The following is a 72,089-nucleotide window of genomic DNA, read 5'->3' on the forward strand; positions in this document are numbered from 1 at the left end:
GTTGTAACTCAATCGGATTGATACCGTTAGAAAGTCAATGATATGTAGTTTTGGAAACTGTTGCTACTTCTTCAGAGCACGATAACGGCTAGGATTGGTCTCACAGTAAAAAATGACTTTTTTATTTAAATTTTTAAAGGAAGCGCTACCACAGCGCCCAGTGTAATCGCTGAGTTCCGGCAATCATGTAAAATTAGGAAGAATGGTATTTCTTGGAGTCCAATTGTTTCATTTATCACACTCATCAGGTCACAGTCCAAAGTTAGTTCAATTAAGTCCCACAGTCAATCGTTTTACTAATAAAAGCGATGCAACCTAGTAATATCAGAGTAATATCGTTTATTTATGTTGGTACGAATATGTGACCCAACCGTTGTAACTCAAACGGACTGATACCGTTAGATAGTAATTGAAATGTAGTTTTTGAAGCTGTCGCTCTTTCTTCAGCACGCGATAACGGCTAGGTTTGGTCCGATAGTAAACAATGACTTATTTATTTAAATTTTTATATGAAGCACTACCACAACGCCCAGTGTAACCGCTGAGTTCCGGCAATCATGTCAAATTAAGAAGTATGTTATTTCTTGGAGTCCAATTGTCACATTTAACACATTTATTAGGTCACAGTCCAAAGTTAGTTCAATTAAGTCCCACGTCAATCGTTTCAGTGTTAAAGGCGATGCAACCTAGTAATAACAAAAAAAATATCGCTAAATACATGTTGGTATGAATTTGTAACGCAACCGTTGTAACTCAAACGCACTGATACCGTTAGAACGTCATTGAAATGTAGTTTTTGAGACTGTCTCTATTTCTTCAGCGCGCCATAACGGCTAGGATTGGTCCCACAGTAAAAAATGACTTATTTATCTCAATTTTTAAATGAAGCGCTTCCACAGCGCCCAGTGTAATCGCTGAGTTCCAGCAAACTTGTCAAAGTAAGAAGAATGTTATTCCTTGTAGTCCAAAATGCGCATTTATCGCATTTAAAAGGTCACAGTCCAAAGTTAGTTCAATTAAGTCCCACAGTCACTCATTTCACTGTTAAAAGCGATATAACTTAGTAATATCGGAAAAATGTCACTAAATACATGTTGGTACGAATATGTAACACAACCGTTGTATCTCAAACGGACTGATACCGCCAGAAAGTAATTGAAATGAAGTTTTTGAAACTGTCTCTATTTCTTCAGCGCGCGATAACGGCTAGGATTGGTCCCACAGTAAAAAATGACTTATTTATCTCAATTTTTAAATGAAGCGCTTCCACAGCGCCCAGTGTAATCGTTGAGTTCCAGCAAACATGTCAAAGTAAGAAGAATGTTACTTCTTGGAGTCCAATTGTCTCATTTATCTCATTTATCGGTCACAGTCCAAAGTTAGTTCAATTAAGTTCCACAGTCAATCGTTTTACTAATAAAAGCGATGCAACCTAGTAATATCAGAGAAATATCGTTTATTTATGTTGGTACGAATATGTGACACAACCGTTGTAACTCAAACGGACTGATACCGTTAGAAAGTAATTGAAATGTAGTTTTTGAAGCTGTTGCTCTTTCTTCAGCACGCGATAACGGCTAGGGTTGGTCCGATAGTAAAGAATGACTTATTTATTTAAATTTTTAAATGAAGCGCTACCACAACGCCCAGTGTAACCGCTGAGTTCCAGCAATCATGTCAAATTAAGAAGAATGTTATTTCTTGGAGTCCAATTGTCACATTTAACACATTTATCAGGTCACAGTCCAAAGTTAGTTCAATTAAGTCCCACCTCAATCGTTTCAATGTTAAAGGCGATGCAACCTAGTAATAACAGAAAAATATCGCTAAATACATGTTGGTACGAATATGTAACGCAACCGTTGTAACTGAAACGCACTGATACCGTTAGAACGTCATTGAAATGTAGTTTTTGAAACTGTCTCTATTTCTTCAGCGTTCGATAACGGCTAGGATTGGTCCCACAGTAAAAAATGACTTATTTATCTCAATTTTTAAATGAAGCGCTTCCACAGCGCCCAGTGTAATCGCTGAGTTCCAGCAAACATGTCAAAATAAGAAGAATGTTATTCCTTGTAGTCCAAAATGCCCATTTATCGCATTTAAAAGGTCACAGTCCAGAATCAGTTCAATTAAGTACCACAGTCAATCGTTTCACTGTTAAAAGCGATGCAACCTAGTAATAGCGGAAAAATATCGCTAAATACATGTTGGTACGAATATGTGACCCAACCGTTGTAACTCAAACGGACTGATACCGCTAGAAAGTCATTGAAATGAAGTTTTTGAAACTGTCTCTATTTCTTCAGCGCGCGATAACGGCTAGGATTGGTCCCACAGTAAAAAATGACTTATTTATCTCAATTTTTAAATGAAGCGCTTCCACAGCGCCCAGTGTAATTCGTGAGTTCCAGCAAACATGTCAAAAAAAGAAGAATGTTACTTCTTGGAGTCCAATTGTCTCATTTCTCTGATTTATCAGGTCACAGTCCAAAGTTAGTTCAATTAAGTCCCACAGTCACTCATTTCATTGTTAAAAGCGATATAACTTAGTAATATCGGAAAAATGTCACTAAATACATGTTGGTACGAATATGTAACACAACCGTTGTATCTCAAACGGATTGATACCACCAAGAAGTCAATAAGATGTAGTTTTTGAAAATGTCTCTATTTCTTCAGTGAGTGCTAACGGCCAGGATTGGTTCCACAGTAGAAAAAGACTTATTAATCTTAATTTTTAAATGAAGCGCTTCCACAGCGCCCAGTGTAATCGCTGAGTTCCAGCAAACTTGTCAAAGTAAGAAGAATGTTATTCCTTGTAGTCCAAAATGCCCATTTATCGCATTTAAAAGGTCACAGTCCAGAATCAGTTCAATTAAGTCCCACAGTCAATCGTTTCACTGTTAAAAGCGATGCAACCTAGTAATAGCGGAAAAATATCGCTAAAAACATGTTGGTACGAATATGTGACCCAACCGTTGAAACTCAAACGGACTGATACCACCAGAAAATAATTGAAATGAAGTTTTTGAAACTGTCTCTATTTCTTCAGCGCGCGATAACGGCTAGGATTGGTCCCACAGTAAAAAATGACTTATTTATCTCAATTTTTAAATGAAGCGCTTCCACAGCGCCCAGTGTAATCGGTGAGTTCCAGCAAACATGTCAAAGTAAGAAGAATGTTACTTCTTGGAGTCCAATTGTCTCATTTATCTCATTTATCAGGTCACAGTCCAAAGTTAGTTCAATTAAGTCCCACAGTCACTCATTTCATTGTTAAAAGCGATATAACTTAGTAATATCGGAAAAATGTCACTAAATACATGTTGGTACGAATATGTAACACAACCGTTGTATCTCAAACGGATTGATACCACCAAGAAGTCAATGAGATGTAGTTTTTGAAAATGTCTCTATTTCTTCAGTGAGTGCTAACGGCCAGGATTGGTTCCACAGTAAAAAAAGACTTATTTATCTAAATTTTTAAAAACAGCTCTACCAAAGAGCATAGTGTATTCACTGAATTCCAGCAATCATGTCGAATTAAGAAGAATGTTATTCCTTGGAGTCCAATTGGCTCATTTATTACATTTATAAGGTCACAGTCCAGAATCAGTTCAATTAAGTCCCACAGTCAATCGTTTCACTGTTAAAAGCGATGTAACCTAGTAATAGCGGAAAAATATCGCTAAATACATGTTGGTACGAATATGTGACGCAATCGCTGTAACTCAAACGGACTGATACCGTTAGAAAGTCAATGAAATGTAGTTTTTGAAACTGTTGCTACTTCTCCAGAGCACGATAACGTCTAGGATTAGTCCCACAGTAAAAAATGACTTTTTTATTTAAATTTTTAAATGAAGCGCTACCACAACGCCCAGTATAACCGCTGAGTTCCGGCAATCATGTCGAATTAAGAAGAATGTTATTCCTTGGAGTCCAAATGGCCCATTTATCGCATTTAAAAGATCACAGTCCAGAATCAGTTTAATTAAGTCCCACAGTCAATCGTTTCACGGTTAAAAGCGATGCAACCTAGTAATACCGGAAAAATGTCAGTAAATACATGTTGATACGAATATGTGACGCAGCCGTTGTATCTCAAACGGATTGATACCGCCACGAAGTCATTGAGATTTAGTTTTTGACAATGTCTCTATTTCTTCAGCGCGTGCTAACGGACAGGATTTGTCCCACAGTAAAAAAAGACTTATTTATCTAAATTTTTAAAAAAAGCGCTACCACAGAGCATAGTGTACTTGCTGAAATCCAGCAATCATGTCAATTTAAGAAGAATGTTATTCCTTGGAGTCCAGTTGGCTCACTTATCACATTTATCAGGTCACAGACCAAAGTTAGTTCAATTAAGTCCCACAGTCAATCGTTTCATTGTTAAAAGCGATATAGCTTAGTAATATCGGAAATATGTCACTAAATACATGTTGGTACGAATATGTGACGCAGCCGTTGTATCTCAAACGGATTTATACCGCTACGAAGTCAATGAGGTGTAGTTTTTGAGAATATCTCTATTTCTTCAGTGCGTGCTAACGGCCATGACTGGTCCCACAGCAAAAATAGACTTATTTATCTAAATGTTTTAAAAAAGCGCTACCACAGAGCATAGTGCACTCGCTAAATCCAAGCAATCATGTCGAATAAGAAGAATGTTATTTCTTGTAGTCAAACTGGCACATTTATCACATTTATAAGGTCACAGGCCAAAGTTAGTTCAATTAAGTCCCACAGTCAATCTTTTCATTGTTAACAGCGATATAATTAGTAATATCGGAAAAATGTCACTAAATACATGTTGGTACGAATATGTAACGCGGCCGTTGTATCTCAAACGGATTGATACTGCCACGAAGTCGGTGAGATTTAGTTTTTGAGAATGTCTCTATTTCTTCAGTGCGTGCTAACGGCCAGAATTGGTCCCATAGTATATAAAAACTTATTTATCTAAATTTTTAAAAAAAGCGCTACCGCAGAGCATAGTGTACTCGCTGAATTCCAGCAATCATGTCGAATTAAGAAAAATGTTATTCCTTGGAGTCCAATTGGCTCATTTATCGCATTTATAAGGTCACAGTCTAGAATCAGTTCAATTAAGTCCCACAGTCAATCGCTTCACTGTTAAAAGCGATACAACTTAGTAATATTGGAAAAAAATCACTAAATACATGTTGCTGCAAATATGTGACGCAACTGTTGTAACTCAAAGGGACTAATACCGTTAGAACGTCATTGAAATATAGTTTTTGAAACTGTCTCTATTTCTTCAGCGCGCGATAGAGGCTAGGATTGGTCCCACAGTAAAAAATGACTTATTTATCTCAATTTTTAAATGAAGCGCTTCCACAGCGCCCAGTGTAATCGGTGAGTTCCAGCAAACATGTCAAAGTAAGAAGAATGTTACTTCTTGGAGTCCAATTGTCATATTTATCTCATTTATCGGTCACAGTCCAAAGTTAGTTCAATTAAGTTCCACAGTCAATCGTTTTACTAATAAAAGCGATGCAACCTAGTAATATCAGAGAAATATCGTTTATTTATGTTGGTACGATTATGTGACACAACCGTTGTAACTCAAACGGACTGATACCGTTAGAAAGTAATTGAAATGTAGTTTTTGAAGCTGTCGCTCTTTCTTCAGCACGCGATAACGGCTAGGGTTGGTCCGATAGTAAAGAATGACTTATTTATTTAAATTTTTAAATGAAGCGCTACCACAACGCCCAGTGTAACCGCTGAGTTCCAGCAATCACGTCAAATTAAGAAGAATGTTATTTCTTGGAGTCCAATTGTCACATTTAACACATTTATCAGGTCACAGTCCAAAGTTAGTTCAATTAAGTCCCACCTCAATCGTTTCAGTGTTAAAGGCGATGCAACCTAGTAATAACAGAAAAATATCGCTAAATACATGTTGGTACGAATATGTAACGCAACCGTTGTAACTGAAACGCACTGATACCGTTAGAACGTCATTGAAATGTAGTTTTTGAAACTGTCTCTATTTCTTCAGCGTTCGATAACGGCTAGGATTGGTCCCACAGTAAAAAATGACTTATTTATCTCAATTTTCAAATGAAGCGCTTCCACAGCGCCCAGTGTAATCGCTGAGTTCCAGCAAACATGTCAAAATAAGAAGAATGTTATTCCTTGTAGTCCAAAATGCCCATTTATCGCATTTAAAAGGTCACAGTCCAGAATCAGTTCAATTAAGTACCACAGTCAATCGTTTCACTGTTAAAAGCGATGCAACCTAGTAATAGCGGAAAAATATCGCTAAATACATGTTGGTACGAATATGTGACCCAACCGTTGTAACTCAAACGGACTGATACCGCTAGAAAGTCATTGAAATGAAGTTTTTGAAACTGTCTCTATTTCTTCAGCGCGCGATAACGGCTAGGATTGGTCCCACAGTAAAAAATGACTTATTTATCTCAATTTTTAAATGAAGCGCTTCCAAAGCGCCCAGTGTAATTCGTGAGTTCCAGCAAACATGTCAAAAAAAGAAGAATGTTACTTCTTGGAGTCCAATTGTCTCATTTCTCTCATTTATCAGGTCACAGTCCAAAGTTAGTTCAATTAAGTCCCACAGTCACTCATTTCATTGTTAAAAGCGATATAACTTAGTAATATCGGAAAAATGTCACTAAATACATGTTGGTACGAATATGTAACACCACCGTTGTATCTCAAACGGATTGATACCACCAAGAAGTCAATAAGATGTAGTTTTTGAAAATGTCTCTATTTCTTCAGTGAGTGCTAACGGCCAGGATTGGTTCCACAGTAAAAAAAGACTTATTAATCTTAATTTTTAAATGAAGCGCTTCCACAGTGCCCAGTGTAATCGCTGAGTTCCAGCAAACTTGTCAAAGTAAGAAGAATGTTATTCCTTGTAGTCCAAAATGCCCATTTATCGCATTTAAAAGATCACAGTCCAGAATCAGTTTAATTAAGTCCCACAGTCAATCGTTTCACTGTTAAAAGCGATGCAACCTAGTAATACCGGAAAAATGTCAGTAAATACATGTTGATACGAATATGTGACGCAGCCGTTGTATCTCAAACGGATTGATACCACCAAGAAGTCAATGAGATGTAGTTTTTGAAAATGTCTCTATTTCTTCAGTGAGTGCTAACGGCCAGGATTGGTTCCACAGTAAAAAAAGACTTATTTATCTAAATTTTTAAAAACAGCTCTACCAAAGAGCATAGTGTATTCAATGAATTCCAGCAATCATGTCGAATTAAGAAGAATGTTATTCCTTGGAGTCCAATTGGCTCATTTATTACATTTATAAGGTCACAGTCCAGAATCAGTTCAATTAAGTCCCACAGTCAATCGTTTCACTGTTAAAAGCGATGCAACCTAGTAATAGCGGAAAAATATCGCTAAATACATGTTGGTACGAATATGTGACGCAATCGCTGTAACTCAAACGGACTGATACCGTTAGAAAGTCAATGAAATGTAGTTTTTGAAACTGTTGCTACTTCTCCAGAGCACGATAACGTCTAGGATTAGTCCCACAGTAAAAAATGACTTTTTTATTTAAATTTTTAAATGAAGCGCTACCACAACGCCCAGTGTAACCGCTGAGTTCCGGCAATCATGTCGAATTAAGAAGAATGTTATTCCTTGGAGTCCAAATGGCCCATTTATCGCATTTAAAAGATGACAGTCCAGAATCAGTTTAATTAAGTCCCACAGTCAATCGTTTCACTGTTAAAAGCGATGCAACCTAGTAATACCGGAAAAATGTCAGTAAATACATGTTGATACGAATATGTGACGCAGCCGTTGTATCTCAAACGGATTGATACCGCCACGAAGTCATTGAGATTTAGTTTTTGACAATGTCTCTATTTCTTCAGCGCGTGCTAATGGACAGGATTTGTCCCACAGTAAAAAAAGACTTATTTATCTAAATTTTTAAAAAAAGCGCTACCACAGAGCATAGTGTACTTGCTGAAATCCAGCAATCATGTCAATTTAAGAAGAATGTTATTCCTTGGAGTCCAGTTGGCTCACTTATCACATTTATCAGGTCACAGACCAAAGTTAGTTCAATTAAGTCCCACAGTCAATCGTTTCATTGTTAAAAGCGATATAGCTTAGTAATATCGGAAATATGTCACTAAATACATGTTGGTACGAATATGTGACGCAGCCGTTGTATCTCAAACGGATTTATACTGCTACGAAGTCAATGAGGTGTAGTTTTTGAGAATATCTCTATTTCTTCAGTGCGTGCCAACGGCCATGACTGGTCCCACAGCAAAAATAGACTTATTTATCTAAATGTTTTAAAAAAGCGCTACCACAGAGCATAGTGCACTCGCTAAATCCAAGCAATCATGTCGAATAAGAAGAATGTTATTTCTTGTAGTCAAACTGGCACATTTATCACATTTATAAGGTCACAGGCCAAAGTTAGTTCAATTAAGTCCCACAGTCAATCTTTTCATTGTTAACAGCGATATAATTAGTAATATCGGAAAAATGTCGCTAAATACATGTTGGTACGAATATGTAACGCGGCCGTTGTATCTCAAACGGATTGATACTGCCACGAAGTCGGTGAGATTTAGTTTTTGAGAATGTCTCTATTTCTTCAGTGCGTGCTAACGGCCAGAATTGGTCCCATAGTATATAAAAACTTATTTATCTAAATTTTTAAAAAAAAGCGCTACCGCAGAGCATAGTGTACTCGCTGAATTCCAGCAATCATGTCGAATTAAGAAAAATGTTATTCCTTAGAGTCCAATTGGCTCATTTATCGCATTTATAAGGTCACAGTCTAGAATCAGTTCAATTAAGTCCCACAGTCAATCGCTTCACTGTTAAAAGCGATACAACTTAGTAATATTGGAAAAAAATCACTAAATACATGTTGCTGCAAATATGTGACGCAACTGTTGTAACTCAAAGGGACTAATACCGTTAGAACGTCATTGAAATATAGTTTTTGAAACTGTCTCTATTTCTTCAGCGCGCGATAGAGGCTAGGATTGGTCCCACAGTAAAAAATGACTTATTTATCTCAATTTTTAAATGAAGCGCTTCCACAGCGCCCAGTGTAATCGGTGAGTTCCAGCAAACATGTCAAAGTAAGAAGAATGTTACTTCTTGGAGTCCAATTGTCTCATTTATCTCATTTATCGGTCACAGTCCAAAGTTAGTTCAATTAAGTTCCACAGTCAATCGTTTTACTAATAAAAGCGATGCAACCTAGTAATATCAGAGAAATATCGTTTATTTATGTTGGTATGATTATGTGACACAACCGTTGTAACTCAAACGGACTGATACCGTTAGAAAGTAATTGAAATGTAGTTTTTGAAGCTGTCGCTCTTTCTTCAGCACGCGATAACGGCTAGGGTTGGTCCGATAGTAAAGAATGACTTATTTATTTAAATTTTTAAATGAAGCGCTACCACAACGCCCAGTGTAACCGCTGAGTTCCAGCAATCACGTCAAATTAAGAAGAATGTTATTTCTTTGAGTCCAATTGTCACATTTAACACATTTATCAGGTCACAGTCCAAAGTTAGTTCAATTAAGTCCCACCTCAATCGTTTCAGTGTTAAAGGCGATGCAACCTAGTAATAACAGAAAAATATCGCTAAATACATGTTGGTACGAATATGTAACGCAACCGTTGTAACTGAAACGCACTGATACCGTTAGAACGTCATTGAAATGTAGTTTTTGAAACTGTCTCTATTTCTTCAGCGTTCGATAACGGCTAGGATTGGTCCCAAAGTAAAAAATGACTTATTTATCTCAATTTTCAAATGAAGCGCTTCCACAGCGCCCAGTGTAATCGCTGAGTTCCAGCAAACATGTCAAAATAAGAAGAATGTTATTCCTTGTAGTCCAAAATGCCCATTTATCGCATTTAAAAGGTCACAGTCCAGAATCAGTTCAATTAAGTACCACAGTCAATCGTTTCACTGTTAAAAGCGATGCAACCTAGTAATAGCGGAAAAATATCGCTAAATACATGTTGGTACGAATATGTGACCCTGCCGTTGTAACTCAAACGGACTGATACCGCTAGAAAGTCATTGAAATGAAGTTTTTGAAACTGTCTCTATTTCTTCAGCGCGCGATAACGGCTAGGATTGGTCCCACAGTAAAAAATGACTTATTTATCTCAATTTTTAAATGAAGCGCTTCCACAGCGCCCAGTGTAATTCGTGAGTTCCAGCAAACATGTCAAAAAAAGAAGAATGTTACTTCTTGGAGTCCAATTGTCTCATTTCTCTCATTTATCAGGTCACAGTCCAAAGTTAGTTCAATTAAGTCCCACAGTCACTCATTTCATTGTTAAAAGCGATATAACTTAGTAATATCGGAAAAATGTCACTAAATACATGTTGGTACGAATATGTGACCCAACCGTTGAAACTCAAACGGACTGATACCACCAGAAAATAATTGAAATGAAGTTTTTGAAACTGTCTCTATTTCTTCAGCGCGCAATAACGGCTAGGATTGGTCCCACAGTAAAAAATGACTTATTTATCTCAATTTTTAAATGAAGCGCTTCCACAGCGCCCAGTGTAATCGGTGAGTTCCAGCAAACATGTCAAAGTAAGAAGAATGTTACTTCTTGGAGTCCAATTGTCTCATTTATCTCATTTTTCAGGTCACAGTCCAAAGTTAGTTCAATTAAGTCCCACAGTCACTCATTTCATTGTTAAAAGCGATATAACTTAGTAATATCGGAAAAATGTCACTAAATACATGTTGGTACGAATATGTAACACAACCGTTGTATCTCAAACGGATTGATACCACCAAGAAGTCAATGAGATGTAGTTTTTGAAAATGTCTCTATTTCTTCAGTGAGTGCTAACGGCCAGGATTGGTTCCACAGTAAAAAAAGACTTATTTATCTAAATTTTTAAAAACAGCTCTACCAAAGAGCATAGTGTATTCACTGAATTCCAGCAATCATGTCGAATTAAGAAGAATGTTATTCCTTGGAGTCCAAATGGCCCATTTATCGCATTTAAAAGATCACAGTCCAGAATCAGTTTAATTAAGTCCCACAATCAATCTTTTCAGTGTTAAAAGCGATGCAACCTAGTAATACAGGAAAAATGTCAGTAAATACATGTTGATACAAATATGTGACGCAGCCGTTGTATCTCAAACGGATTGATACCACCAGAAAATAATTGAAATGAAGTTTTTGAAACTGTCTCTATTTCTTCAGCGCGCAATAACGGCTAGGGTTGGTTCCACAGTAAAAAATGACTTATTTATCTCATTTTTAAAATGAAGCGCTTCCACAGCGCCCAGTGTAATCGCTGAGTTCCAACAATCATGTCAAAGTAAGAAGAATATTTTTTTTTAGAGTCCAGTTGGCTCACTTATCACATTTATAAGGTCAAAGGCCAAACTTAGTTCAATTAAGTCCCACAGTCAATCATTTCATTTTTAAAAGCGATATAACTTAGTAATATCGGAAAACTGTCACTAAATACATGTTGGTACGAATATGTGACGCAGCCGTTGTAACTCAAAGTGACTGATACCGTTAGAACGTCATTGAATATAGTTTTTGAAATTGTCTCTATTTCTTCAGCGCGCAATAACGGCTAGGATTGGTCCCACTGTAAAAAATGACTTATTTATCTCAATTTTTAAATGAAGCGCTTCCACAGCGCCAAGTGTAATCGCTGAGTTCCAACAATCATGTCAAAGTAAGAAGAATGTTATTTCTTGGAGTCCAGCTGGCTCACTTATCACATTTATAACGTTACAGGCCAAAGGTAGTTGAATTAAGTCCCACAGTCAATCATTTCATTGTTAAAAGCGATATAACTTAGTAATATCGGACAAATGTCACTAAATACATGTTGGTACGAATATGTGACGCAACCGTTGTATCTCAAACGGATTGAGACCGCCAAGAAGTCAATGAGATGTAGTTTTTGAGAATGTCTCTATTTCTTCAGTGCGTGCTAACGGCCAGGATTGGTTCCACAGTAAAAAAAGACTTATTTATCTAAATTTTTAAAAACAACGCTACCACAGAGCATAGTGTATTCGCTGAATTCCAGCAATCATGTCGAATTAAGAAAAATGTTATTCCTTGGATCCAATTGGCTCATTTAATGCATTTATAAGGTCACAGTCCAGAATCAGTTCAATTAAGTCACACAGTCAATCGTTTCACTGTTAAAAGCGATGCAACCTAGTGATATCCGAATACTATCGCTAAATACATGTGGGGACGAATATGTGACGCAACCGTTGTAACTCAACCGGATTGATACCGTTAGAAAGTCAATGAAATGTAGTTTTTGAAATTGTTGCTACTTCTTCAGAGCACGATAACGGTTAGAAATTGTTCCACAGTAGAAAATGACTTTTTTATTTAAATTTTTAAATAGAGCGCTACCACAGCGCCCAGTGTAATCGCTGAGTTGCGGCAATCATGTAAATTTAAGAAGAATGTTATTTCTTGGAGTCCAATTGTCTCATTTATCACACTCATCAGGTCACAGTCCAAAGTTAGTTCAATTAAGTCCCACAGTCAATCGTTTCACTAATAAAAGCGATGCAACCTAGTAATATCAGAGAAATATCGCTAAATTAATGTTGGTACGAATATGTGACCCAACCGTTGTAACTCAAACGGACTGACACCGTGAGAAAGTAATTGAGATGTAGTTTTTGAGAATGTCTCTATTTCTTCAGTGCGTGGTAACGGCCAGGATTGGTTCCACAGTAAAAAAAGACTTATTTATCTAAATTTTTAAAAACAACGCTACCACAGAGCATAGTGTATTCGCTGAATTCCAGAAATCATGTCGAATTAAGAAAACTGTTATTCCTTGGATCCAATTGGCTCATTTCATGCATTTATAAGGTCACAGTCCAGAATCAGTTCAATTAAGTCACACAGTCAATCGTTTCACTGTTAAAAGCGATGCAACCTAGTGATATCCGAATACTATCGCTAAATACATGTGGGAACGAATATGTGACGCAACCGTTGTAACTCAATCGAATTGATACCGTTAGAAAGTCAATGAAATGTAGTTTTTGAAACTGTTGCTACTTCTTCAGAGTACGATAACGGTTAGAAATGGTTCCACAGTAAAAAATGACTTTTTTATTTAAATTTTTAAATAGAGCGCTACCACAGCGCCCAGTGTAATCGCTGACTTGCGGCAATCATGTAAATTTTAGAAGAATGTTATTTCTTGGAGTCCAATTGTCTCATTTATCACACTCATCAGGTCACAGTCCAAAGTTAGTTCAATTAAGTCCCACAGTCAATCGTTTCACTAATAAAAGCGATGCAACCTAGTAATATCAGAGAAATATCGCTAAATTAATGTTGGTACGAATATGTGACCCAACCGTTGTAACTCAAACGGACTGACACCGTGAGAAAGTAATTGAGATGTAGTTTTTGAAACTGTCGCTCTTTCTTCAGCACGCGATAACGGCTACGATTGGTCCGACAGTAAAGAATGGCTTATTTATTTATATTTTTAAATGAAGCGCTACCACAACGCCCAGTGTAACCGCTGATTTCCAGCAATCATGTCGTATTAAGAAGAATGTTATTCCTTGAAGTCCAATTGCCTCATTTATTACTTTTATAAGGTCACAGTCCAGAATCAGTTCAATTATGTCCCACAGTCAATCGTTTCACTGTTAAAAGCGATGCAACCTAGTAGTATTTGAAATTTATCGCTAAATACATGTTGGTACGAATATGTGACGCAACCGTTGTAACTCAAACGGACTGATACCGCTAGAACGTCATTGAAATGTAGTTTTTGAAACTGTCTCTATTTCTTCAGCTCGCGATAACGGCTAGGATTGGTCCCACAGTAAAAAATGACTTATTTATCTCAATTCTTAAATGACGCGCTTCCACAGCGCCCAGTGTAATCGCTGAGTTTCAACAAACATGTCAAAGTAAAAAGAATGTTATTTCTTGGAGTCCAATTGTTTCATTTATCACATTTATCAGGTCGCAGGCCAAAGTTAGTTGAATTAAGTCCCACAGTCAATCGTTTCACTAATAAAAGCGATGCAACCTAGTAATATCAGAGAAATATCGCTAAATTAATGTTGGTACAAATATGTGACCCAACCGTTGTAACTCAAACGGACTGACACCGTGAGAAAGTAATTGAGATGTAGTTTTTGAAACTGTCACTCTTTCTTCAGCACGCTATTACGGCTAGGATTGGTCCGACAGTAAAGAATGACTTATTTATTCAAATTTTTAAATAAAGCGCTACCACAGAGCATAGTGTACTCGCTGATTTCCAGCAATCATGTCGAATTAGGAAGAATGTTATTCCTTGGAGTCCAATTGGCTCATTTATTACATTTATAAGGTCACAGTCCAGAATCAGTTCAATTATGTCCCACAGTCAATCGTTTCACTGTTAAAAGCGATGCAACCTAGTAGTAGCGGAAATATAGCGTTAAATACATGTTGGTACGAATATGTGACGGAGCCGTTTTAACTCAAACGGATTGATACCGCTAGAACGTCATTGAAATGTAGTTTTTGAAACTGTCTCTATTTCTTCAGCGCGCGATGACGGCTAGGATTGGTCCCACAGTAAAAAATGACTTATTTATCTCAATTCTTAAATGAAGCGCTTCCACAGCGCCCAGTGTAATCGCTGAGTTTCAACAAACATGTCAAAGTAAGAAGAATGTAATTTCTTGGAGTCCAATTGTCTCATTTATCACACTCATCAGGTCACAGTCCAAAGTTAGTTCAATTAAGTCCCACAGTCAATCGTTTTCCCAATAGAAACGATGCAACCTAGTAATATCAGAGAAATATCGTTTATTTATGTTGGTACGAATATGTGACCCAACCGTTGTAACTCAAACGGATTGATACCACCAAGAAGTCAATGAAATGTTGTTTTTGAGAATGTCTCTATTTCTTCAGTGAGTGCTAACGGCCAGGATTGGTTCCACAGTAAAAAAAGACTTTTTTATCTAAATATTTAAAAACAGCTCTACCAAAGAGCATAGTGTATTCACTAAATTCCAGCAATCATGTCGAATTAAGAAGAATGTTATTCCTTGGAGTCCAATTGGCTCATTTATTACATTTATAAGGGCACAGTCCAGAATCAGTTCAATTAAGTCCCACAGTCAATCGTTTCACTGTTAAAAGCGATGCAACCTAGTAATAGCGGAAAAATATCGCTAAATACATGTTGGTACGAATATGTGACGCAACCGTTGTAACTCAAACGGACTGATACCGTTAGAAAGTCAATGAAATGTAGTTTTTGAAACTGTTGCTACTTCTTCAGAGCACGATAACGGCTAGGATTGGTCCCACAATAAAAAATGTCTTTTTTATTTAAATTTTTAAATGTAGCGCTACCACAACGCCCAGTGTAACCGCTGAGTTCCGGCAATCATGTCAAATTAAGAAGAATGTTATTTCTTGGAGTCCAAATGGCCCATTTATCGCATTTAAAAGATCACAGTCCAGAATCAGCTTAATTAAGTCCCACAGTCAATCGTTTCACTGTTAAAAGCGATGCAACCTAGTAATAGCGGAAAAATATCGCTAAATACATGTTGGTACGAATATGTGACGCAACTGCTGTAACTCAAACGGACTGATACCGTTAGAAAGTCAATAAAATGTAGTTCTTGAAACTGTTGCTACTTCTTCAGAGCACGATAACGGCTAAGATTGGTCCCACAGTAAAAAATGACTTTTTTATTTAAATTTTTAATGAAGCGCTACCACAGTGCCCAGTGTAATCGCTGAGTTCCGGCAATCATGTAAAATTAGGACGAATGTTATTTCTTGGAGTCCAATTGTTTCATTTATCACACTCATCAGGTCACAGTCCAAAGTTAGTTCAATTAAGTTCCACAGTCAATCGTTTCACTAATAAAAGCGATGCAACCTAGTAATATCAGAGAAATATTCGTTTATTTATGTTGCTACGAATATGTGACCCAACCGTTGTAACTCAAACGGACTGAAACTGTTAGAAAGTAATTGAAATGTAGTTTTTGAAGCTGTCGTTCTTTCTTCAGCACGCGATAACGGCTAGGGTTGGTCCGATAGTAAAGAATGACTTATTTATTTAAATTTTTAAATGAAGCGCTACCACAACGCCCAGTGCAACCGCTGAGTTCCAGCAATCATGTCAAATTAAGAAGAATGTTATTTCTTGGAGTCCAATTGTCTCATTTATCACATTTATCAGGTCACAGTCCAAAGTTAGTTCAATTAAGTCCCACCGCCAATCGTTTCAGTGTTAAAGGCGATGCAACCTAGTAATAACAGAAAAATATCGCTAAATACATTTTGGTACGAATATGTGACGCAACCGTTGTAACTCAAACGGACTGATACCGTTAGAAAGTCAATAAAATGTAGTTCTTGAAACTGTTGCTACTTCTTCAGAGCACGATAACGGCTAGGATTGGTCCCACAATAAAAAATGTCTTTTTTATTTAAATTTTTAAATGTAGCGCTACCACAACGCCCAGTGTAACCGCTGAGTTCCGGCAATCATGTCAAATTAAGAAGAATGTTATTTCTTGGAGTCCAAATGGCCCATTTATCGCATTTAAAAGATCACAGTCCAGAATCAGCTTAATTAAGTCCCACAGTCAATCGTTTCACTGTTAAAAGCGATGCAACCTAGTAATAGCGGAAAAATATCGCTAAATACATGTTGGTACGAATATGTGACGCAACTGCTGTAACTCAAACGGACTGATACCGTTAGAAAGTCAATAAAATGTAGTTCTTGAAACTGTTGCTACTTCTTCAGAGCACGATAACGGCTAAGATTGGTCCCACAGTAAAAAATGACTTTTTTATTTAAATTTTTAATGAAGCGCTACCACAGTGCCCAGTGTAATCGCTGAGTTCCGGCAATCATGTAAAATTAGGACGAATGTTATTTCTTGGAGTCCAATTGTTTCATTTATCACACTCATCAGGTCACAGTCCAAAGTTAGTTCAATTAAGTTCCACAGTCAATCGTTTCACTAATAAAAGCGATGCAACCTAGTAATATCAGAGAAATATTCGTTTATTTATGTTGCTACGAATATGTGACCCAACCGTTGTAACTCAAACGGACTGAAACTGTTAGAAAGTAATTGAAATGTAGTTTTTGAAGCTGTCGTTCTTTCTTCAGCACGCGATAACGGCTAGGGTTGGTCCGATAGTAAAGAATGACTTATTTATTTAAATTTTTAAATGAAGCGCTACCACAACGCCCAGTGCAACCGCTGAGTTCCAGCAATCATGTCAAATTAAGAAGAATGTTATTTCTTGGAGTCCAATTGTCTCATTTATCACATTTATCAGGTCACAGTCCAAAGTTAGTTCAATTAAGTCCCACCGCCAATCGGTTCAGTGTTAAAGGCGATGCAACCTAGTAATAACAGAAAAATATCGCTAAATACATTTTGGTACGAATATGTGACGCAACCGTTGTAACTCAAACGCACTGATACCGTTAAAACGTCATTGAAATGTTGTTTTTGAAACTGTCTCTATTTCTTCAGCGCGCGATAACGGCTAGGATTGGTCCCACAGTAAAAAATGTCTTATTAATCTAAATTTTTATAAGAAGCGCTTCCACAGCGCCCAGTGTAATCGCTGATTTCCAACAATCATGTCAAATTAAGAAGAATGTTATTTCTTGGAGTCCAATTGTCTCATTTACCACATTTATCAGGTCACAGTCCAAAGTTAGTTCAACTAAGTCCCACAGCCAATCATTTCATTGTTAAAGGAGATATAACTTAGTAATATCGGAAAAATGTCACTAAATACATGTTGGTACGAATGTGTAACATAACCGTTTTATCTCAAACGGATTAATACCACCAAGAAGTCAATGAGATGTAGTTTTTGAGAATGTCTCTATTTCTTCAGTGAGTGCTAAAGGCCAGGATTGGTTCCACAGTAAAAAAAGACTTATTTATCTAAATTTTTAAAAACAGCGCAACCACAGAGCATAGTGTATTCGTTGATTTCCAGCAATCATGTCGAATTAAGAAGAATGTTATTCCTTGGAGTCCAATTGTTTCATTTATCACATTTATCAGGTCGCAGGCCAAAGTTAGTTGAATTAAGTCCCACAGTCAATCGTTTCACTAATAAAAGCGATGCAACCTAGTAATATCAGAGAAATATCGCTAAATTAATGTTGGTACAAATATGTGACCCAACCGTTGTAACTCAAACGGACTGACACCGTGAGAAAGTAATTGAGATGTAGTTTTTGAAACTGTCACTCTTTCTTCAGCACGCTATTACGGCTAGGATTGGTCCGACAGTAAAGAATGACTTATTTATTCAAATTTTTAAATAAAGCGCTACCACAGAGCATAGTGTACTCGCTGATTTCCAGCAATCATGTCGAATTAGGAAGAATGTTATTCCTTGGAGTCCAATTGGCTCATTTATTACATTTATAAGGTCACAGTCCAGAATCAGTTCAATTATGTCCCACAGTCAATCGTTTCACTGTTAAAAGCGATGCAACCTAGTAGTAGCGGAAATATAGCGTTAAATACATGTTGGTACGAATATGTGACGGAGCCGTTTTAACTCAAACGGATTGATACCGCTAGAACGTCATTGAAATGTAGTTTTTGAAACTGTCTCTATTTCTTCAGCGCGCGATGACGGCTAGGATTGGTCCCACAGTAAAAAATGACTTATTTATCTCAATTCTTAAATGAAGCGCTTCCACAGCGCCCAGTGTAATCGCTGAGTTTCAACAAACATGTCAAAGTAAGAAGAATGTAATTTCTTGGAGTCCAATTGTCTCATTTATCACACTCATCAGGTCACAGTCCAAAGTTAGTTCAATTAAGTCCCACAGTCAATCGTTTTCCCAATAGAAACGATGCAACCTAGTAATATCAGAGAAATATCGTTTATTTATGTTGGTACGAATATGTGACCCAACCGTTGTAACTCAAACGGATTGATACCACCAAGAAGTCAATGAAATGTTGTTTTTGAGAATGTCTCTATTTCTTCAGTGAGTGCTAACGGCCAGGATTGGTTCCACAGTAAAAAAAGACTTTTTTATCTAAATATTTAAAAACAGCTCTACCAAAGAGCATAGTGTATTCACTAAATTCCAGCAATCATGTCGAATTAAGAAGAATGTTATTCCTTGGAGTCCAATTGGCTCATTTATTACATTTATAAGGGCACAGTCCAGAATCAGTTCAATTAAGTCCCACAGTCAATCGTTTCACTGTTAAAAGCGATGCAACCTAGTAATAGCGGAAAAATATCGCTAAATACATGTTGGTACGAATATGTGACGCAACCGTTGTAACTCAAACGGACTGATACCGTTAGAAAGTCAATGAAATGTAGTTTTTGAAACTGTTGCTACTTCTTCAGAGCACGATAACGGCTAGGATTGGTCCCACAATAAAAAATGTCTTTTTTATTTAAATTTTTAAATGTAGCGCTACCACAACGCCCAGTGTAACCGCTGAGTTCCGGCAATCATGTCAAATTAAGAAGAATGTTATTTCTTGGAGTCCAAATGGCCCATTTATCGCATTTAAAAGATCACAGTCCAGAATCAGCTTAATTAAGTCCCACAGTCAATCGTTTCACTGTTAAAAGCGATGCAACCTAGTAATAGCGGAAAAATATCGCTAAATACATGTTGGTACGAATATGTGACGCAACTGCTGTAACTCAAACGGACTGATACCGTTAGAAAGTCAATAAAATGTAGTTCTTGAAACTGTTGCTACTTCTTCAGAGCACGATAACGGCTAAGATTGGTCCCACAGTAAAAAATGACTTTTTTATTTAAATTTTTAATGAAGCGCTACCACAGTGCCCAGTGTAATCGCTGAGTTCCGGCAATCATGTAAAATTAGGACGAATGTTATTTCTTGGAGTCCAATTGTTTCATTTATCACACTCATCAGGTCACAGTCCAAAGTTAGTTCAATTAAGTTCCACAGTCAATCGTTTCACTAATAAAAGCGATGCAACCTAGTAATATCAGAGAAATATTCGTTTATTTATGTTGCTACGAATATGTGACCCAACCGTTGTAACTCAAACGGACTGAAACTGTTAGAAAGTAATTGAAATGTAGTTTTTGAAGCTGTCGTTCTTTCTTCAGCACGCGATAACGGCTAGGGTTGGTCCGATAGTAAAGAATGACTTATTTATTTAAATTTTTAAATGAAGCGCTACCACAACGCCCAGTGCAACCGCTGAGTTCCAGCAATCATGTCAAATTAAGAAGAATGTTATTTCTTGGAGTCCAATTGTCTCATTTATCACATTTATCAGGTCACAGTCCAAAGTTAGTTCAATTAAGTCCCACCGCCAATCGTTTCAGTGTTAAAGGCGATGCAACCTAGTAATAACAGAAAAATATCGCTAAATACATTTTGGTACGAATATGTGACGCAACCGTTGTAACTCAAACGGACTGATACCGTTAGAAAGTCAATAAAATGTAGTTCTTGAAACTGTTGCTACTTCTTCAGAGCACGATAACGGCTAGGATTGGTCCCACAATAAAAAATGTCTTTTTTATTTAAATTTTTAAATGTAGCGCTACCACAACGCCCAGTGTAACCGCTGAGTTCCGGCAATCATGTCAAATTAAGAAGAATGTTATTTCTTGGAGTCCAAATGGCCCATTTATCGCATTTAAAAGATCACAGTCCAGAATCAGCTTAATTAAGTCCCACAGTCAATCGTTTCACTGTTAAAAGCGATGCAACCTAGTAATAGCGGAAAAATATCGCTAAATACATGTTGGTACGAATATGTGACGCAACTGCTGTAACTCAAACGGACTGATACCGTTAGAAAGTCAATAAAATGTAGTTCTTGAAACTGTTGCTACTTCTTCAGAGCACGATAACGGCTAAGATTGGTCCCACAGTAAAAAATGACTTTTTTATTTAAATTTTTAATGAAGCGCTACCACAGTGCCCAGTGTAATCGCTGAGTTCCGGCAATCATGTAAAATTAGGACGAATGTTATTTCTTGGAGTCCAATTGTTTCATTTATCACACTCATCAGGTCACAGTCCAAAGTTAGTTCAATTAAGTTCCACAGTCAATCGTTTCACTAATAAAAGCGATGCAACCTAGTAATATCAGAGAAATATTCGTTTATTTATGTTGCTACGAATATGTGACCCAACCGTTGTAACTCAAACGGACTGAAACTGTTAGAAAGTAATTGAAATGTAGTTTTTGAAGCTGTCGTTCTTTCTTCAGCACGCGATAACGGCTAGGGTTGGTCCGATAGTAAAGAATGACTTATTTATTTAAATTTTTAAATGAAGCGCTACCACAACGCCCAGTGCAACCGCTGAGTTCCAGCAATCATGTCAAATTAAGAAGAATGTTATTTCTTGGAGTCCAATTGTCTCATTTATCACATTTATCAGGTCACAGTCCAAAGTTAGTTCAATTAAGTCCCACCGCCAATCGGTTCAGTGTTAAAGGCGATGCAACCTAGTAATAACAGAAAAATATCGCTAAATACATTTTGGTACGAATATGTGACGCAACCGTTGTAACTCAAACGCACTGATACCGTTAAAACGTCATTGAAATGTTGTTTTTGAAACTGTCTCTATTTCTTCAGCGCGCGATAACGGCTAGGATTGGTCCCACAGTAAAAAATGTCTTATTAATCTAAATTTTTATAAGAAGCCCTTCCACAGCGCCCAGTGTAATCGCTGATTTCCAACAATCATGTCAAATTAAGAAGAATGTTATTTCTTGGAGTCCAATTGTCTCATTTACCACATTTATCAGGTCACAGTCCAAAGTTAGTTCAACTAAGTCCCACAGCCAATCATTTCATTGTTAAAGGAGATATAACTTAGTAATATCGGAAAAATGTCACTAAATACATGTTGGTACGAATGTGTAACATAACCGTTTTATCTCAAACGGATTAATACCACCAAGAAGTCAATGAGATGTAGTTTTTGAGAATGTCTCTATTTCTTCAGTGAGTGCTAAAGGCCAGGATTGGTTCCACAGTAAAAAAAGACTTATTTATCTAAATTTTTAAAAACAGCGCAACCACAGAGCATAGTGTATTCGTTGATTTCCAGCAATCATGTCGAATTAAGAAGAATGTTATTCCTTGGAGTCCAATTGGCCCATTTATCACATTTATAAGGTCACAGTCCAGAATCAGTTCAATTAAGTCCCACAGTCAATCGTTTCACTGTTAAAAGCGATGCAACCTAGTAATAGCGACAAAATATCGCTAAATACATGTTTGTACGAATATGTGACGCAACCGTTGTAACTCAAACGGACTGATACCGCTAGAAAGTCATTGAAATGAAGTTTTTGAAACTGTCTCTATTTCTTCAGCGCGCGATAACGGCTAGGATTGGTCCCACAGTAAAAAAAGACTTATTTATCTAAATTTTTAATAACAGCGCTACCACAGAGCATAGTGTATTCGCTGAATTCCAGCAATCATGTCGAATTAAGAAGAATGTTATTCCTTGGATCCAATTGGCTCATTTATTGCATTTATAAGGTCACAGTCCAAAGTTAGTTCAATTAAGTCCCACCGTCAATCGTTTCACTGTTAAAGGCGATGCAACCTAGTAAAATCAGAAAAATATCGCTAAATACATGTTGGTACGAATATGTGACGCAACCGTTGTAACTCAAACGGACTGATACCGTTAGAAAGTCAATGAAATGTAGTTTTTGAAACTGTTGCTACTTCTTCAGAGCACGATAACGGCTAGGATTGGTCCCACAATAAAAAATGTCTTTTTTATTTAAATTTTTAAATGTAGCGCTACCACAACGCCCAGTGTAATCGCTGATTTCCAACAATCATGTCAAATTAAGAAGAATGTTATTTCTTGGAGTCCAATTGTCTCATTTACCACATTTATCAGGTCACAGTCCAAAGTTAGTTCAACTAAGTCCCACAGCCAATCATTTCATTGTTAAAGGAGATATAACTTAGTAATATCGGAAAAATGTCACTAAATACATGTTGGTACGAATATGTAACATAACCGTTTTATCTCAAACGGATTAATACCACCAAGAAGTCAATGAGATGTAGTTTTTGAGAATGTCTCTATTTCTTTAGTGAGTGCTAAAGGCCAGGATTGGTTCCACAGTAAAAAAAGACTTATTTATCTAAATTTTTAAAAACAGCGCAACCACAGAGCATAGTGTATTCGTTGATTTCCAGCAATCATGTCGAATTAAGAAGAATGTTATTCCTTGGAGTCCAATTGGCCCATTTATCACATTTATAAGGTCACAGTCCAGAATCAGTTCAATTAAGTCCCACAGTCAATCGTTTCACTGTTAAAAGCGATGCAACCTAGTAATAGCGACAAAATATCGCTAAATACATGTTTGTACGAATATGTGACGCAACCGTTGTAACTCAAACGGACTGATACCGCTAGAAAGTCATTGAAATGAAGTTTTTGAAACTGTCTCTATTTCTTCAGCGCGCGATAACGGCTAGGATTGGTCCCACAGTAAAAAAAGACTTATTTATCTAAATTTTTAATAACAGCGCTACCACAGAGCATAGTGTATTCGCTGAATTCCAGCAATCATGTCGAATTAAGAAGAATGTTATTCCTTGGATCCAATTGGCTCATTTATTGCATTTATAAGGTCACAGTCCAAAGTTAGTTCAATTAAGTCCCACCGTCAATCGTTTCACTGTTAAAGGCGATGCAACCTAGTAAAATCAGAAAAATATCGCTAAATACATGTTGGTACGAATATGTGACGCAACCGTTGTAACTCAAACGGACTGATACCGTTAGAAAGTCAATGAAATGTAGTTTTTGAAACTGTTGCTACTTCTTCAGAGCACGATAACGGCTAGGATTGGTCCCACAATAAAAAATGTCTTTTTTATTTAAATTTTTAAATGTAGCGCTACCACAACGCCCAGTGTAACCGCTGAGTTCCGGCAATCATGTCAAATTAAGAAGAATGTTATTTCTTGGAGTCCAATTGTCTCATTTATCACATTTATAAGGTCAGAGGCCAAAGTTAGTTGAATTAAGTCCCACACTCAATCATTTCATTGTTAAAAGCGATATAACTTAGTAATATCGGAAAAATGTCACTAAATACATGTTGGTACGAATATGTGACGCAACCGTTGTATCTCAAACGGACTGAAACTGTTAGAAAGTAATTGAAATGTAGTTTTTGAAGCTGTCGTTCTTTCTTCAGCACGCGATAGCGGCTAGGGTTGGTCCGATAGTAAAGAATGACTTATTTATTTAAATTTTTAAATGAAGCGCTACCACAACGCCCAGTGTAACCGCTGAGTTCCAGCAATCATGTCAAATTAAGAAGAATGTTATTTCTTGGAGTCCAATTGTCTCATTTATCACATTTATCAGGTCACAGTCCAAAGTTAGTTCAATTAAGTCCCACCGCCAATCGTTTCAGTGTTAAAGGCGATGCAACCTAGTAATAACAGAAAAATATCGCTAAATACATTTTGGTACGAATATGTGACGCAACCGTTGTAACTCAAACGCACTGATACCGTTAAAACGTCATTGAAATGTTGTTTTTGAAACTGTCTCTATTTCTTCAGCGCGCGATAACGGCTAGGATTGGTCCCACAGTAAAAAATGACTTATTAATCTAAATATTTATAAGAAGCGCTTCCACAGCGCCCAGTGTAATCGCTGATTTCCAACAATCATGTCAAATTAAGAAGAATGTTATTTCTTGGAGTCCAATTGTCTCATTTACCACATTTATCAGGTCACAGTCCAAAGTTAGTTCAACTAAGTCCCACAGCCAATCATTTCATTGTTAAAGGAGATATAACTTAGTAATATCGGAAAAATGTCACTAAATACATGTTGGTACGAATATGTAACATAACCGTTTTATCTCAAACGGATTAATACCACCAAGAAGTCAATGAGATGTAGTTTTTGAGAATGTCTCTATTTCTTCAGTGAGTGCTAAAGGCCAGGATTGGTTCCACAGTAAAAAAAAACTTATTTATCTAAATTTTTAAAAACAGCGCAACCACAGAGCATAGTGTATTCGTTGATTTCCAGCAATCATGTCGAATTAAGAAGAATGTTATTCCTTGGAGTCCAATTGGCCCATTTATCACATTTATAAGGTCACAGTCCAGAATCAGTTCAATTAAGTCCCACAGTCAATCGTTTCACTGTTAAAAGCGATGCAACCTAGTAATAGCGACAAAATATCGCTAAATACATGTTTGTACGAATATGTGACGCAACCGTTGTAACTCAAACGGACTGATACCGCTAGAAAGTCATTGAAATGAAGTTTTTGAAACTGTCTCTATTTCTTCAGCGCGCGATAACGGCTAGGATTGGTCCCACAGTAAAAAAAGACTTATTTATCTAAATTTTTAATAACAGCGCTACCACAGAGCATAGTGTATTCGCTGAATTCCAGCAATCATGTCGAATTAAGAAGAATGTTATTCCTTGGATCCAATTGGCTCATTTATTGCATTTATAAGGTCACAGTCCAAAGTTAGTTCAATTAAGTCCCACCGTCAATCGTTTCACTGTTAAAGGCGATGCAACCTAGTAAAATCAGAAAAATATCGCTAAATACATGTTGGTACGAATATGTGACGCAACCGTTGTAACTCAAACGGACTGATACCGTTAGAAAGTCAATGAAATGTAGTTTTTGAAACTGTTGCTACTTCTTCAGAGCACGATAACGGCTAGGATTGGTCCCACAATAAAAAATGTCTTTTTTATGTAAATTTTTAAATGTAGCGCTACCACAACGCCCAGTGTAACCGCTGAGTTCCGGCAATCATGTCAAATTAAGAAGAATGTTATTTCTTGGAGTCCAATTGTCTCATTTATCACATTTATAAGGTCAGAGGCCAAAGTTAGTTGAATTAAGTCCCACACTCAATCATTTCATTGTTAAAAGCGATATAACTTAGTAATATCGGAAAAATGTCACTAAATACATGTTGGTACGAATATGTGACGCAACCGTTGTATCTCAAACGGATTGATACCGCCAAGAAGTCAATGAGATGTAGTTTTTGAGAATGTCTCTATTTCTTCAGTGCGTGCTAACGGCCAGGATTGGTTCCACAGTAAAAAAAGACTTATTTATCTAAATTTTTAAAAAAAGCGCTACCACAGAGCATAGTGTACCCGCTGACTCCCAGCAATCATGTCGAATTAAGAAGAATGTTATTCCTTGGAGTCCAGATGGCCCATTTATCGCATTTAAAAGATCAAAGTCCAGAATCAGCTTAATTAAGTCCCACAGTCAATCGTTTCACTGTTAAAAGCGATGCAACCTAGTAATAGCGGAAAAATATCGCTAAATACATGTTGGTACGAATATGTGACCCTGCCGTTGTAACTCAAACGGACTGATACCGCTAGAAAGTCATTGAAATGAAGTTTTTGAAGCTGTCGTTCTTTCTTCAGCACGCGATAGCGGCTAGGGTTGGTCCGATAGTAAAGAATGACTTATTTATTTAAATTTTTAAATGAAGCGCTACCACAACGCCCAGTGTAACCGCTGAGTTCCAGCAATCATGTCAAATTAAGAAGAATGTTATTTCTTGGAGTCCAATTGTCTCATTTATCACATTTATCAGGTCACAGTCCAAAGTTAGTTCAATTAAGTCCCACCGCCAATCGTTTCAGTGTTAAAGGCGATGCAACCTAGTAATAACAGAAAAATATCGCTAAATACATTTTGGTACGAATATGTGACGCAACCGTTGTAACTCAAACGCACTGATACCGTTAAAACGTCATTGAAATGTTGTTTTTGAAACTGTCTCTATTTCTTCAGCGCGCGATAACGGCTAGGATTGGTCCCACAGTAAAAAATGACTTATTAATCTAAATTTTTATAAGAAGCGCTTCCACAGCGCCCAGTGTAATCGCTGATTTCCAACAATCATGTCAAATTAAGAAGAATGTTATTTCTTGGAGTCCAATTGTCTCATTTACCACATTTATCAGGTCACAGTCCAAAGTTAGTTCAACTAAGTCCCACAGCCAATCATTTCATTGTTAAAGGAGATATAACTTAGTAATATCGGAAAAATGTCACTAAATACATGTTGGTACGAATATGTAACATAACCGTTTTATCTCAAACGGATTAATACCACCAAGAAGTCAATGAGATGTAGTTTTTGAGAATGTCTCTATTTCTTCAGTGAGTGCTAAAGGCCAGGATTGGTTCCACAGTAAAAAAAGACTTATTTATCTAAATTTTTAAAAACAGCGCAACCACAGAGCATAGTGTATTCGTTGATTTCCAGCAATCATGTCGAATTAAGAAGAATGTTATTCCTTGGAGTCCAATTGGCCCATTTATCACATTTATAAGGTCACAGTCCAGAATCAGTTCAATTAAGTCCCACAGTCAATCGTTTCACTGTTAAAAGCGATGCAACCTAGTAATAGCGACAAAATATCGCTAAATACATGTTTGTACGAATATGTGACGCAACCGTTGTAACTCAAACGGACTGATACCGCTAGAAAGTCATTGAAATGAAGTTTTTGAAACTGTCTCTATTTCTTCAGCCCGCGATTACGGCTAGGATTGGTCCCACAGTAAAAAAAGACTTATTTATCTAAATTTTTAAAAACAGCGCTACCACAGAGCATAGTGTATTCGCTGAATTCCAGCAATCATGTCAAATTAAGAAGAATGTTATTCCTTGGATCCAATTGGCTCATTTATTGCATTTATAAGGTCACAGTCCAAAGTTAGTTCAATTAAGTCCCACCGTCAATCGTTTCACTGTTGAAGGCGATGCAACCTAGTAAAATCAGAAAAATATCGCTAAATACATGTTGGTACGAATATGTGACGCAACTATTGTAACTCAAACGGACTGATACCGTTAGAACGTCATTGAAATGTAGTTTTTGAAACTGTCTCTATTTCTTCAGCGCGCGATAACGGCTAGGATTGGTCCCACAGAAAAAAAAGACTTATTAATCTAAATTTTTAAATGAAGTGCTGCCACAGCGCCCAGTGTAATCGCTGATTTCCAACAATCATGTCAAATTAAGAAGAATGTTATTTCTTGGAGTCCAATTGTCTCATTTATCACATTTATCAGGTCACAGTCCAAAGTTAGTTCAATTAAGTCCCACAGTCAATCATTTCATTGTTAAAAGCGATATAACTTAGTAATATCGGGAAAATGTCACTAAATACATGTTGGTACGAATATGTAACACAACCGTTGTATCTCAAACGGATTGATACCACCAAGAAGTCAGCGAGATGTAGTTTTTGAAAATGTCTCTATTTCTTCAGTGAGTGCTAAAGGCCAGGATTGGTTCCACAGTAAAAAAAGACTTATTTATCTAAATTTTTAAAAACAGCGCTACCACAGAGCATAGTGTATTCGTTGAATTCCAGCAATCATGTCGAATTAAGATGAATGTTATTCCTTGGAGTCCAATTGGCCCATTTATCACATTTATAAGGTCACAGTCCAGAATCAGTTCAATTAAGTCCCACAGTCAATCGTTTCACTGTTAAAAGCGATGCAACCTAGTAATAGCGGCAAAATATCGCTAAATACATGTTGGTACGAATATGTGACGCAACCGTTGTAACTCAAACGGACTGATACCGCTAGAAAGTCATTGAAATGAAGTTTTTGAAACTGTCTCTATTTCTTCAGCGCGCGATAACGGCTAGGATTGGTCACACAGTAAAAAAAGACTTATTTACCTAAATTTTTAAGTGAAGTGCTGCCACAGCGCCCAGTGTAATCGCTGATTTCCAACAATCATGTCAAATTAAGAAGAATGTTATTTCTTGGAGTCCAATTGTCTCATTTATCACATTTATCAGGTCACAGTCCAAAGTTAGTTCAATTAAGTCCCACAGTCAATCATTTCATTGTTAAAAGCGATATAACTTAGTAATATCGGAAAAATGTCACTAAATACATGTTGGTACGAATATGTAACACAACCGTTGTATCTCAAACGGATTGATACCACCAAGAAGTCAATGAGATAATTGGTTCCACATTAAAAAAAGACTTATTTATCTAAATTTTCAAAAACAGCGCTACCAAAGAGCATAGTGTAATCGCTGATTTCCAACAATCATGTCAAATTAAGAAGAATGTTATTTTTTGGAGTCCAATTGTCTCATTTATCACATTTATCAGGTCACAGTCCAAAGTTAGTTCAATTAAGTCCCACAGCCAATCAATTCATTGTTAAAGGCGATATAACTTAGTAATATCGGAAAAATGTCACTAAATACATGTTGGTACGAATATGTAACATAACCGTTTTATCTCAAACGGATTAATACCACCAAGAAGTCAATTAGATGTAGTTTTTGAGAATGTCTCTATTTCTTCAGTGAGTGCTAAAGGCCAGGATTGGTTCCACAGTAAAAAAAGACTTATTTATCTAAATTTTTAAAAACAGCGCTACCACAGAGCATAGTGTATTCGTTGAATTCCAGCAATCATGTCGAATTAAGATGAATGTTATTCCTTGGAGTCCAATTGGCCCATTTATAACATTTATAAGGTCACAGTCCAGAATCAGTTCAATTAAGTCCCACAGTCAATCGTTTCACTGTTAAAAGCGATGCAACCTAGTAATAGCGGCAAAATATCGCTAAATACATGTTGGTACGAATATGTGACGCAACCGCTGTAACTCAAACGGACTGATACCGCTAGAAAGTCATTGAAATGAAGTTTTTGAAACTGTCTCTATTTCTTCAGCGCGCGATAACGGCTAGGATTGGTCACACAGTAAAAAAAGACTTATTTACCTAAATTTTTAAAAACAGCGCTACCACAGAGCATAGTGTATTCGCTGAATTCAGCAATTATGTCGAATTAAGAAGAATGTTATTCCTTGGATCCAATTGGCTCATTTATCACATTTATAAGGTCACAGTCCAGAATCAGTTCAATTAAGTCCCACAGTCAATCGTTTCACTGTTAAAAGCGATGCAACCTAGTAATAGCGGCAAAATATCGCTAAATACATGTTGGTACGAATATGTGACGCAACCGTTGTAACTCAAACGGACTGATACCGCTAGAAAGTCATTGAAATGAAGTTTTTGAAACTGTCTCTATTTCTTCAGCGCGCGATAACGGCTAGGATTGGTCCCACAGTAAAAAATGACTTATTAATCTAAATTTTTAAAAGAACGCTTCCACAGCGCCCAGTGTATTCGCTGATTTCCAACAATCATGTCAAACTAAGAAGAATGTTATTTCTTGGAGTCCAATTGTCTCATTTATCACATTTATCAGGTCACAGTCCAAAGTTAGTTCAACTAAGTCCCACAGCCAATCATTTCATTGTTAAAGGCGATATAACTTAGTAATATCGGAAAAATGTCACTAAATACATGTTGGTACGAATATGTAACACAACCGTTGTATCTCAAACGGATTGACACCACCAAGAAGTCAGCGAGATGTAGTTTTTGAAAATGTCTCTATTTCTTCAGTGAGTGCTAACAGCCAGGATTGGTTCCACATTAAAAAAAGACTTATTTATCTAAATTTTCAAAAACAGCGCTACCAAAGAGCATAGTGTAATCGCTGATTTCCAACAATCATGTCAAATTAAGAAGAATGTTATTTTTTGGAGTCCAATTGTCTCATTTATCACATTTATCAGGTCACAGTCCAAAGTTAGTTCAATTAAGTCCCACAGCCAATCAATTCATTGTTAAAGGCGATATAACTTAGTAATATCGGAAAAATGTCACTAAATACATGTTGGTACGAATATGTAACATAACCGTTTTATCTCAAACGGATTAATACCACCAAGAAGTCAATTAGATGTAGTTTTTGAGAATGTCTCTATTTCTTCAGTGAGTGCTAAAGGCCAGGATTGGTTCCACAGTAAAAAAAGACTTATTTATCTAAATTTTTAAAAACAGCGCTACCACAGAGCATAGTGTATTCGTTGAATTCCAGCAATCATGTCGAATTAAGATGAATGTTATTCCTTGGAGTCCAATTGGCCCATTTATAACATTTATAAGGTCACAGTCCAGAATCAGTTCAATTAAGTCCCACAGTCAATCGTTTCACTGTTAAAAGCGATGCAACCTAGTAATAGCGGCAAAATATCGCTAAATACATGTTGGTACGAATATGTGACGCAACCGTTGTAACTCAAACGGACTGATACCGCTAGAAAGTCATTGAAATGAAGTTTTTGAAACTGTCTCTATTTCTTCAGCGCGCGATAACGGCTAGGATTGGTCACACAGTAAAAAAAGACTTATTTACCTAAATTTTTAAAAACAGCGCTACCACAGAGCATAGTGTATTCGCTGAATTCCAGCAATCATGTCGAATTAAGAAGAATGTTATTCCTTGGATCCAATTGGCTCATTTATCACATTTATAAGGTCACAGTCCAGAATCAGTTCAATTAAGTCCCACAGTCAATCGTTTCACTGTTAAAAGCGATGCAACCTAGTAATAGCGGCAAAATATCGCTAAATACATGTTGGTACGAATATGTGACGCAACCGTTGTAACTCAAACGGACTGATACCGCTAGAAAGTCATTGAAATGAAGTTTTTGAAACTGTCTCTATTTCTTCAGCGCGCGATAACGGCTAGGATTGGTCCCACAGTAAAAAATGACTTATTAATCTAAATTTTTAAAAGAACGCTTCCACAGCGCCCAGTGTATTCGCTGATTTCCAACAATCATGTCAAACTAAGAAGAATGTTATTTCTTGGAGTCCAATTGTCTCATTTATCACATTTATCAGGTCACAGTCCAAAGTTAGTTCAACTAAGTCCCACAGCCAATCATTTCATTGTTAAAGGCGATATAACTTAGTAATATCGGAAAAATGTCACTAAATACATGTTGGTACGAATATGTAACATAACCGTTTTATCTCAAACGGATTAATACCACCAAGAAGTCAATGAGATGTAGTTTTTGAGAATGTCTCTATTTCTTCAGTGAGTGCTAAAGGCCAGGATTGGTTCCACAGTAAAAAAAGACTTATTTATCTAAATTTTTAAAAACAGCGAAACCACAGAGCATAGTGTATTCGCTGAATTTCAGCAATCATGTCGAAATAAGAAGAATGTTATTCCTTGTAGTCCAATTGGCCCATTTATCACATTTTATAAAGTCACAGTCCAGAATCAGTTCAATTAAGTCCCACAGTCAATCGTTTCACTGTTAAAAGCGATGCAACCTAGTGATATCCGAATACTATCGCTAAATACATGTGGGGTTGAATATGTGGTCCAACCGTTGTAACTCAAACGGACTGACACCGTTAGAAAGTAGTTGAGATGTAGTTTTTGAAACTGTCGCTCTTTCTTCAGCACGCGATAACGGCTAGGATTGGTCCGACAGTAAAGAGTGACTTATTTATTTAAATTTTTAAATGAAGCGCTACCACAACGCCCAGTGTAAACGCTGAGTTCCGGCAATCATGTCAAATTAAGAAGAATGTTATTTCTTGGAGTCTAATTGTCTCATTTATCACATTTATCAGGTCACAGTCCAAATTTAGTTCAATTATGTCCCACCGTCAATCGTTTTACTGTTAAAAGCGATGCAACCTAGTAATATCAGAAAATATCGCTAAATACATGTTGGTACGAATATGTGACGCAACTGTTGTAACTTAAACGGACTGATACCGTTAGAACGTCATTGAAATGTAGTTTTTGAAACTGTCTCTATTTCTTCAGCGCGCGATAACAGCTAGGATTGGTCCCACAGAAAAAAATGACTTATTTATCTCAATTTTTAAATGAAGCGCTTTCACAGCGCCCAGTGTAATCGCTGAGTTTCAACAAACATGTCAAAGTAAGAAGAATGTTATTTCTTGGAGTCCAATTGTCTCATTTATCACATTTATCAGTTCGCAGGCCAAAGTTAGTTGAATTAAGTCCCACAGTCAATCATTTCATTGTTAAAAGCGATGCAACCTAGTGATATCCGAATACTATCGCTAAATACATGTGGGGACGAATATGTGACGCAACCGTTGTAACTCAATCGGATTGATACCGTTAGAAAGTCAATGAAATGTAGTTTTTGAAACTGTTGCTACTTCTTCAGAGCACGATAACGGCTAGGATTGGTCCCACAGTAAAAAATGACTTTTTTATTTAAATTTTTAAATGAAGTGCAATCGCAGTGTAATCGCTGAGTTCCAGCAATCATGTCGAATTAAGAAGAATGTTATTCCTTGGATCCAATTGGCTCATCTATTGCATTTATAAGGTCACAGTGCAAAGTTAGTTCAATTATGTCCCACCGTCAATCGTTTCACTGTTAAAAGCGATGCAACCTAGTAATATCAGAAAAATATCGCTAAATACATGTTGGTACGAATATGTGACGCAACTGTTGTAATGTAAACGAACTGATACCGTTAGAACGTCATTGAAATGTAGTTTTTGAAACTGTCTCTATTTCTTCAGTGCGTGCTAACGGCCAGGATTGGTTCCACAGTAAAAAAAGACTTATTTATCTAAATTCTTAAGTGAAGCGCTTTCACAGCGCCCAGTGTAATCGCTGAGTTTCAACAAACATGTCAAAGTAAGAAGAATGTTATTTCTTGGAGTCCAATTGTCTCATTTATCACATTTATCAGGTCGCAGGCCAAAGTTAGTTGAATTAAGTCCCACAGTCAATCATTTCATTGTTAAAAGCGATGCAACCTAGTGATATCCGAATACTATCGCTAAATACATGTGGGGACGAATATGTGACGCAACCGTTGTAACTCAATCGGATTGATACCGTTAGAAAGTCAATGAAATGTAGTTTTTGAAACTGTTCCTACTTCTTCAGAGCACGATAACGGCTAGGATTGGTCCCACAGTAAAAAATGACTTTTTTATTTAAATTTTTAAATGAAGTGCAATCGCAGTGTAATCGCTGAGTTCCAGCAATCATGTCGAATTAAGAAGAATGTTATTCCTTGGATCCAATTGGCTCATCTATTGCATTTATAAGGTCACAGTGCAAAGTTAGTTCAATTAAGTCCCACCGTCAATCGTTTCACTGTTAAAGGCGATGCAACCTAGTAATATCAGAAAAATATCGCTAAATACATGTGGGGACGAATATGTGACGCAACTGTTGTAACTCAAACGGACTGATACCGTTAGAACGTCATTGAAATGTAGCTTTTGAACCTGTCTCTATTTCTTCAGCGCGCGATAACGGCTAGGATTGGTCCGACAGAAAAAAATGACTTATTAATCTAAATTTTTAAATGAAGCGCTACCACAGCGCCCAGTGTTATCGCTGATTTCCAACAATCATGTCAAATTAAGAAGAATGTTATTTCTTGGAGTCCAATTGTCTCATTTATCACATTTATCAGGTCACGGTCCAAAGTTAGTTCAATTAAGTCCCACAGTCAATCGTTTCATTGTTAAAGGCGGTATAACTTAGTAATATCGGAAAAATGTCACTAAATACATGTTGGTACGAATATGTAACACAACCGTTTTATATCAAACGGATTGATACCACCAAGAAGTCAATGAGATGTAGTTTTTGAGAATGTCTCTATTTCTTCAGTGAGTACTAAAGGCCAGAATTGGTTCCACAGTAAAAAAAGACTTATTTATCTAAATTTTTAAAAACAGCGCTACCACAGAGCATAGTGTATTCGCTGAATTTCAGCAATCATGTCGAAATAAGAAGAATGTTATTCCTTGTAGTTTCAATTGGCCCATTTATCATATTTATAAGGTCACAGTCCAGAATCAGTTCAATTAAGTCCCACAGTCAATCGTTTCACTGTTAAAAGCGATGCAACCTAGTGATATCCGAATACTATCGCTAAATACATGTGGGGTTGAATATGTGGTCCAACCGTTGTAACTCAAACGGACTGACACCGTTAGAAAGTAGTTGAGATGTAGTTTTTGAAACTGTCGCTCTTTCTTCAGCACGCGATAACGGCTAGGATTGGTCCGACAGTAAAGAGTGACTTATTTATTTAATTTTTTTAATGAAGCGCTACCACAACGCCCAGTGTAAACACTGAGTTCCGGCAATCATGTCAAATTAAGAAGAATGTTATATCTTGGAGTCTAATTGTCTCATTTATCACATTTATCAGGTCACAGTCCAAAGTTAGTTCAATTATGTCCCACCGTCAATCGTTTCACTGTTAAAAGCGATATAACTTAGTAATATCGGAAAAAATGTCACTAAATACATGTTGGTACGAGTATGTGACGCAACCGTTGTATCTTAAACGGATTGATACCGCCAAGAAGTCCATGAGATGTAGTTTTTGAGAATGTCTCTATTTCTTCAGTGCGTGCTAACGGCCGGGATTGGTTCCACAGTAAAAAAAAGACTTATTTATCTAAATTTTTAAAAAAAGCGCTACCACAGAGCATAGTGTACTCGCTGATTTCCAGCAATCATGTCGAATTAAAAAGAATGTCATTGAAATGTAGTTTTTGAAACTTTCTCTATTTCTTCAGCTCGCGATAACGGCTAGGATTGGTCCAACAGTAAAAAATGACTTATTTATCTCAATTCTTAAGTGAAGCGCTTTCACAGCGCCCAGTGTAATCGCTGAGTTTCAACAAACATGTCAAAGTAAGAAGAATGTTATTTTTTGGAGTCCAATTGTCTCATTTATCACATTTATCAGGTCACAGGCCAAAGTTAGTTGAATTAAGTCCCACAGTCAATCATTTCATTGTTAAAAGCGATGCAACCTAGTGATATCCGAATACTATCGCTAAATACATGTGGGGACGAATATGTGACGCAACCGTTGTAACTCAATCGGATTGATATCGTTAGAAAGTCAATGAAATGTAGTTTTTGAAACTGTTGCTACTTCTTCAGAGCACGATAACGGCTAGGATTGGTCCCACAGTAAAAAATGACTTTTTTATTTAAATTTTTAAATGAAGTGCTTACACAGCGCCCAGTGTAATCGCTGAGTTCCAGCAATCATGTCGAATTAAGAAGAATGTTATTCCTTGGAGTCCAATTGCCCCATTTATCACATTTATAAGGTCACAGTCCAGAATCAGTTCAATTAAGTCCCACAGTCAATCGTTTCACTGTTAAAAGCGATGCAACCTAGTAATAGCGGCAAAATATCGCTAAATACATGTGGGGTGGAATATGTGGTCCAACCGTTGTAACTCAAACGGACTGACACCGTTAGAAAGTAGTTGAGATGTAGTTTTTGAAACTGTCGCTCTTTCTTCAGCACGCGATAACGGCTAGGATTGGTCCGACAGTAAAGAGTGACTTATTTATTTAAATTTTTAAATGAAGCGCTACCACAACGCCCAGTGTAAACGGTGAGTTCCGGAAATCATGTCAAATTAAGAAGAATGTTATTTCTTGGAGTCTAATTGTCTCATTTATCACATTTATCAGGTCACAGTCCAAAGTTAGTTCAATTATGTCCCACCGTCAATCGTTTCACTGTTAAAAGCGATGCAACCTAGTAATATCAGAAAAATATCGCTAAATACATGTGGGGTGGAATATGTGGTCCAACCGTTGTAACTCAAACGGACTGACACCGTTAGAAAGTAGTTGAGATGTAGTTTTTGAAACTGTCGCTCTTTCTTCAGCGCGCGATAACAGCTAGGATTGGTCCCATAGAAAAAAATGACTTATTTATCTCAATTTTTAAATAAAGCGCTTCCACAGCGCCCAGTGTAATCACTGAGTTCCAGCAAACATGTCAATGTAAGAAGAATGTTATTTCTTGGAGTCAAGTTGGCTCACTTATCACATTTATAAGGTCACAGTCCAGAATCAGTTCAATTAAGTCCCACAGTCAATCGTTTCACTGTTAAAAGCGATGCAACCTAGTAATAGCGGCAAAATATCGCTAAATACATGTGGGGTTGAATATGTGGTCCAACCGTTGTAACTCAAACGGACTGACACAGTTAGAAAGTCGTTGAGATGTAGTTTTTGAAACTGTCGCTCTTTCTTCAGCACGCGATAACGGCTAGGATTGGTCCGACAGTAAAGAGTGACTTATTTATTTAAATTTTTAAATGAAGCGCTACCACAACGCCCAGTGTAAACGCTGAGTTCCGGCAATCATGTCAAATTAAGAAGAATGTTATTTCTTGGAGTCTAATTGTCTTATTTATCACATTTATCAGGTCACAGTCCAAAGTTAGTTCAATTATGTCCCACCGTCAATCGTTTCACTGTTAAAAGCGATGCAAACTAGTAATATTAGAAAAATATCGCTAAATACATGTTGGTACGAATATGTGACGCAACTGTTGTAACTCAAACGGACTAATACCGTTAGAACGTCATTGAAATGTAGTTTTTGAAACTGTCTCTATTTCTTCAGCGCGCGATAACAGCTAGGATTGGTCCCATAGAAAAAAATGACTTATTTATCTCAATTTTTAAATAAAGCGCTTCCACAGCGCCCAGTGTAATCACTGAGTCCCAGCAAACATGTCAATGTAAGAAGAATGTTATTTCTTGGAGTCCAGTTGGCTCACTTATCACATTTATAAGGTCACAGGCCAAAGTTAGTTGAATTAAGTCCCACAGTCAATCATTTCATTGTTAAAGGCGATATAACTTAGTAATATCGGAAAAAATGTCACTAAATACATGTTGGTACGAGTATGTGACGCAACCGTTGTATCTTAAACGGATTGATACCGCCAAGAAGTCAATGAGATGTAGTTTTTGAGAATGTCTCTATTTCTTCAGTGCGTGCTAACGGCCAGGATTGGTTCCACAGTAAAAAATGACTTATTTATCTAAATTTTTTAAAAAAGCGTACCACAGAGCATAGTGTACTCGCTGATTTCCAGCAATCATGTCGAATTAAAAAAAATGTCATTGAAATGTAGTTTTTGAAGCTGTCGTTCTTTCTTCAGCACGCGATAACGGCTAGGGTTGGTCCGATAGTAAAGAATGACTTATTTATTTAAATTTTTAAATGAAGCGCTACCACAACGCCCAGTGTAACCGCTGAGTTCCAGCAATCATGTCAAATTAAGAAGAATGTTATTTCTTGGAGTCCAATTGTCTCATTTATCACATTTATCAGGTCACAGTCCAAAGTTAGTTCAATTAAGTCCCACCGCCAATCGTTTCAGTGTTAAAGGCGATGCAACCTAGTAATAACAGAAAAATATCGCTAAATACATTTTGGTACGAATATGTGACGCAACCGTTGTAACTCAAACGCACTGATACCGTTAAAACGTCATTGAAATGTTGTTTTTGAAACTGTCTCTATTTCTTCAGCGCGCGATAACGGCTAGGACTGGTCCCACAGTAAAAAAAAGACTTATTTATCTAAATTTTTAAAAAAAGCGCTACCACAGAGCATAGTGTACTCGCTGATTTCCAGCAATCATGTCGAATTAAAAAGAATGTCATTGAAATGTAGTTTTTGAAACTTTCTCTATTTCTTCAGCTCGCGATAACGGCTAGGATTGGTCCAACAGTAAAAAATGACTTATTTATCTCAATTCTTAAGTGAAGCGCTTTCACAGCGCCCAGTGTAATCGCTGAGTTTCAACAAACATGTCAAAGTAAGAAGAATGTTATTTCGTGGAGTCCAATTGTCTCATTTATCACATTTATCAGGTCACAGGCCAAAGTTAGTTGAATTAAGTCCCACAGTCAATCATTTCATTGTTAAAAGCGATGCAACCTAGTGATATCCGAATACTATCGCTAAATACATGTGGGGACGAATATGTGACGCAACCGTTGTAACTCAATCGGATTGATATCGTTAGAAAGTCAATGAAATGTAGTTTTTGAAACTGTTGCTACTTCTTCAGAGCACGATAACGGCTAGGATTGGTCCCACAGTAAAAAATGACTTTTTTATTTAAATTTTTAAATGAAGTGCTTACACAGCGCCCAGTGTAATCGCTGAGTTCCAGCAATCATGTCGAATTAAGAAGAATGTTATTCCTTGGAGTCCAAATGGCCCATTTATCACATTTATAAGGTCACAGTCCAGAATCAGTTCAATTAAGTCCCACAGTCAATCGTTTCACTGTTAAAAGCGATGCAACCTAGTAATAGCGGCAAAATATCGCTAAATACATGTGGGGTGGAATATGTGGTCCAACCGTTGTAACTCAAACGGACTGACACCGTTAGAAAGTAGTTGAGATGTAGTTTTTGAAACTGTCGCTCTTTCTTCAGCACGCGATAACGGCTAGGATTGGTCCGACAGTAAAGAGTGACTTATTTATTTAAATTTTTAAATGAAGCGCTACCACAACGCCCAGTGTAAACGGTGAGTTCCGGCAATCATGTCAAATTAAGAAGAATGTTATTTCTTGGAGTCTAATTGTCTCATTTATCACATTTATCAGGTCACAGTCCAAAGTTAGTTCAATTATGTCCCACCGTCAATCGTTTCACTGTTAAAAGCGATGCAACCTAGTAATATCAGAAAAATATCGCTAAATACATGTGGGGTGGAATATGTGGTCCAACCGTTGTAACTCAAACGGACTGACACCGTTAGAAAGTAGTTGAGATGTAGTTTTTGAAACTGTCGCTCTTTCTTCAGCGCGCGATAACAGCTAGGATTGGTCCCATAGAAAAAAATGACTTATTTATCTCAATTTTTAAATAAAGCGCTTCCACAGCGCCCAGTGTAATCACTGAGTTCCAGCAAACATGTCAATGTAAGAAGAATGTTATTTCTTGGAGTCAAGTTGGCTCACTTATCACATTTATAAGGTCACAGTCCAGAATCAGTTCAATTAAGTCCCACAGTCAATCGTTTCACTGTTAAAAGCGATGCAACCTAGTAATAGCGGCAAAATATCGCTAAATACATGTGGGGTTGAATATGTGGTCCAACCGTTGTAACTCAAACGGACTGACACCGTTAGAAAGTCGTTGAGATGTAGTTTTTGAAACTGTCGCTCTTTCTTCAGCACGCGATAACGGCTAGGATTGGTCCGACAGTAAAGAGTGACTTATTTATTTAAATTTTTAAATGAAGCGCTACCACAACGCCCAGTGTAAACGCTGAGTTCCGGCAATCATGTCAAATTAAGAAGAATGTTATTTCTTGGAGTCTAATTGTCTTATTTATCACATTTATCAGGTCACAGTCCAAAGTTAGTTCAATTATGTCCCACCGTCAATCGTTTCACTGTTAAAAGCGATGCAAACTAGTAATATTAGAAAAATATCGCTAAATACATGTTGGTACGAATATGTGACGCAACTGTTGTAACTCAAACGCACTAATACCGTTAGAACGTCATTGAAATGTAGTTTTTGAAACTGTCTCTATTTCTTCAGCGCGCGATAACAGCTAAGATTGGTCCCATAGAAAAAAATGACTTATTTATCTCAATTTTTAAATAAAGCGCTTCCACAGCGCCCAGTGTAATCACTGAGTCCCAGCAAACATGTCAATGTAAGAAGAATGTTATTTCTTGGAGTCCAGTTGGCTCACTTATCACATTTATAAGGTCACAGGCCAAAGTTAGTTGAATTAAGTCCCACAGTCAATCATTTCATTGTTAAAGGCGATATAACTTAGTAATATCGGAAAAAATGTCACTAAATACATGTTGGTACGAGTATGTGACGCAACCGTTGTATCTTAAACGGATTGATACCGCCAAGAAGTCAATGAGATGTAGTTTTTGAGAATGTCTCTATTTCTTCAGTGCGTGCTAACGGCCAGGATTGGTTCCACAGTAAAAAATGACTTATTTATCTAAATTTTTTAAAAAAGCGTACCACAGAGCATAGTGTACTCGCTGATTTCCAGCAATCATGTCGAATTAAAAAAAATGTCATTGAAATGTAGTTTTTGAAGCTGTCGTTCTTTCTTCAGCACGCGATAACGGCTAGGGTTGGTCCGATAGTAAAGAATGACTTATTTATTTAAATTTTTAAATGAAGCGCTACCACAACGCCCAGTGTAACCGCTGAGTTCCAGCAATCATGTCAAATTAAGAAGAATGTTATTTCTTGGAGTCCAATTGTCTCATTTATCACATTTATCAGGTCACAGTCCAAAGTTAGTTCAATTAAGTCCCACCGCCAATCGTTTCAGTGTTAAAGGCGATGCAACCTAGTAATAACAGAAAAATATCGCTAAATACATTTTGGTACGAATATGTGACGCAACCGTTGTAACTCAAACGCACTGATACCGTTAAAACGTCATTGAAATGTTGTTTTTGAAACTGTCTCTATTTCTTCAGCGCGCGATAACGGCTAGGACTGGTCCCACAGTAAAAAATGACTTATTAATCTAAATTTTTATAAGAAGCGCTTCCACAGCGCCCAGTGTAATCGCTGATTTCCAACAATCATGTCAAATTAAGAAGAATGTTATTTCGTGGAGTCCAAATGTCTCATTTACCACATTTATCAGGTCACAGTCCAAAGTTAGTTCAACTAAGTCCCACAGCCAATCATTTCATTGTTAAAGGAGATATAACTTAGTAATATCGGAAAAATGTCACTAAATACATGTTGGTACGAATATGTAACATAACCGTTTTATCTCAAACGGATTAATACCACCAAGAAGTCAATGAGATGTAGTTTTTGAGAATGTCTCTATTTCTTCAGTGAGTGCTAAAGGCCAGGATTGGTTTCACAGTAAAAAAAGACTTATTTATCTAAATTTTTAAAAACAGCGCAACCACAGAGCATAGTGTATTCGTTGATTTCCAGCAATCATGTCGAATTAAGAAGAATGTTATTCCTTGGAGTCCAATTGGCCCATTTATCACATTTATAAGGTCACAGTCCAGAATCAGTTCAATTAAGTCCCACAGTCAATCGTTTCACTGTTAAAAGCGATGCAACCTAGTAATAGCGACAAAATATCGCTAAATACATGTTTGTACGAATATGTGACGCAACCGTTGTAACTCAAACGGACTGATACCGCTAGAAAGTCATTGAAATGAAGTTTTTGAAACTGTCTCTATTTCTTCAGCGCGCGATAACGGCTAGGATTGGTCCCACAGTAAAAAAAGACTTATTTATCTAAATTTTTAAAAACAGCGCTACCACAGAGCATAGTGTATTCGCTGAATTCCAGCAATCATGTCGAATTAAGAAGAATGTTATTCCTTGGATCCAATTGGCTCATTTATTGCATTTATAAGGTCACAGTCCAAAGTTAGTTCAATTAAGTCCCACCGTCAATCGTTTCACTGTTAAAGGCGATGCAACCTAGTAAAATCAGAAAAATATCGCTAAATACATGTTGGTACGAATATGTGACGCAACTATTGTAACTCAAACGGACTGATACCGTTAGAACGTCATTGAAATGTAGTTTTTGAGACTGTCTCTATTTCTTCAGCGCGCGATAACGGCTAGGATTGGTCCCACAGAAAAAAAAGACTTATTAATCTAAATTTTTAAATGAAGTGCTGCCACAGCGCCCAGTGTAATCGCTGATTTCCAACAATCATGTCAAATTAAGAAGAATGTTATTTCTTGGAGTCCAATTGTCTCATTTATCACATTTATCAGGTCACAGTCCAAAGTTAGTTCAATTAAGTCCCACAGTCAATCATTTCATTGTTAAAAGCGATATAACTTAGTAATATCGGAAAAATGTCACTAAATACATGTTGGTACGAATATGTAACACAACCGTTGTATCTCAAACGGATTGATACCACCAAGAAGTCAGCGAGATGTAGTTTTTGAAAATGTCTCTATTTCTTCAGTGAGTGCTAACAGCCAGGATTGGTTCCACATTAAAAAAAGACTTATTTATCTAAATTTTCAAAAACAGCGCTACCAAAGAGCATAGTGTAATCGCTGATTTCCAACAATCATGTCAAATTAAGAAGAATGTTATTTTTTGGAGTCCAATTGTCTCATTTATCACATTTATCAGGTCACAGTCCAAAGTTAGTTCAATTAAGTCCCACAGCCAATCAATTCATTGTTAAAGGAGATATAACTTAGTAATATCGGAAAAATGTCACTAAATACATGTTGGTACGAATATGTAACATAACCGTTTTATCTCAAACGGATTAATACCACCAAGAAGTCAATTAGATGTAGTTTTTGAGATTGTCTCTATTTCTTCAGTGAGTGCTAAAGGCCAGGATTGGTTCCACAGTAAAAAAAGACTTATTTATCTAAATTTTTAAAAACAGCGCTACCACGGAGCATAGTGTATTCGTTGAATTCCAGCAATCATGTCGAATTAAGATGAATGTTATTCCTTGGAGTCCAATTGGCCCATTTATCACATTTATAAGGTCACAGTCCAGAATCAGTTCAATTAAGTCCCACAGTCAATCGTTTCACTGTTAAAAGCGATGCAACCTAGTAATAGCGGCAAAATATCGCTAAATACATGTTGGTACGAATATGTGACGCAACCGTTGTAACTCAAACGGACTGATACCGCTAGAAAGTCATTGAAATGAAGTTTTTGAAACTGTCTCTATTTCTTCAGCGCGCGATAACGGCTAGGATTGGTCCCACAGTAAAAAATGACTTATTCATCTAAATTTTTAAAAGAACGCTTCCACAGCGCCCAGTGTATTCGCTGATTTCCAACAATCATGTCAAACTAAGAAGAATGTTATTTCTTGGAGTCCAATTGTCTCATTTATCACATTTATCAGGTCACAGTCCAAAGTTAGTTCAACTAAGTCCCACAGCCAATCATTTCATTGTTAAAGGCGATATAACTTAGTAATATCGGAAAAATGTCACTAAATACATGTTGGTACGAATATGTAACATAACCGTTTTATCTCAAACGGATTAATACCACCAAGAGGTCAATGAGATGTAGTTTTTGAGAATGTCTCTATTTCTTCAGTGAGTGCTAAAGGCCAGGATTGGTTCCACAGTAAAAAAAGACTTATTTATCTAAATTTTTAAAAACAGCGAAACCACAGAGCATAGTGTATTCGCTGAATTTCAACAATCATGTCGAAATAAGAAGAATGTTATTCCTTGTAGTCCAATTGGCCCATTTATCACATTTTATAAAGTCACAGTCCAGAATCAGTTCAATTAAGTCCCACAGTCAATCGTTTCACTGTTAAAAGCGATGCAACCTAGTGATATCCGAATACTATCGCTAAATACATGTGGGGTTGAATATGTGGTCCAACCGTTGAAACTAAAACGGACTGACACCGTTAGAAAGTAGTTGAGATGTAGTTTTTGAAACTGTCGCTCTTTCTTCAGCACGCGATAACGGCTAGGATTGGTCCGACAGTAAAGAATGACTTATTTATTTAAATTTTTAAATGAAGCGCTACCACAACGCCCAGTGTAAACGCTGAGTTCCGGCAATCATGTCAAATTAAGAAGAATGTTATTTCTTGGAGTCTAATTGTCTCATTTATCACATTTATCAGGTCACAGTCCAAAGTTAGTTCAATTATGTCCCACCGTCAATCGTTTCACTGTTAAAAGCGATGCAACCTAGTAATATCAGAAAAATATCGCTAAATACATGTTGGTACGAATATGTCACGCAACTGTTGTAACTTAAACGGACTGATACCGTTAGAACGTCATTGAAATGTAGTTTTTGAAACTGTCTCTATTTCTTCAGCGCGCGATAACAGCTAGGATTGGTCCCACAGAAAAAAATGACTTATTTATCTCAATTTTTAAATGAAGCGCTTCCACAGCGCCCAGTGTATTCACTGAGTTCCAGCAAACATGTCAATGTAAGAAGAATGTTATTTCTTGGAGCCCAGTTGGCTCACTTATCACATTTATAACGTCACAGGCCAAAGTTAGTTGAATTAAGTCCCACAGTCAATCATTTCTTTGTTAAAGGCGATATAACTTAGTAATATCGGAAAAAATGTCACTAAATACATGTTGGTACGAGTATGTGACGCAACCGTTGTATCTTAAACGGATTGACACCGCCAAGAAGTCCATGAGATGTAGTTTTTGAGAATGTCTCTATTTCTTCAGTGCGTGCTAACGGCCAGGATTGGTTCCACAGTAAAAAAAGACTTATTTATCTAAATTCTTAAGTGAAGCGCTTTCACAGCGCCCAGTGTAATCGCTGAGTTTCAGCAAACATGTCAAAGTAAGAAGAATGTTATTTCTTGGAGTCCAATTGTCTCATTTATCACATTTATCAGGTCGCAGGCCAAAGTTAGTTGAATTAAGTCCCACAGTCAATCATTTCATTGTTAAAAGCGATGCAACCTAGTGATATCCGAATACTATCGCTAAATACATGTGGGGACGAATATGTGACGCAACCGTTGTAACTCAATCGGATTGATACCGTTAGAAAGTCAATGAAATGTAGTTTTTGAAACTGTTGCTACTTCTTCAGAGCACGATAACGGCTAGGATTGGTCCCACAGTAAAAAATGACTTTTTTATTTAAATTTTTAAATGAAGTGCAATCGCAGTGTAATCGCTGAGTTCCAGCAATCATGTCGAATTAAGAAGAATGTTATTCCTTGGATCCAATTGGCTCATCTATTGCATTTATAAGGTCACAGTGCAAAGTTAGTTCAATTATGTCCCACCGTCAATCGTTTCACTGTTAAAAGCGATGCAACCTAGTAATATCAGAAAAATATCGCTAAATACATGTTGGTACGAATATGTGACGCAACTGTTGTAACTTAAACGGACTGATACCGTTAGAACGTCATTGAAATGTAGTTTTTGAAACTGTCTCTATTTCTTCAGCGCGCGATAACAGCTAGGATTGGTCCCACAGAAAAAATGACTTATTTATCTCAATTTTTAAATGAAGCGCTTCCACAGCGCCCAGTGTAATCACTGAGTTCCAGCAAACATGTCAATGTAAGAAGAATGTTATTTCATGGAGTCCAGTTGGCTCACTTATCACATTTATAAGGTCACAGGCCAAAGTTAGTTGAATTAAGTCCCACAGTCAATCATTTCATTGTTAAAGGCGATATAACTTAGTAATATCGGAAAAAATGTCACTAAATACATGTTGGTACGAGTATGTGACGCAACCGTTGTATCTTATACGGATTGATACCGCCAAGAAGTCCATAAGATGTAGTTTTTGAGAATGTTGCTACTTCTTCAGAGCACGATAACGGCTAGGATTGGTCCCACAGTAAAAAATGACTTTTTTATTTAAATTTTTAAATGAAGTGCAATCGCAGTGTAATCGCTGAGTTCCAGCAATCATGTCGAATTAAGAAGAATGTTATTCCTTGGATCCAATTGGCTCATCTATTGCATTTATAAGGTCACAGTGCAAAGTTAGTTCAATTATGTCCCACCGTCAATCGTTTCACTGTTAAAAGCGATGCAACCTAGTAATATCAGAAAAATATCGCTAAATACATGTTGGTACGAATATGTGACGCAACTGTTGTAACTTAAACGGACTGATACCGTTAGAACGTCATTGAAATGTAGATTTTGAAACTGTCTCTATTTCTTCAGCGCGCGATAACAGCTAGGATTGGTCCCACAGAAAAAATGACTTATTTATCTCAATTTTTAAATGAAGCGCTTCCACAGCGCCCAGTGTAATCACTGAGTTCCAGCAAACATGTCAATGTAAGAAGAATGTTATTTCATGGAGTCCAGTTGGCTCACTTATCACATTTATAAGGTCACAGGCCAAAGTTAGTTGAATTAAGTCCCACAGTCAATCATTTCATTGTTAAAGGCGATATAACTTAGTAATATCGGAAAAAATGTCACTAAATACATGTTGGTACGAGTATGTGACGCAACCGTTGTATCTTATACGGATTGATACCGCCAAGAAGTCCATGAGATGTAGTTTTTGAGAATGTTGCTACTTCTTCAGAGCACGATAACGGCTAGGATTGGTCCCACAGTAAAAAATGACTTTTTTATTTAAATTTTTAAATGAAGTGCAATCGCAGTGTAATCGCTGAGTTCCAGCAATCATGTCGAATTAAGAAGAATGTTATTCCTTGGATCCAATTGGCTAATCTATTGCATTTATAAGGTCACAGTGCAAAGTTAGTTCAATTATGTCCCACCGTCAATCGTTTCACTGTTAAAAGCGATGCAACCTAGTAATATCAGAAAAATATCGCTAAATACATGTTGGTACGAATATGTGACGCAACTGTTGTAACTTAAACGGACTGATACCGTTAGAACGTCATTGAAATGTAGTTTTTGAAACTGTCTCTATTTCTTCAGTGCGTGCTAACGGCCAGGATTGGTTCCACAGTAAAAAAGACTTATTTATCTAAATTCTTAAGTGAAGCGCTTTCACAGCGCCCAGTGTAATCGCTGAGTTTCAACAAACATGTCAAAGTAAGAAGAATGTTATTTCTTGGAGTCCAATTGTCTCATTTATCACATTTATCAGGTCGCAGGCCAAAGTTAGTTGAATTAAGTCCCACAGTCAATCATTACATTGTTAAAAGCGATGCAACCTAGTGATATCCGAATACTATCGCTAAATACATGTGGGGACGAATATGTGACGCAACCGTTGTAACTCAATCGGATTGATACCGTTAGAAAGTCAATGAAATGTAGTTTTTGAAACTGTTCCTACTTCTTCAGAGCACGATAACGGCTAGGATTGGTCCCACAGTAAAAAATGACTTTTTTATTTAAATTTTTAAATGAAGTGCAATCGCAGTGTAATCGCTGAGTTCCAGCAATCATGTCGAATTAAGAAGAATGTTATTCCTTGGATCCAATTGGCTCATCTATTGCATTTATAAGGTCACAGTGCAAAGTTAGTTCAATTAAGTCCCACCGTCAATCGTTTCACTGTTAAAGGCGATGCAACCTAGTAATATCAGAAAAATATCGCTAAATACATGTGGGGACGAATATGTGACGCAACTGTTATAACTCAAACGGACTGATACCGTTAGAACGTCATTGAAATGTAGCTTTTGAACCTGTCTCTATTTCTTCAGCGCGCGATAACGGCTAGGATTGGTCCGACAGAAAAAAATGACTTATTAATCTAAATTTTTAAATGAAGCGCTACCACAGCGCCCAGTGTTATCACTGATTTCCAACAATCATGTCAAATTAAGAAGAATGTTATTTCTTGGAGTCCAATTGTCTCATTTATCACATTTATCAGGTCACAGTCCAAAGTTAGTTCAATTAAGTCCCACAGTCAATCGTTTCATTGTTAAAGGCGGTATAACTTAGTAATATCGGAAAAATGTCACTAAATACATGTTGGTACGAATATGTAACACAACCGTTTTATATCAAACGGATTGATACCACCAAGAAGTCAATGAGATGTAGTTTTTGAGAATGTCTCTATTTCTTCAGCGCGCGATAACAGCTAGGATTGGTCCCATAGAAAAAAATGACTTATTTATCTCAATTTTTAAATAAAGCGCTTCCACAGCGCCCAGTGTAATCACTGAGTTCCAGCAAACATGTCAATGTAAGAAGAATGTTATTTCTTGGAGTCAAGTTGGCTCACTTATCACATTTATAAGGTCACAGTCCAGAATCAGTTCAATTAAGTCCCACAGTCAATCGTTTCACTGTTAAAAGCGATGCAACCTAGTAATAGCGGCAAAATATCGCTAAATACATGTGGGGTTGAATATGTGGTCCAACCGTTGTAACTCAAACGGACTGACACCGTTAGAAAGTCGTTGAGATGTAGTTTTTGAAACTGTCGCTCTTTCTTCAGCACGCGATAACGGCTAGGATTGGTCCGACAGTAAAGAGTGACTTATTTATTTAAATTTTTAAATGAAGCGCTACCACAACGCCCAGTGTAAACGCTGAGTTCCGGCAATCATGTCAAATTAAGAAGAATGTTATTTCTTGGAGTCTAATTGTCTCATTTATCACATTTATCAGGTCACAGTCCAAAGTTAGTTCAATTATGTCCCACCGTCAATCGTTTCACTGGTAAAAGCGATGCAACCTAGTAATATTAGAAAAATATCGCTAAATACATGTTGGTACGAATATGTGACGCAACTGTTGTAACTCAAACGGACTAATACCGATAGAACGTCATTGAAATGTAGTTTTTGAAACTGTCTCTATTTCTTCAGCGCGCGATAACAGCTAGGATTGGTCCCATAGAAAAAAATGACTTATTTATCTCAATTTTTAAATAAAGCGCTTCCACAGCGCCCAGTGTAATCACTGAGTCCCAGCAAACATGTCAATGTAAGAAGAATGTTATTTCTTGGAGTCCAGTTGGCTCACTTATCACATTTATAAGGTCACAGGCCAAAGTTAGTTGAATTAAGTCCCACAGTCAATCATTTCATTGTTAAAGGCGATATAACTTAGTAATATCGGAAAAAATGTCACTAAATACATGTTGGTACGAGTATGTGACGCAACCGTTGTATCTTAAACGGATTGATACCGCCAAGAAGTCAATGAGATGTAGTTTTTGAGAATGTCTCTATTTCTTCAGTACGTGCTAACGGCCAGGATTGGTTCCACAGTAAAAAATGACTTATTTATCTAAATTTTTTAAAAAAGCGTACCACAGAGCATAGTGTACTCGCTGATTTCCAGCAATCATGTCGAATTAAAAAAAATGTCATTGAAATGTAGTTTTTGAAACTGTCTCTATTTCTTCAGCTCGCGATAACGGCTAGGATTGGTCCAACAGTAAAAAATGACTTATTTATCTCAATTCTTAAGTGAAGCGCTTTCACAGCGCCCATTTGTAATCGCTGAGTTTCAACAAACATGTCAAAGTAAGAAGAATGTTATTTCTTGGAGTCCAATTGTCTCATTTATCACATTTATTAGGTCACAGGCCAAAGTTAGTTGAATTAAGTCCCACAGTCAATCATTTCATTGTTAAAAGCGATGCAACCTAGTGATATCCGAATACTATCGCTAAATACATGTGGGGACGAATATGTGACGCAACCGTTGTAACTCAATCGGATTGATACCGTTAGAAAGTCAATGAAATGTTGTTTTTGAAACTGTTGCTACTTTTTCAGAGCACGATAACGGCTAGGATTGGTCCCACAGTAAAAAATGACTTATTTATCTCAATTTTTAAATGAAGCGCTTCCACAGCGCCCAGTGTAATCGCTGAATTCCAGCAAACATGTCAAAGTAAGAAGAATGTTATTTCTTGGAATCCAATTCGCTCACTTATCACATTTATAAGGTCACAGGCCAAAGTTAGTTGAATTAAGTCCCACAGTCAATCATTTCATTGTTAAAAGCGATGCAACCTAGTGATATCCGAATACTATCGCTAAATACATGTGGGGACGAATATGTGACGCAACCGTTGTAACTCAATCGGTTTGATATCGTTAGAAAGTCAATGAAATGTAGTTTTTGAAACTGTTGCTACTTTTTCAGAGCACGATAACGGCTAGGATTGGTCCCACAATAAAAAATGACTTTTTTATTTAAATTTTAAATGAAGCGCTACAACAGCGCTCAGTGAAATCGCTGAGTTCCAGGAATCATGTCAAATTGGAAAGAACGATATTTCTTCGATTCTAAATGTCTCACTTATCACATTTATCAGGTCACAGTCCAAAGTTAGTTCAATTAAGTCCCACCGTCAATCGTTTCACTGTTAAAGGCGATGCAACCTAGTAATAACAGAAAAATATCGCTAAATACATGTTGGTACGAATTTGTGACGCAACCGTTGTAACTCAAACGCACTGATATCGTTAGAACGTCATTGAAATGTAGTTTTTGAAACTGTCTCTATTTCTTCAGCGTGCGATAACGGCTAGGATTGGATTTGTCCCACAGTAAAAAATGATTTATTTATCTCAATTTTTAAATGAAGCGCTTCCACAGCGCCCAGTGTAATCGCTGAGTTCCAGCAAACATGTCAAAGTAAGAAGAATGTTATTTCTTGGAATCCAGTTCGCTCACTTATCACATTTATAAGGTCACAGGCCAAAGTTAGTTGAATTAAGTCCCACAGTCAATCATTTCATTGTTAAAAGCGATATAACTTAGTAATATCGGAAAAATGTCACTAAATACATGTTGGTACGAATATGTGACGCAACCGTTGTATCTCAAACGGATTGATACCGCCAAGAAGTCAATGAGATGTAGTTTTTGAGAATGTCTCTATTTCTTTAGTGCGTGCTAACGGCCAGGATTGGTTCCACAGTAAAAAAAGACTTATTTATCTAAATTTTTAAAAAAAGCGCTACCACAGAGCATAGTGTACTCGCTGACTTCCAGCAATCATGTCGAATTATGAAGAATGTTATTTCTTGGAGTCCAATTGTCTCATTTATCACATTTATCAGGTCACAGTCCAAAGTTAGTTCAATTAAGTCCCACAGTCAATCATTTCATTGTTAAAAGCGATATAACTTAGTAATATCGGAAAAATGTCACTAAATACATGTTGGTACGAATATGTGACGCAACCGTTGTAACTCAAACAGACTGATACCGCTAGAACGTCATTGAAATGTAGTTGTTGAAACTGTCTCTATTTCTTCAGCTCGCGATAACGGCTAGGATTGGCCCCACAGTAAAAAATGACTTATTTATCTCAATTCTTAAGTGAAGCGCTGCCACAGAGCATAGTGTATTCGCTGAATTCCAGCAATCATGTCGAATTAAAAAGAATGTTATTCCTTGGAGTCCAATTGGCTCATTTATTGCATTTATAAGGTCACAGTCCAGAATCAGTTCAATTAAGTCCCACAGTCGATCGTTTCACTGTTAAAAGCGATGCAACCTAGTAATATCGGAAAAATATCGCTAAATACATGTTGGTACGAATATGTGACCCAACCGTTGTAACTCAAACGGACTGACGCCGTTAGAAAGTAAGTGAGATGTAGTTTTTGAGACTGTCGCTCTTTCTTCAGCACGCGATAACGGCTAGGATTGGTCCGACATTAAAGATTGACTTATTTATTTAAATTTTTAAATGAAGTGCTACCACAGCGCCCAGTGTAATCGCTGAGTTCCAGGAATCATGTCAAGTTGGAAAGAATGATATTTCTTCGATTCTAAATGTCCCACTTATCACATTTATCAGGTCACAGTCCAAAGTTAGTTCAATTAAGTCCCACCGTCAATCGTTTCACTGTTGAAGGCGATGCAACCTAGTAATAACAGAAAAATATCGCTAAACACATGTTGGTACGAATATGTGACGCAACCGTTGTAACTCAAACGCACTGATATCGTTAGAACGTCATTGAAATATAGTTTTTGAAACTGTCTCTATTTCTTCAGCGCGCGATAACGGCTAGGATAGGTCCCACAGTAAAAAATGACTTATTTATTTAATTTTTTAAAGGAAGCCCTACCACAGCGCCCAGTGTATTCCCTGAGTTCCGGCAATCATGTAAAATTAAGAAGAATGTTATTTCTTGGAGTCCAGTTGGCTAACTGCTCACATTTATAAGGTCACAGTCCAAAATTAGTTCAATTAAATCCCACAGTCAATGATTTCATTGTTAAAAGCGATATAACTTAGTAATATCGGAAAAATGTCACTAAATACATGTTGGTACGAATATTTGACGCAACCGTTGTAACTAAAACAGACTGATACCGCTAGAACGTAATTGAAATGTAGTTGTTGAAACTGTCTCTATTTCTTCAGCTCGCGATAACGGCTAGGATTGGCCCCACAGTAAAAAATGACTTATTTATCTCAATTCTTAAGTGAAGCGCTGCCACAGAGCATAGTGTATTCGCTGAATTCCAGCAATAATGTCGAATTAAAAAGAATGTTATTCCTTGGAGTCCAATTGGCTCATTTTTTGCATTTATAAGGTCACAGTCCATAATCAGTTCAATTAAGTCCCACAGTCGATCGTTTCACTGTTAAAAGCGATGCAACCTAGTAATATCGGAAAAATATCGCTAAATACATGTTGGTACGAATATGTGACCCAACCTTTGTAACTCAAACGGACTGACGCCGTTAGAAAGTAAGTGAGATGTAGTTTTTGAGACTGTCGCTCTTTCTTCAGCACGCGATAACGGCTAGGATTGGTCCGACATTAAAGATTGACTTATTTATTTAAATTTTTAAATGAAGTGCTACCACAGCGCCCAGTGTAATCGCTTAGTTCCGGCAATCATGTCAAATTAAGAAGAATGTTATTTCTTGAAGTCCAATTGTCTCCCTTTCACATTTATAAGGTCACAGTCTAAAATCAGTTCAATGAAGTCCCACAGTCAATCGTTTCACTGTTAAAAGCGATGCAACCCAGTAATTGCAAAAAATATCGCTAAATACATGTTGGTACGAATATGTGACGCAACCGTTGTAACTCAAACGGACTGATACCGCTAGAAAGTCATTGAAATGTAGTTTTTGAGACTGTCTCTATTTCTTCAGCGCGCGATAACGGCTAGGATAGGTCCCACAGTAAAAAATGACTTATTTATTTAATTTTTTAAAGGAAGCGCTACCACAGCGCCCAGTGTATTCCCTGAGTTCCGGGAATCATGTCAAATTAAAAAGAATGTTATTTCTTGGAGTCCAGTTGGCTAACTTATCACATTTATAAGGTCACAGTCCAAAATTAGTTCAATTAAGTCCCACAGTCAATCATTTCATTGTTAAAAGCGATATAACTTAGTAATATCGGAAAAATGTCAGTAATTACATGTTGGTACGAATATTTGACGGAACTGTTGGATCTCAAACGGATTGATACCGGTACGAAGTCAATGAGATGTAGTTTTTGAGAGTGTCTCTATTTCTTCAGTGCGTGCTAACGGCCAGGATTGGTGGCACAGTAAAAAAAGACTTATTTATCTAAATTCTTAAAGCAGCGCTACCACAGAGCATAGTGTACTCGCTGAATTCCAGCAATCTTGTCGAATTAAGAAGAATGTTATTCCTTGGATTCCAATTGGCCCATTTATTGCATTTATAAGGTCACAGTCCAGAATCAGTTTAATTAAATCCCACAGTCAATCGTTTCACTGTTAAAAGCGATAAAACCTAGTAATATCGGAAAAAAATCACTATCTACATGTTGGTACGAATATGTGACGCAACCGTTGTAACTGAAACGGACTGATACCGTTAGAAATAAATTGAAATGTAGTTTTTGAAGCTGTCTCTATTTCTTCAGCGCGAACTAACGGCTGGGATTGGTCCCACAGTAAAAAAAGACTTATTTATCTAAATTTTTAAAAAAGCGCTACCACAAAGCATAGTGTACTTGCTGAATTCCAGCAATCATGTCGAATTAAGAAGAATGTTACTCCTTGGAGTCCAATTTGCTCATTTATCGCATTGATAAGGTCACAGTCCAGAATCAGTTCAGTTAAGTCCCACAGTCAATCATTTCATTGTTAAAAGCGATATAAGTTAGTAATATCGGAAAAATGTCACTAAATACACGCTCGTACGAATATGTGACGCAACCGTTGTAACTCAAACGGACTGATACCGCTAGAAAGTCATTGAAATGTAGTTTTTGAAACTGTCTCTATTTCTTCGGTGCGCGATAACGGCTAGGATTGTTCCCACAGTAAAAAATGACTTATTTATCTTAAGTTTTAAATGAAGCGCTTCCATGGCGCCCAGTGTAATCACTGAGTTCCGACAATCATGTCAAAGTAAGAAGAATGTTATTTTTTGGAGTCCAGCATGCTCACTTATCACATTTATAACGTTACAGGCCAGAGTTAGTTGAATTAAGTACCACCGTCAATCGTTTCCATGTTAAAAGCGATGCCAACTAGTAAAATCAGAAAAATATCGCTAAATACATGTAGGTACGAATATGTGACGCAACCGTTGTAACTGAAACGGACTGATACCGTTAGAAAGTAGTTGAAATATAGTTTTTGAAACTGTCTCTATTTCTTCGGTGCGCGATAACGGCTAGGATTGGTCCCACAGTAAAAACTGAATGTTTTATCTTAATTTTTAAATGAAGCGCTACCACCGCGCCAAGTGTAATCGCTGAGTTTCGGCAATCATGTCAAATTAAGAAGAACGTTATTTCTTGAAGTCCAATTGTCTCACTTTCACAATTATAAGGTCACAGTCCACAATCAGTTCAATTAAGTCCCACAGTCAATCGTTTCACTGTTGAAAGCGATGCAACCTAGTAATATCCGAATACTATCGCTAAATACATGTTGGTAGGAATATGTGACCAAACCGTTGTAACTCAAACGGACTGACGCCGTTAGAAAGTAAGTGAGATGTAGTTTTTGAAACTGTCGCTCTTTCTTCAGCGCGCGATAACGGCTTGGATTGGTCCGACATTAAAGATTGACTTATTTATTTAAATTTTTTAATGAAGTGCTACCACAGCGCCCACTTTAATCGCTGAGTTCCGGCAATCATGTCAAATTAAGAAGAATGTTATTATTTGAAGTCCAATTGTCTCCCTTTCACATTTATAAGGTCACAGTCTAAAATCAGTTCAATGAAGTCCCACAGTCAATCGTTTCACTGTTAAATGCGATGCAACCTAGTAATTGCGAAAAATATCGCTAAATACATGTTGGTACAAATATGTGACGCAACCGTTGTAACTGAAACGGACTGATACCGTTAGAAAGTAGTTGAAATGTAGTTTTTGAAACTGTCTCTATTTCTTCGGTGCGCGATAACGGCTAGGATTGTTCCCACAGTAAAAAATGACTTATTTATCTTAAGTTTTAAATGAAGCTCTTCCACGGCGCCCAGTGTAATCGCTGAGTTCCGACAATCATGTCAAAGTAAGAAGAATGTTATTTCTTGGAGTCTAGCTGGCTCACTTATCACATTTATAACGTTACAGGCCAGAGTTAGTTGAATTAAGTCCCACCGTCAATCGTTTCACTGTTAAAAGCGATGCAACCTAGTAATATCAGAAAAATATCGCTAAATACATGTTGGTACGAATATGTGACCCAACCGTTGTAAATCAAACGGACTGACACCGATAGAAAGTCAGTGAAATGTCGTATTTGTAACTGTATCTACTTCTTTAGCGCGCGCTAACGGTTAGGATTGGTCCCACAGTAAAAACTGAATGTTTTATCTTAATTTTTAAATGAAGCGCTACCACTGCGCCCAGTGTAATCGCTGAGTTTCGGCAATCATGTCAAATTAAGAAGAATGTTATTTCTTGGAGTCCAATTGTCTCACTTTCACATTTATAAGGTCAAAGTCCACAATCAGTTCAATTAAGTCCCACAGTCAATCGTTTCAGTGTTAAAAGCGATATAACTTAGTAATATCGGAAAACTGTCACTAAATACATGTTGGTACGAATATGTGACACAACCGTTGTAACACAAACGGATTGATACCGCCAAAAAATCAATAAAATGTAGTTTTTGAGAATGCCTCTATTTTTTGGCGTGTGCTAACGGCCAGGATTGGTATCGCAGTAAAAAAAGACTTACTTATCTATAGTTTTTGAAAAAAGCGCTACCACAGAGCATAGTGTACTCGCTGATTTCCAACAATCATGTCAAAGTAAGAAGAATATTATTTCTTGGAGTCCAGTTGACTCACTTATCACATTTATAAGGTCACAGGCCAAAGTTAGTTCAATTAAGTCCCACAGTCAATTATTTTATTGTTAAAAGCGATATAACTTAGTGATATCGGAAAACTGTCACCAAATACATGTTCGTACGAATATGTGACGCCACCGTTGTAACTCAAACGGATTGATACCGCCAAAAAGCAATGAAATGTAGTTTTTGAGAATGCCTCTGTTTTTTCGGCGCGTACTAACGGCCAGGATTGGTCCCACAGTAAAAAAGGCTTACTTATCTAAACTTCTAAATGAAGTGCTACAACAGCGCCCAGTGTAATCGCTGAGTTCCGGCAATCATGTCAAATTAAGAAGAATGTTATTTCTTGAAGTCCAATTGTCTCCCTTTCACATTTATAAGGTCACAGTCTAAAATCAGTTCAATGAAGTCCCACAGTCAATCGTTTCACTGTTAAAAGCGATGCAACCTAGTAATTGCGAAAAATATCGCTAAATACATGTTGGTACGAATATGTGACCCAACCGTTGTAAATCAAACGGACTGACACCGATAGAAAGTCAGTGAAATGTCGTATTTGTAACTGTCTCTACTTCTTTAGCGCGCGCTAACGGTTAGGATTGGTCCCACAGTAAAAACTGAATGTTTTATCTTAATTTTTAAATGAAGCGCTACCACTGCGCCCAGTGTAATCGCTGAGTTTCGGCAATCATGTCAAATTAAGAAGAATGTTATTTCTTGGAGTCCAATTGTCTCACTTTCACATTTATAAGGTCAAAGTCCACAATCAGTTCAATTAAGTCCCACAGTCAATCGTTTCAGTGTTAAAAGCGATATAACTTAGTAATATCGGAAAACTGTCACTAAATACATGTTGGTACGAATATGTGACACAACCGTTGTAACACAAACGGATTGATACCGCCAAAAAATCAATAAAATGTAGTTTTTGAGAATGCCTCTATTTTCTTGGCGTGTGCTAACGGCCAGGATTGGTATCGCAGTAAAAAAAGACTTACTTATCTATAGTTTTTGAAAAAAGCGCTACCACAGAGCATAGTGTACTCGCTGATTTCCAACAATCATGTCAAAGTAAGAAGAATATTATTTCTTGGAGTCCAGTTGGCTCACTTATCACATTTATAAGGTCACAGGCCAAAGTTAGTTCAATTAAGTCCCACAGTCAATTATTTTATTGTTAAAAGCGATATAACTTAGTGATATCGGAAAACTGTCACTAAATACATGTTCGTACGAATATGTGACGCCATCGTTGTAACTCAAACGGATTGATACCGCCAAAAAGCAATGAAATGTAGTTTTTGAGAATGCCTCTGTTTTTCCGGCGCGTACTAACGGCCAGAATTGGTCCCACAGTAAAAAAGGCTTACTTATCTAAACTTCTAAATGAAGTGCTACCACAGCGCCCAGTGTAATCGCTGAGTTCCGGCAATCATGTCAAATTAAGAAGAATGTTATTTCTTGAAGTCCAATTGTCTCCCTTTCACATTTATAAGGTCAGAGTCTAAAATCAGTTCAATGAAGTCCCACAGTCAATCGTTTCACTGTTAAAAGCGATGCAACCTAGTAATTGCGAAAAATATCGCTAAATACATGTTGGTACGAATATGTGACGCAACCGTTGTAACTCAAACGGACTGATACCGCTAGAAAGTCATTGAAATGTAGTTTTTGAAACTGTCTCTATTTTTTCAGCGCGCGATAACGGCTAGGATAGGTCCCACAGTAAAAAATGACTTATTTATTTAATTTTTTAAATGAAGCGCTATCACAGCGCCCAGTGTATTCCCTGAGTTCCGGCAATCATGTCAAATTAAGAAGAATGTTATTTCTCGGAGTCCAGTTGGCTAACTTATCACATTTATAAGGTCACAGTCCAAAATTAGTTCAATTAAGTCCCACAGTCAATAATTTCATTGTTAAAAGCGATATAACTTAGTAATATCGGAAAAATGTCAGTAAATACATGTTGGTACGAATATTTGACGCAACTGTTGGATCTCAAACGGATTGATACCGGCACGAAGTCAATGAGATGTAGTTTTTGAGAATGTCTCTATTTCTTTAGCGCGAACTAACGGCTGGGATTGGTCCCACAGTAAAAAAAGACTTATTTATCTAAATTTTTAAAAAAGCGCTACCACAAAGCATAGTGTACATGCTGAATTCCAGCAATCATGTCGAATTAAGAAGAACGTTACTCCTTGGAGTCCAATTTGCTCATTTATCGCATTGATAAGGTCATAGTCGAGAATCAGTTCAGTTAAGTCCCACAGTCAATCGTTTCACTGTTAAAAGCGATGCAACATAGTAATAGCGGAAAATTGTCGCTAAATGCATGTTGGTACGAATATGTGACGCAACCGTTGTAACTCAAACGGACTGATACCGCTAGAAAGTCATTGAAATGTAGTTTTTGAAACTGTCTCTATTTCTTCAGCGCGCGATAACGGCTAGGATAGGTCCCACAGTAAAAAATGACTTATTTATCTAAATTCTTAAAGCAGCGCTACCACAGAGCATAGTGTACTCGCTGAATTCCTGCAATCTTGTCGAATTAAGAAGAATGTTATTCCTTGGATTCCAATTGGCCCATTTATTGCATTTATAAGGTCACAGTCCAGAATCAGTTTAATTAAATCCCACAGTCAATCGTTTCACTGTTAAAAGCGATACAACCTAGTAATATCGGAAAAAAATGACTATCTACATGTTGGTACGAATATGTGACGCCGCCGTTGTAACTGAAACGGACTGATACCGTTAGAAAGTAATTGAAATGTAGTTTTTGAAGCTGTCTCTATTTCTTCAGCGCGAACTAACGGCTGGGATTGGTCCCACAGTAAAAAAAGACTTATTTATCTAAATTTTTAAAAAAGCGCTACCACAAAGCATAGTGTACATGCTGAATTCCAGCAATCATGTCGAATTAAGAAGAATGTTACTCCTTGGAGTCCAATTTGCTCATTTATCGCATTGATAAGGTCATAGTCGAGAATCAGTTCAGTTAAGTCCCACAGTCAATCGTTTCACTGTTAAAAGCGATGCAACATAGTAATAGCGGAAAATTGTCGCTAAATGCATGTTGGTACGAATATGTGACGCAACCGTTGTAACTCAAACGGACTGATACCGCCAGAAAGTCATTAAAATGTAGTTTTTAAAACTGTCTCTAATTCTTCGGCGCGCGATAACGGCTAGGATTGTTCCCACAGTAAAAAATGACTTATTTTTCTTAAGTTTTACATGAAGCGCTTCCACGGCGCCCAGTGTAATCGCTGAGTTCCGACAATCATGTCAAAGTAAGAAGAATGTTATTTCTTGGAGTCTAGCTGGCTCATTTATCACATTTATAACGTTACAGGCCAGAGTTAGTTGAATTAAGTCCCACCGTCAATCGTTTCACTGTTAAAAGCGATGCAACCTAGTAATATCAGAAAAATATCGCTAAATACATGTTGGTACGAATATGTGACCCAACCGTTGTAAATCAAACGGACTGACACCGATAGAAAGTCAGGGAAATGTCGTATTTGTAACTGTCTCTACTTCTTTAGCGCGCGCTAACGATTAGGATTGGTCCCACAGTAAAAACTGAATGTTTTATCTTAATTTTTAAATGAAGCGCTACCACTGCGCCCAGTGTAATCGCTGAGTTTCGGCAATCATGTCAAATTAAGAAGAATGTTATTTCTTGGAGTCCAATTGTCTCACTTTCACATTTATAAGGTCAAAGTCCACAATCAGTTCAATTAAGTCCCACAGTCAATCGTTTCAGTGTTAAAAGCGATATAACTTAGTAATATCGGAAAACTGTCACTAAATACATGTTGGTACGAATATGTGACACAACCGTTGTAACACAAACGGATTGATACCGCCAAAAAATCAATAAAATGTAGTTTTTGAGAATGCCTCTATTTTTTTGGCGTGTGCTAACGGCCAGGATTGGTATCGCAGTAAAAAAAGACTTACTTATCTATAGTTTTTGAAAAAAGCGCTACCACAGAGCATAGTGTACTCGCTGATTTCCAACAATCATGTCAAAGTAAGAAGAATATTATTTCTTGGAGTCCAGTTGGCTCACTTATCACATTTATAAGGTCACAGGCCAAAGTTAGTTCAATTAAGTCCCACAGTCAATTATTTTATTGTTAAAAGCGATATAACTTAGTGATATCGGAAAACTGTCACTAAACACATGTTCGTACGAATATGTGACGCCACCGTTGTAACTCAAACGGATTGATACCGCCAAAAAGCAATGAAATTTAGTTTTTGAGAATGCCTCTGTTTTTTCGGCGCGTACTAACGGCCAGGATTGGTCCCACAGTAAAAAAGGCTTACTTATCTAAACTTCTAAATGAAGTGCTACCACAGCGCCCAGTGTAATCGCTGAGTTCCGGCAATCATGTCAAATTAAGAAGAATGTTATTTCTTGAAGTCCAATTGTCTCCCTTTCACATTTATAAGGTCACAGTCTAAAATCAGTTCAATGAAGTCCCACAGTCAATCGTTTCACTGTTAAAAGCGATGCAACCTAGTAATTGCGAAAAATATCGCTAAATACATGTTGGTACGAATATGTGACGCAACCGTTGTAACTCAAACGGACTGGTACCGCTAGAAAGTCATTGAAATGTAGTTTTTGAAACTGTCTCTATTTCTTCAGCGCGCGATGTCGGCTAGGATAGATCCCACAGTAAAAAATGACTTATTAAGTTAATTTTTTAAATGAAGCGCTACCACAGCGCCCAGTGTATTCCCTGAGTTCCGGCAATCATGTCAAATTAAGAAGAATGTTATTTCTTGGAGTACAGTTGGCTAACTTATCACATTTATAAGGTCACAGTCCAAAATTAGTTCAATTAAGTCCCACAGTCAATCATTTCATTGTTAAAAGCGATATAACTTAGTAATATCGGAAAAATATCAGTAAATACATGTTGGTACGAATATTTGACGCAACTGTTGGATCTCAAACGGATTGATACCGGCACGAAGTCAATGAGATGTAGTTTTTGAGAATGTCTCTATTTCTTCAGTGCGTGCTAACGGCCAGGATTGGTGGCACAGTAAAAAAAGACTTATTTATCTAAATTCTTAAAGCAGCGCTACCACAGAGCATAGTGTACTCGCTGAATTCCAGCAATCTTGTCGAATTAAGAAGAATGTTATTCCTTGGATTCCAATTGGCCCATTTATTACATTTATAAGGTCACAGTCCAGAATCAGTTTAATTAAATCCCACAGTGAATCGTTTCACTGTTAAAAGCGATACAACCTAGTAATATCGGAAAAAAATCACTATCTACATGTTGGTACGAATATGTGACGAAACCGTTGTAACTGAAACGGAATGATACCGTTAGAAAGTAATTGAAATGTAGTTTTTGAAGCTGTCTCTATTTCTTCAGTGCGAACTAACGGCTGGGATTGGTCCCACAGTAAAAAAAGACTTATTTATCTAAATTTTCAAAAAAGCGCTACCACAAAGCATAGTGTACTTGCTGAATTCCAGCAATCATGTCTAATTAAAAAAAAATGTTACTCCTTGGAGTCCAATTTGCTCATTTATCGCATTGATAAGGTCACAGTCCAGAATCAGTTCAGTTAAGTCCCACATTCAATCGTTTCACTGTTAAAAGCGAATCAACATAGTAATAGCGGAAAATTGTCGCTAAATGCATGTTGGTACGAATATGTGACGCAACCGTTGTAACTCAAACGGACTGATACCGCCAGAAAGTCATTGGAATGTAGTTTTTGAAACTGTCTCTATTTCTTCGGCGCGCGATAACGGCTAGGATTGTTCCCACAGTAAAAAATGACTTATTTTTCTTAAGTTTTACATGAAGCGCTTCCACGGCGCCCAGTGAAATCGCTGAGTTCCAACAATCATGTCAAAGTAAGAAGAATGTTATTTCTTGGAGTCCAGCTGGCTCACTTATCACATTTATAACGTTACAGGCCAAAGTTAGTTGAATTAAATCCCACAGTCAATCATTTCAACGTTAAAAGCGATATGACTTAGTAATATCGGAAAAATGTCGCTAAATACATGTTGGTACGAATATGTGACGCAACCGTTGTAACTCAAACGGACTGATACCGCTAGAAAGTCATTGAAATATAGTTTTTGAGAATGTCTCTATTTCTTCAATGCGTGCTAACGGCCAGGATTGGTTCCACAGTAAAAAAAGATTTATTTATCTAAGTTTTTGAAAAAAGCGCTACCACAGAGCATAGTGTACTCGCTAAATTCCAGCAATCATGTCGAGTTAAGAAGAATGTTATTCCTTGCAGTCCAATTGGCTCATTTATCGCATTTATAAGGTCACAGTCCAGAATCAGTCCAACTAAGTCCCATAGTCAATCGCTTCACTGTTAAAAGCGATACAACTTAGTAATATTGGAAAAAAATCACTAAATACATGTTGGGACGAATATTTAACGCAACCATTGTAACTCAAACGGACTGATACCGCCACGAAGTCAATGAGATTTAGTTTTTGAGAATGTCTCTATTTCTTCAGTGCGTGCTAACGGACAGGATTGGTCCCACAGTAAAAAAAGACTTATTTATCTAAATTTTTTAAAAAAAGCGCTACCACAGAGCATAGTGTACTTGCTGAATTCCAGCAATCATGTCGAATTAAGAAGAATGTTATTCCTTGGAGTCTAATTTGCCCATTTATCGCATTTATAAGGTCACCGTGAAGAATCAGTTTAGTTAAGTCCCACAGTTAATCGTTTCACTGTTAAAAGCGATGCAACATAGTAATAGCGGAAGAATGTCGCTAAATACATGTTGATACGAATATGTGACGCAACCGTTGTAACTTAAACGGACTGATACTGCTAGAAAGTCATTGAAATGTAGTTTCTGAAACTGTCTCTAATTCTTCGGTGCGCGATAACGGCTAGGATTGGTCCCACAGTAAAAAATGACTTATTTATCTAAATTTTTAATTGAAGCGCTTCCACAGCGCCCAGTGTAATTGCTGAGTTCCGGCAATCATGTCAAATTAAGAAGAATGTTATTTCTTGGAGTCCAATTGTCTCATTTATCACATTTATCAGGTCACAGTCCAAAGTTAGTTCAATTAAGTCCCACCGTCAATCATTTCACTGTTAAAAGCGATGCAACCTAGCAATATCCGAAAAATATCGCAAAATACATGTTGGTACGAATATGTGACCCAACCGTTGTAAATCAAATGGACTGCAACGTTAGAAAGTCAGTGAAATGTCGTATTTGTAACTGTCTCTAATTCTTCAGCGCGCTCTAACGGTTAGGATTGGTCCCACAGTGAAAACTGAATGTTTTATCTTAATTTTTAAATGAAGCGCTACCACTGCGTCCAGTGTAATCTCTGAGTTTCGGCAATCATGTCAAATTAAGAAGAATGTTATTTCTTGAAGTCCAATTGTCTCACATTTACATTTATAAGGTCACCGTCAACAATCAGTTCAATTAAGTCCCACAGTCAATGGTTTCACTGTTGAAAGCGATGCAACCTAGTAATATCCGAATACTATCGCTAAATACATGTTGGTACGAATATGTGACCCAACCTTTGTAACTCAAACGGACTGACGCCGTTAGAAAGTAAGTGAGATGTAGTTTTTGAAACTGTCGCTCTTTCTTCAGCACGCGATAACGGCTAGGATTGGTCCGACATTAAAGAATGACTTATTTATTTAAATTTTTAAATGAAGCGCTTCCACAGCGCCCAGTGTAATTGCTGAGTTCCGGCAATCATGTCAAATTAAGGAGAATGTTATTTCTTGGAGTCCAATTGTCTCATTTATCACATTTATCAGGTCACAGTCCAAAGTTAGTTTAATTAAGTCCCACTGTCAATCGTTTCACTGTTAAAAGCGATGCAACCTAGTAATATCCGAAAAATATCGAAAAATACATGTTGGTACTAATATGTGACCCAACCGTTGTAAATCAAATGGACTGACACCGTTAGAAAGTCAGTGAAATGTCGGATTTGTAACTGTCTCTAATTCTTCAGCGCGCTCTAACGGTTAGGATTGGTCCCACAGTGAAAACTGAATGTTTTATCTTAATTTTTAAATGAAGCGCTACCACTGCACCCAGTGTAATCTCTGAGATTCGGCAATCATGTCAAATTAAGAAGAATGTTATTTCTTGAAGTCCAATTGTCTCACATTTACATTTATAAGGTCACAGTCAACAATCAGTTCAATTAAGTCCCACAGTCAATGGTTTCACTGTTGAAAGCGATGCAACCTAGTAATATCCGAATACTATCGCTAAATACATGTTGGTACGAATATGTGACCCAAACTTTGTAACTCAAACGGACTGACGCCGTTAGAAAGTAAGTGAGATGTAGTTTTTGAAACTGTCGCTCTTTCTTCAGCACGCGATAACGGCTAGGATTGGTCCGACATTAAAGAATGACTTATTTATTTAAATTTTTAAATGAAGCGCTACCACAGCGCCCACTGTAATCGTTGAGTTCCGGCAATCATGTCTAACTAAGAAGAATGTTATTCCTTGGAGTCCAGTTGGCTCACTTATCACATTTATCAGGTCACAGTCCAAAGTTAGTTCAATTAAGTCCCACAGTCAATCGTTTCACTGTTAAAAGCGATACAACCTAGTAATATCGGAAAAAAATGACTATCTACATGTTGGTACGAATATGTGACGCAACCGTTGTAACTGAAACGGACTGATACCGCCAAGACGTCAATGACATGTAGTTTTTGAGAATGTCTCTATTTCTTCAGTGCGTGCTAACGGAAGGATTGGTCCACAGTAAAAAAAGACTTATTTATCCTAATTTTTAAAGAAAGCGCTACCACAGAGCATAGCGTACTTGCTGAATTCCAGCAATCATGTCGAATTAAGAAGAATGTTATTCCTTGGAGTCCAATTGGCTCATTTATCGCATTTATAAGGTCACAGTCCAGAATCAGTTCAGTTAAGTCCCACAGTCAATCGTTTCACTGTTAAAAGCGATGCAACATAGTAATAGCGGAAAAATGTCGCTAAATACATGTTGGTACGAGTACATGACGCAACCGTTGTAACTCAAACGGACTGATACCGCTAGAAAGTCATTGAAATGTAGTTTTTGAAACTGTTTCTATTTCTTCAGCGCGCGATAACGGCTAGAATTGGTCCCACAGTAAAAAATGACTTACTTATCTAAACTTCTAAATAAAGCGCTACCACAGAGCCTAGTGAAATCGCTGAAATGCCGCAATCATGTCAATTTAAGAAGAATGTTATTCCTTGGAGTCCAGTTGGCTCACTTATCCCATTTATCAGGTTACAGTCCAAAGTTAGTTCAATTAAGTCCCACAGTCAATCGTTTCACTGTTAAGAGCGATACAACCTAGTAATATCGGAAAAAAATCACTATCTAGATGTTGGTACGAATATGTGACGTAACCGTTGTAACTGAAACGGACTGATACCGCCAAGACGTCAATGACATGTAGTTTGAGAATGTCTCTATTTCTTCAGTGCGTGCTAACGGCCAGGATTGGTTCCACAGTAAAAAACGAATTATTTAACTAAGTTTTTCAAAAAAGCGCTACCACAGAGCATAGTGTACTCGCTGAGTTCCAGCAATCATGTCGAATTAAGAAGAATGTTATTCCTTGGAGTCCAGTTGGCTAACTTATCACATTTATAAGGTCACAGTCCAAAATTAGTTCAATTAAGTCCCACAGTCAATAATTTCATTGTTAAAAGCGATATAACTTAGTAATATCGGAAAAATGTCAGTAAATACATGTTGGTACGAATATTTGACGCAACTGTTGGATCTCAAACGGATTGATACCGGCACGAAGTCAATGAGATGTAGTTTTTGAGAATGTCTCTATTTCTTCAGTGCGTGCTAACGGCCAGGATTGGTAGTACCGTAAAAAAAGACTTATTTATCTAAATTCTTAAAGCAGCGCTACCACAGAGCATAGTGTACTCGTTGAATTCCTGCAATCTTGTCGAATTAAGAAGAATGTTATTCCTTGGATTCCAATTGGCCCATTTATTGCATTTATAAGGTCACAGTCCAGAATCAGTTTAATTAAATCCCACAGTCAATCGTTTCACTGTTAAAAGCGATACAACCTAGTAATATCGGAAAAAAATGACTATCTACATGTTGGTACGAATATGTGACGCAACCGTTGTAACTGAAACGGACTGATACCGTTAGAAAGTAATTGAAATGTAGTTTTTGAAGCTGTCTCTATTTCTTCAGCGCGAACTAACGGCTGGGATTGGTCTCACAGTAAAAAAAGTCTTATTTATCTAAATTTTTAAAAAAGCGCTACCACAAAGCATAGTGTACATGCTGAATTCCAGCAATCATGTCGAATTAAGAAGAATGTTACTCCTTGGAGTCCAATTTGCTCATTTATCGCATTGATAAGGTCATAGTCGAGAATCAGTTCAGTTAAGTCCCACAGTCAATCGTTTCACTGTTAAAAGCGATGCAACATAGTAATAGCGGAAAATTGTCGCTAAATGCATGTTGGTACGAATATGTGACGCAACTGTTGTAACTCAAACGGACTGATACCACCAGAAAGTCATTGAAATGTAGTTTTTGAAACTGTCTCTATTTCTTCGGCGCGCGATAACGGCTAGGATTGTTCCCACAGTAAAAAATGACTTATTTTTCTTAAGTTTTACATGAAGCGCTTCCACGGCGCCCAGTGTAATCGCTGAGTTCCGACAATCATGTCAAAGTAAGAAGAATGTTATTTCTTGGAGTCTAGCTGGCTCACTTATCACATTTATAACGTTACAGGCCAGAGTTAGTTGAATTAAGTCCCACCGTCAATCGTTTCACTGTTAAAAGCGATGCAACCTAGTAATATCAGAAAAATATCGCTAAATACATGTTGGTACGAATATGTGACCCAACCGTTGTAAATCAAACGGACTGACACCGATAGAAAGTCAGTGAAATGTCGTATTTGTAACTGTCTCTACTTCTTTAGCGCGCGCTAACGGTTAGGATTGGTCCCACAGTAAAAACTGAATGTTTTATCTTAATTTTTAAATGAAGCGCTACCACTGCGCCCAGTGTAATCGCTGAGTTTCGGCAATCATGTCAAATTAAGAAGAATGTTATTTCTTGGAGTCCAATTGTCTCACTTTCACATTTATAAGGTCAAAGTCCACAATCAGTTCAATTAAGTCCCACAGTCAATCGTTTCAGTGTTAAAAGCGATATAACTTAGTAATATCGGAAAACTGTCACTAAATACATGTTGGTAAGAATATGTGACACAACCGTTGTAACACAAACGGATTGATACCGCCAAAAAATCAATAAAATGTAGTTTTTGAGAATGCCTCTATTTTTTTGGCGTGTGCTAACGGCCAGGATTGGTATCGCAGTAAAAAAAGACTTACTTATCTATAGTTTTTGAAAAAAGCGCTACCACAGAGCATAGTGTACTCGCTGATTTCCAACAATCATGTCAAAGTAAGAATAATATTATTTCTTGGAGTCCAGTTGGCTCACTTATCACATTTATAAGGTCACAGGCCAAAGTTAGTTCAATTAAGTCCCACAGTCAATTATTTTATTGTTAAAAGCGATATAACTTAGTGATATCGGAAAACTGTCACTAAATACATGTTCGTACGAATATGTGACGCAACTGTTGTAACTCAAACGGTTTGATACCGCCAAAAAGCAATGAAATGTAGTTTTTGAGAATGCCTCTGTTTTTTCGGCGCGTACTAACGGCCAGGATTGGTCCCACAGTAAAAAAGGCTTACTTATCTAAACTTCTAAATGAAGTGCTACCACAGCGCCCAGTGTAATCGCTGGGTTCCGGCAATCATGTCAAATTAAGAAGAATGTTATTTCTTGGAGTCCAGTTGGCTAACTTATCACATTTATAAGGTCACAGTCCAAAATTAGTTCAATTAAGTCCCACAGTCAATCATTTCATTGTTAAAAGCGATATAACTTAGTAATATCGGAAAAATGTCAGTAAATACATGTTGGTACGAATATTTGACGCAACTGTTGGATCTCAAACGGATTGATACCGGCACGAAGTCAATGAGATGTAGTTTTTAAGAATGTCTCTATTTATTCAGTGCGTGCTAACGGCCAGGATTGGTGGCACAGTAAAAAAAGACTTATTTATCTAAATTCTTAAAGCAGCGCTACCACAGAGCATAGTGTACTCGCTGAATTCCAGCAATCTTGTCGAATTAAGAAGAATGTTATTCCTTGGATTCCAATTGGCCCATTTATTGCATTTATAAGGTCACAGTCCAGAATCAGTTTAATCAAATCCCACAGTGAATCGTTTCACTGTTAAAAGCGATACAACCTAGTAATATCGGAAAAAAATCACTATCTACATGTTGGTACAAATATGTGACGCAACCGTTGTAACTGAAACGGACTGATACCGTTAGAAAGTAATTGAAATGTAGTTTTTGAAGCTGTCTCTATTTCTTCAGTGCGAACTAACGGCTGGGATTGGTCCCACAGTAAAAAAAGACTTATTTATCTAAATTTTCAAAAAAGCGCTACCACAAAGCATAGTGAACTTGCTGAATTCCAGCAATCATGTCGAATTAAGAAGAATGTTATTCCTTGGAGTCTAATTTGCCCATTTATCGCATTTATAAGGTCACCGTCCAGAATCAGTTTAGTTAAGTCCCACAGTTAATCGTTTCACTGTTAAAAGCGATGCAACTTAGTAATAGCGGAAGAATGTTGCTAAATACATGTTGGTACGAATATGTGACGCAACCGTTGTAACTCAAACGGACTGATACCGCTAGAAAGTCATTGAAATGTAGTTTTTGAAACTGTCTCTATTTCTTCGGCGCGCGATAACGGCTAGGATTGGTCCCACAGTAAAAAATGACTTATTTATCTAAATTTTTAAATGAAGCGCTTCCACAGCGCCCAGTGTAATCGCTGAGTTCCAACAATCATGTCAAAGTAAGAAGAATGTTATTTCTTGGAGTCCAGCTGGCTCACTTATCACATTTATAACGTTACAGGCTAAAGTTAGTTGAATTAAGTCCCACAGTCAATCATTTCAACGTTAAAAGCGATATGACTTAGTAATATCGGAAAAATGTCGCTAAATACATGTTGGTACGAATATATGACGCAACCGTTGTAACTCAAACGGACTGATACCGTTAGAAAGTAATTGAAATGTAGTTTTTGAAGCTGTCTCTATTTCTTCAGCGCAAACTAACGGCTGGGATTGGTCCCACAGTAAGAAAAGACTTATTTATCTAAATTTTTAAAAAAGCGCTACCGCAGAGCATAGTGTACTTGCTGAATTCCAGCAATCATGTCGAATTAAGAAGAATGTTGTTCCTTGGAGTCCAATTTCCTCATTCATCGCATAGATAAGGTCACAGTCCAGAATCAGTTCAGTTAAGTCCCACAGTCAATCGTTTCACTGTTAAAAGCGATGCAACATAGTAATAGCGGAAAAATGTCGCTAAATACATGTTGGTACGAGTACATGACGCAACCGTTGTAACTCAAACGGACTGATACCGCTAGAAAGTTATTGAAATGTAGTTTTTGAAACTGTCTCTATTTCTTCAGCGCGCGATAACGGCTAGAATTGGTCCCACAGTAAAAAATGACTTACTTATCTAAACTTCTAAATAAAGCGCTACCACAGAGCCTAGTGAAATCGCTAAAATGCTGCAATCATGTCAATTTAAGAAGAATGTTATTCCTTGGAGTCCAGTTGGCTCACTTATCCCATTTATCAGGTTACAGTCCAAAGTTAGTTCAATTAAGTCCCACAGTCATTCGTTTCACTGTTAAGAGCGATACAACCTAGTAATATCGGAAAAAAATCACTATCTAGATGTTGGTACGAATATGTGACGTAACCGTTGTAACTGAAACGGACTGATACCGCCAAGACGTCAATGACATGTAGTTTGAGAATGTCTCTATTTCTTCAGTGCGTGCTAACGGCCAGGATTGGTTCCACAGTAAAAAACGAATTATTTATCTAAGTTTTTCAAAAAAGCGCTACCACAGAGCATAGTGTACTCGCTGAGTTCCAGCAATTATGTCGAATTAAGAAGAATGTTATTCTTTGGAGTCCAATTGGCTCATTTATCGCATTTATAAGGTCACAGTCCAGAATCAGTTCAACTAAGTCCCACAGTCAATCGCTTCACAGTTAAAAGCGATACAACTTAGTAATTTTGGAAAAAAATCACTAAATACATGTTGGTACGAATATTTGACGCAACCGTTGTAACTCAAACTGACTGATACCACCAAGAAGTAATGAGATTTAGTTTTTGAGAATGTCTCTATTTCTTCAGTGCGTGCTAACGGAAGGATTGGTCCACAGTAAAAAAAGACTTATTTATCTTAATTTTTTAAAAAAGCGCTACCACAGAGCATAGTGTACTTGCTGAATTCCAGCAATCATGTCGAATTAAGAAGAATGTTATTCCTTGGAGTCTAATTTGCCCATTTATCGTATTTATAAGGTCACCGTCCAGAATCAGTTTAATCAAATCCCACAGTGAATCGTTTCACTGTTAAAAGCGATACAACCTAGTAATATCGGAAAAAAATCACTATCTACATGTTGGTACAAATATGTGACGCAACCGTTGTAACTGAAACGGACTGATACCGTTAGAAAGTAATTGAAATGTAGTTTTTGAAGCTGTCTCTATTTCTTCAGTGCGAACTAACGGCTGGGATTGGTCCCACAGTAAAAAAAGACTTATTTATCTAAATTTTCAAAAAAGCGCTACCACAAAGCATAGTGAACTTGCTGAATTCCAGCAATCATGTCGAATTAAGAAGAATGTTATTCCTTGGAGTCTAATTTGCCCATTTATCGCATTTATAAGGTCACCGTCCAGAATCAGTTTAGTTAAGTCCCACAGTTAATCGTTTCACTGTTAAAAGCGATGCAACTTAGTAATAGCGGAAGAATGTTGCTAAATACATGTTGGTACGAATATGTGACGCAACCGTTGTAACTCAAACGGACTGATACCGCTAGAAAGTCATTGAAATGTAGTTTTTGAAACTGTCTCTATTTCTTCGGCGCGCGATAACGGCTAGGATTGGTCCCACAGTAAAAAATGACTTATTTATCTAAATTTTTAAATGAAGCGCTTCCACAGCGCCCAGTGTAATCGCTGAGTTCCAACAATCATGTCAAAGTAAGAAGAATGTTATTTCTTGGAGTCCAGCTGGCTCACTTATCACATTTATAACGTTACAGGCTAAAGTTAGTTGAATTAAGTCCCACAGTCAATCATTTCAACGTTAAAAGCGATATGACTTAGTAATATCGGAAAAATGTCGCTAAATACATGTTGGTACGAATATATGACGCAACCGTTGTAACTCAAACGGACTGATACCGTTAGAAAGTAATTGAAATGTAGTTTTTGAAGCTGTCTCTATTTCTTCAGCGCAAACTAACGGCTGGGATTGGTCCCACAGTAAGAAAAGACTTATTTATCTAAATTTTTAAAAAAGCGCTACCGCAG

The 72,089-nt window shown here is 37.1% G+C and overlaps 1 long non-coding RNA gene across 1 annotated transcript; it reads right to left on the minus strand.

The window, feature by feature from the left end:
* Window positions 1-9,550: 9,550 nt before the first annotated feature.
* On the minus strand, window positions 9,551-56,063 carry LOC130647896 (uncharacterized). The gene is made up of 3 exons (XR_008982898.1): window positions 55,876-56,063; window positions 32,656-32,688; window positions 9,551-9,595 (listed from the first exon to the last, which is right to left on the minus strand). It is a non-coding gene; the product is annotated as an uncharacterized LOC130647896 (long non-coding RNA).
* Window positions 56,064-72,089: the final 16,026 nt, after the last annotated feature.

The sequence above is a fragment of the Hydractinia symbiolongicarpus genome, chromosome 6 (assembly GCF_029227915.1).
Source record: "Hydractinia symbiolongicarpus strain clone_291-10 chromosome 6, HSymV2.1, whole genome shotgun sequence".
In the NCBI taxonomy this organism is placed as follows: domain Eukaryota; kingdom Metazoa; phylum Cnidaria; class Hydrozoa; order Anthoathecata; family Hydractiniidae; genus Hydractinia; species Hydractinia symbiolongicarpus.